We start from the raw sequence: 72,089 nt of genomic DNA on the forward strand, positions 1-72,089 counted from the left end.
CCGTTGAGAGTTAAGACCAATTGGAAGTACAGAATATAAAGTTTGCCCTGACAGTCCATTTGAAATTTAAATTGAATACCTCTGTTTTAATAAAACAGGCTGCATTTTCCAAGTTTATTTCAGTTATGTAAAGATGTTATCGTAGGTTTTTTTTTTAATAAAAAATGTGGTATTTTTTTAAAATTATGTGGTAATAAAAAATTATGGCCAAAAACTCAAATCTGATTAAGTTGATCTCAAAAGTTAAATGTGAGCTACTACTCCCTCTGTCCTTAATAATTCTGGCCCATTTGACTTTTTACGGTCTCCAAAACATGTCTTAAAACATTTTTACCATTTTCATACGTGTAAAAATTATAAAAACTAAACATTAATCAAATAAACAACAAAACAAATCCAACAAGATCCCACATGAGTATATTATCTCTTATAGATTAACAATATTTTATGGTCCATGATTTTAAAGTTAGATGTAAATTTTTGCAATGGGGTTAAAAACAGAGGGAGGGAGGGTGGGAGTATTATTTAAGCAAGGTTTACTATTTACAGAATCTCTGTACTAGGTTTTACTCCTGTTGTGTATTAAGACTTGTTATTTCGAGGCTCATTAGCTATGATAGAAAAAGACAGCCAATACATACTTAAACATGTGTATGATTTGGTGGATCTCTCACTTATGTGTCTGGTTTTGTAATACAGAATCAAGTTTCTTAGGGTTCGTTTGACATTGCTGTGGTTTTCTGTTTTTTGGTTTTTTGTTTTTCGAACTCATGTGATATATGTCATAAAATGATACAAAAATTAGACAAACTTATTAAAATCTTGATAATTTTGAAAACTGACAACAGAAAAGTGGAAACACCTTTTTCTTGGTTCTTGTTTTTAGTTTTTTGTTTTAAAAAAAACAGAAAACTGAAAACAAAAAACTGAAAACAAAAAACAATGCCAAATAAGCCCTTAATTTTTTAATTTTGCCAAATTTGAATAATTTTTATTTAACTGGTTGGTTGAAATTGTTTTTGTGAATTTTTTGTTGATATTTATATTGTTTGCAATCTTTTATTTTTGATGTTCAGTGAATGAGATCTTATCTATGTCTTATTTATTGATAACTTGACCTGATGCACCTTGTTCCAAGTAATCTAAATACTAATATTATGCAATATTCTTCTGAACTGCAGAACAATCTCCATGAATTGTGGTCACTTCTCAACTTCTTATTGCCAGAGATTTTTAGCTCCGCAGAAACATTTGACGAGTGGTTTCAGATTTCCGGGGAGAATGATCAGCAGGAGGTCGTTCAACAACTCCATAAGGTAAGTCAAAGGTTAGAAGAGTATCTATATATCATTTTATTTCCTCTTTACTTCTGTTGCCTAACATATGTAGTTCTGCATTCTATAGGTTCTCCGGCCCTTTCTTCTTCGGAGGCTGAAGTCAGATGTTGAGAAAGGTTTACCTCCAAAAAAGGAAACGATTCTTAAAGTGGGCATGTCTCAAATGCAAAAACAGTACTACAGAGCATTGCTGCAGAAGGATCTTGAAGTTGTTAATGCTGGTGGAGAGCGCAAACGGCTTCTTAACATTGCAATGCAGCTGCGTAAATGCTGTAATCACCCATATTTATTCCAAGGTGCCGAACCTGGTCCTCCATACACCACAGGAGATCATTTGGTTACCAATGCTGGTAATTCTCAGTGAATAATGATACTGTGATTTGCTCCTTTTATGTGGCATTGTTGACTGATGAATCTTCATATTCTATTTATTGCAGGCAAAATGGTATTGCTTGATAAGTTGCTTCCAAAGCTGAAGGAGCGTGGCTCTAGGGTTTTAATATTTTCACAGGTATATTTTGTAAACCTAGGTCTTTGCTTTTGTAAATTACTGTTTCTAGTCTTTTGTTGCTTGCTGTATGATTCCATGATTTTTGTTGAGATTTTGGTATGTCATCTAACTGTTTATGCTCGGCAACTAACATCAGATGACTAGGCTACTAGACATTTTAGAAGACTATCTCATGTATCGTGGACACCAATATTGTCGGATTGATGGTAATACTGGTGGAGATGATCGAGATGCTTCCATTGAAGCTTTTAACAAGCCAGGAAGTGAAAAGTTCGTCTTCTTATTGTCAACACGGGCTGGAGGTCTTGGTATCAATCTTGCTACTGCAGATATAGTTATTCTGTATGACAGTGACTGGTGAGAACTCTTGTGTAAATCAATGAAACCTTTCTCCTCTTTTTTGCTTGTTGATGGTGTTTGTGAGTTTACTTGCTTGCCGTCTTTGTTGATACTTGCAACACATTTCAGGAATCCACAAGTTGATTTGCAAGCACAGGATAGAGCTCATAGGATTGGTCAAAAGAAAGAGGTTCAAGTGTTTCGTTTTTGCACAGAGGTTTGTTCATATTCTGTACTTATATCTAGGTTAAGCATTCTTCATTGATAATAATCAAGATATGAACTTGCTTTGATATTTTGTGAACAGTATACCATTGAGGAAAAAGTCATTGAAAGAGCTTATAAGAAACTTGCGCTCGATGCTTTGGTTATTCAACAAGGACGACTAGCTGAGCAAAAAAGTGAGATGTTTTGTATTGAGGTACATAATAATTTCTTGTGTTTAATGACTTGTTGACTTATACTTGTGGATTTGTGCAGCTGTTAACAAGGATGAGCTGCTCCAAATGGTGAGATTTGGTGCTGAAATGGTTTTTAGCTCTGGGGACAGCACAATTACAGATGAAGATATAGACCGAATTATTGCCAAGGGAGAAGAGGCAACTGCTGAGCTGGATGCAAAAATGAAAAAATTCACAGAGGATGCCATTAAATTTAAGATGGACGACAGTATGTGGTTTACTTGAATCTGGTATTTTAAGCATAGCCTGTATCTTTTTTGTTTATTAGGCAAGGTGGACTGATTTATGTATCCTTTGCTTCTTCACAGCGGCTGATCTATATGATTTTGAGGATGAGAAGGTAGGAATATTATTGGTGTCTTATGCTCAATCTTTCAACTTTGAGCTAGAGGTTATAAGCTAATTCTGTTTCTTTTTTTACTGCTCTTAAAGGATGAAACCAAGGTGGACTTCAAGAAACTTGTGAGTGACAACTGGATTGAACCACCAAAACGAGAGAGAAAGCGGAAGTACGTATTTGCATTTTGACAGTAGCTTTTGATATTTGTTCCCTATGCCTAATCTTGTTTTTCACATTCCTGTGGCTTGTACAGCTATTCAGAATCAGAATATTTTAAGCAAACTATGCGCCAAAGTGGTCCTGCTAGGCCTAAGGAGCCTCGTATACCTCGCATGCCTCAGTTGTAAGGCTTATCTTAAATTGTTTGCATCTTATTTTCTAATTTCTCCTGGTCAATTTTTTAGTGGTTGGAGTCAATAGTCAACTTATTTATGTTTCTACTCAATTTTAGGCACGACTTCCAGTTTTTCAACACTCAAAGGCTTAATGAACTCTATGAGAAGGAAGTGCGCCATCAAATGGTGGGTTGTCTTATCATATCTACTCCTTTTTAAATATCAAGCATTTAAGCATGAATTAACTTCTGTTCTATCTGTTCAGCAAGCACATCAAAAAAGTCAGATAAAAGATTCCATAGAAGTGGATGAGCCAGATGGTATGTTATTTCTGCGTATAGAATCTGTTTAAATCCATTTCATTTTCTGTTGCTGATGAAGTCTTTGACTACAGAAATGACGGATCCCCCCCTGACTGCTGAAGAACAAGAAGAAAAGGAGCGTTTGTTGGAAGAGGTAATCCTGATTTCACAGCCCCCTCTTTCCAGATTTTATGAGAACATGGAAAGCCTTTTTTGTATCATTAGTCAATGATTTATTAAATGGCTTGTTTGCTGCAGGGCTTCTCTACATGGGCTAGAAGAGATTTTAATACTTTCATAAGGGCTTGTGAGAAGTATGGTAGAACTGACATAAAAAGCATTGCTGCGGAGATGGAAGGGAAAACATTCGAGGAAGTTGAAAGATATGCTAAAGTTTTCAAAGAGAGATATAAGGAGTTAAATGGTGATTCCACTTCTACCTTCTCTAATCTTCTTATAACATCTAGTTCCTGCTGAATTCTATGTGAAATCTGAAGTGTCTGCTGTGGTCATAGATATTGGCTGTTCTGTGATGTCAGCCTTATCTTTGCATCTTTCCTGGGGTTGACTTGGATGAATTGACTAATGATTTTCCACTTTTTTTTTTTTTTCTATGCATTAACAACATAACTCTTCTGTGCTGATTTGGTTCCATTTATTAGATTATGACAGGATCATCAAGAATATTGAACGGGGGGAAGCTAGAATATCCAGGAAAGATGAGATTATGAAAGCAATTGGGAAGAAGCTGGATCGCTACAAGAATCCATGGTTAGAACTGAAGATCCAGTATGGTCAGAACAAAGGGAAGCTGTACAATGAAGAATGTGATCGCTTCATGGTAAAAATTCTCTTTTTCTTTGTTTTCGTGCCATGAGGTTTTTATACATTTCATGCCCACCTGACATCATTGAAAATCTGGACAGATTTGCATGGTTCACAAACTCGGATATGGGAATTGGGATGAATTGAAGGCTGCTTTCCGAACATCTCCATTGTTCCGGTTTGATTGGTTTGTTAAATCCCGCACCACCCAAGAACTTGCTAGGAGATGCGACACCCTTATTCGTCTGGTTGAGAGAGAGAACCAGGAGTATGATGAGAGGGAGAGGCAAGCACGTAAAGAGAAAAAGCTTGCGAAGGTTCGTTGAGTTCTAATTGTTGAATCTTCTCTGCTGACTGCTTATCCTGCTTTCCACCCCCTCCCTCTTCTCCTGAAATAGATTTTTTATATGCTTGATTACATATTTTGATCTTTATTTAATGTCATTTGTTCTTTACTCTTGCAGACTGCTACACCCTCTAAACGAGTTACAGCTCGTCAGCAAGCTGAAAGCCCCACATCTTCCTTGAAGAAAAGGAAACAGCTAACAATGGATGATTATGCTGCTGCGTCTGTATGTTTCTATAATTAAGACATGGCCTTTTTGATTTATCAGTTTTCAGAGGATACTTTCCGATTGTGAGCTGATGTGCTTTAAATTATTTTTGCAGGGGAAGAGGAGAAAATAATGGCATTTTTTAACCGTGCAAAGCCGATGTTTTGCTACCAATTATTTTGGCTATTGTCTTGTCAGAGCACATTATATTTGCTCTGGCTCTGATGTAGTAGTAATGAAGCTACCCTTTTTTAGGTTGGTTTTGTAGCTTAGGGGGTGGTTCTTTCTTTAGGGCTTATGGTTACATTGTATAGTTAATAGTTTTGAGAAACCGTCCTTGATGTAACGCTTAAGTGATGAAATGTTTATCAGATGACTTTTACTTAAGTTCTAACTGCATTGAAATTCCATTAGTCTTCTTGTGATGTTTTATATATCTATGATTAGAGTCTTTAAGCTGTTCTCAACTACTTGTATCCAGGGTACTAGAACCAGGTAAAGAAGGGACATGATAGATCATATCCAAGTTGGACTCTCGAGTATAATACGTATTTCTCTCCGGTCGTGAGATTTGAGTATCTGCTCAAGAATTGTGTGCTATGTGGGGAGGAGGTAGAAACTATATCATTCAATCAAGAGCTTGTTATATACACCTCCCGGTGTACCGTTTACCCATGAGTAGTTTGTTCTCATTTTGATAATTGTTTTTTTATTTAATCATCAAATGAAGAGTAAAGACTAACTTTGAATTAGTTGGGTGTACCCTACACCCTGGTGTATATAATAAATTCTACTGGACTAGAAGCAGTAGCTAGCATAGGTGTGCAATAATTAGAGGTATATGGAGATTCCAGCTTGATAATAAATCATATACTTAAAAAATGGAAAATTAAAAACTTCACAATGATATTATACCAAGCACACCTAGAGCAACTCATCGAGCATTTTGATTATATTAATTTCAAATACCTCCCAAGGGATGAGAATCAATTTGCCGATTCGCTAGCAAAATTAGCCTTAATGATCAACATTCCAGATCACTTAAATATGATGCCATTGTGAGTTAATAGAAGAGACGAACCAGCTTATTGCAACGCAATAGAGGAAATAAATGACATCGAAGGAGAAAGTCCTTGGTATGATCATATCCTCCTATACATTACTCATGGCACATATCTTGCAAATACTTCATCGAAAGACCAATGAGTTTTGAGAACACTCGCAGCCCAATATGGTTTATTAAATGGTCAATTATGCAAAAAAGGACCCAATGGTCAAAGCTTATTGTGTATAGACCACCCTGAATCCACGCGCCTTGTGGAGAATACTCACAAAGGTGTTTGGGACCTCACATGAATGGAAAAAATCTTGCTAAAATAATATTCGACAAGGGTACTTTTGATCCATAATGGAACATGATTGCATACAATAAGTCGAGAAATGTCCAGAGTGCCGATTGTTCGCTAATTTACATAATTGGTAAAGTTTCTCCAACAGGAGCAGGAGGACACGAGTACGTACTAGTAGCCATCGATTACTTTACTAAGTGGACCGAGGCCGCTTCTTACGTTAATATCACTTCTAAACATGTCGCAAAGTTTCTCGAACGAAACATATTTTGTAGATAAGGAGTTCCACATGAACTAATAGTGACCAGGGATCTCAATTCAAAGCAGAAGTTGAGACCCTCTTGGCTCGTTATAAAGTAAAACATCATCATTCGTCTCCATATAGACCCTAAATGAACGGAGCAGTAGAATCGGCGAATAAAAACATTACAGTCATCATTAAGAAAATGGCAGAAAACTATAAGGACTGGACGAACAAACTACACTTCGCTCTATGGGGTTATAGAACATCCATACGAACATCAATAGGAGTAACTTCATACTCCTTAGTTTTCTGGATGGACGCAGTTCAACAACTAGAAATACCATCCTTACGCATCGTACTCAAAAGTAAGCTACCAGAAGCTGAATGGGTACGAGCAAGGTATGAAGAGCTTTTATTCCTCGATAGGCGACGATTAAAATCTTTGCATCATGTACAAGTCTACCAACGATGCATTGCGCAACACTTTTACAAAAGGGTACGACCCCGTAATATTAAAGAAGGTGACTTTGTACAAAAAGAGGTTAGGGGTCCACCATCCAATCCAAGAGGGAAATTCAAACCTAATTGGATAGGACCATACCGCGTAATTGAAATTCTATCAGGAGGAGCCGTTCGATTAATGGATATTGGTGGCGATGAAATCCGTCAATTAATAAACATTGATCGACTTAAAAAGTATTACATATAAAAATCAGGATAAACTCGTTCATTCATAAATAACAATCATGTCTATTAGCATTCAAATAAAGATTCTAAGTATTATGCACTTTACCGAATCACACGGTAAAGCTCATAACACTTGGGGGGAAACCAAAAAATATATACTGTTCAAAGTGTTCAGATTTTTTCGAACATCACGAAAAAACTCTTCACATTTTGGGGGGGGTAATAATGACTATAAAACAAAATTTTTTAAAACGCTCGTAGCATAGGTGTTGCGCATAACAAAATCAGTTGCGCGCAAATGTCACGTGTAACATAATCAGTTGCACGCGTCAGGCACGCGCAACATTGGATGTTGCGCGCGCTACCTGATGACGAACTACGAACTAAAAATTTTACGCTAGAATAGAATTTCGATTTTTACCAGTGATAAAATAAGGGTGTTTTTTAAACATTATGTATACTCAGAAAACAACAAAATTAAACTTTGATTTAAGTTACTAAACAAAGTTTGATTAATTTTTCATTTGATTTCTACAAGTAGGATTAAAGAAAAATTTAAAAAATATATATATAACTCTTTTTTGCAAAAGAACTACGCAAAGACCTGATTTCGTAATACGAATACGTAGGCAATCTTTATGATTCAGTCATATAAAAAAAAAGAGCACTTTTTTATTCCAAACAAAATTAAAAAAAAAAACATCACTGAACTAGATAATAAATTATTCGAAAAAAACATAGTAGTGATCACACTTTATTCAAAAAAAATTATTAAACTATTAATATTGTGTAACACTCTAAGGTTTTACTATGTCTTCAATCGTTACAGTTGACGGAGGAGTAGTTTCCATTGTAGTACTTTCGGCAACCTTAGAGCTTTCCCCTTCACCCTTCTTTTTGACCCAAACATTATTCTTCAACTTAGGAATAGGGGCCTTTTCAACTCTCTTTCCCTTGTCCTTAGTATTTGTTGGAGCCTTTTTGCGAGGATTTGATGAAGGTTCCTTAATCTTCACACCTTGTTGCGCAGGTTTAGGAGGAGCCTTCCTTTTGGGTTCCCTTGAACGAGCCTTAAGTGTTGAGGAGAAGTCTAACTTTCTTCTCACTCCTTTGTTTTGGCCATTAGAAGGAGTAGTAGTGGCCGAATGCATCGAAGGCTTGGGTGGATTGCAAGCCGAGGCGGCTTGATTTTGTTGACGAGCCTTATTTAACTCTCCCTTGTCCGCCGCATTCATCCAAGCTTTGTAAAAGGAAGATAGTACTATGCTCGCCGTGGGATTTTACACCACCCACTTAGGAAGACTAGACCAATATTCCATCCAACGAGGAATCTATTTAGGTTTAAAGTTCACATCCTTAGGGGCATCACAATCCTCTGAGGGAATAATTGTTTTCATCCCATACTGTCTCATCACCCTACAAGGAAAGATGTAAGTAGTACTAGAGAGGCCTAAGGGCCTAATGTAGGGACAATTAAAACTATTCCCAATGTTAGGAACCCCGTGACAGAAAAAAGACATCCATTGTTCCTCATTCTTATGTTTGTAAAGAATGTGACGACTAGGGAACGTTCTCTCTCCGTTAGCCTAAAGATTTTGTGGCTATCAACAATTCGCAAACGCTCCATGAGCCAAATCTGAAAGGAAAAAAAAAAAGAAAAATTAATTTGCGACATTACACCAGCAGGTGGTGCGCGCATCACAATCAGTCGCGCGCGCATCTTGGAAGATTGCGCTGGTCAGACCAGCGCAACTTTCAAGGTTGCGTTGAGATAGGACATGAAAAAAAAACGTACATGTAATAGGAGTGGACTTCCCGTGAAACCATTCTCGTTCAGGTCTCCTCTAAGGCAATTCAAGCATAGAACAGTTTCTGCCAAAACTAAGGGAGCGGGTGAATGACACCCCTCTATTTGCCCCACTATGGACACCATAGAATAATCTCCATATCCTTTACCTGTCCTAAGCAAACAATTGACAACAAGAAATAAACATAAAACACGAATTTTAAAACGTTGTTTAGTCAAGTTGTCACGAGGGGCGACGAAGTGTTCAATAAATTGAATTAAATTCACGCCTTCTTTTGTCCCAATTTTGGCCATATCATTGTCATTCAAGCCAAAAAATCGTTGAAAAACAAGTTTGGAATCTGACAAGGTAGGGGCATATGTCACGGGGAGAGTATTTGCAGGAAAGTCTAGTAGAGCCTCAAACTCGCCAGTAATAGGACTATTTAATCCCCTTTAAAGAGGAAAAGATGGTGGTTTGAGTCCTAATGATTAACCACAGCATAGAAGAAATTAAAATTAATATTACATTGCATATAGCTTAATAGGGGGTCAAGGTGGTATATTTTAAAAGCCAATTTATCCTCAGTTGAAAGGGAAGTGACGCATTGTTTCAAACGTTGCTAAAATGTTTTTACCATTGTTCAAATCAAAGAAAAAAGAAAAAGAATGTGGAGAAAGAGAGCAATATTTTTCTTTATAATACGAATGAATGTGAGATGATCAAAAGCCTACGCAAAACCACGTTTAAATAGACCCAAACAGGGTAGTTTTTCAGTAATTTTCGCCCAATTGAAAGTTCACCCGCAGGTGGTGCGCGCATCTCACGAATGCGCGCGCCCACCACGTTCAGCCAATTAACATGCGCGCGACATCCGCGCAACCCATCCAGTTGCGTGCGCTCTATTCTGTCGTGACATGTTGGTTGGTTTATTTTCGTATTTCGGACTACCAAATAACGAAATAGCAACGAAATCTTATGACTAATCCATACGCTTGCCTTTGTTAGTTTTGTTTCCTTTCTTCATTTTTTTAATTTTTTTTTCTTTTTCCTTTTTTTTTCCTAATTTCCTTTTTATTTCTTATTTTCTTTTAAGTTCTTTTTTCTTTTATTTTTCCTTTTACCTTTTTTCTTTCCCGTTTGGTTTTTCTTTTTTTTCGTTTTTTCCTTTTCTTTTCTTTTTTTGGTTATTTTTTCGAGGGGGTAAGTCGGGAACCCTTTCCCTCCCTCGGAATTTTTTTTTCGCCTTTTAACACTTATGGAAATAAAATATGATATATACAAAAAATGTGTGTCATATGTACAACACTAAAAAATAAAAAAAATGTGAGTAAATGTACATTTTCCATAAGCAAAAAAAAAAAAAAAATTATAAAAATGGAAGTCAGGATGCACGACGACTCCTGGAAGGCTGCTGTACATCCTACAAAATCCAAAGCAAAGATTAATATATAAAATGTGTAATAAGTTTGAAAAACAAAAGAAAAGCAAACAAACTTATCGCGACCATACGATGATCACGGCATGACAAAGCCACAAGGGCTTTCCGATAAGCAGCTCGGAAAGCACGCATAGTCCTCACCATGCCGTTCACGGTCTTTCGCGGAACCTGTTCCAAAAAAAAAAAAAACAAACATAATAATGAGGACAATTATAAAACAAACGTTTATGATATATGGAAAAGAAAAAATATACATGTACAGGATAAACATATTGACTCCACCGTCTTCGGTACAAACGGTATGTCCTCATCCTCCGCCGCTGGAAGAATCTCACGAATTACCGACCCAAAAGCGTCTGTATACATGATCTCCGTCGTGAGAGGCACCCAACCACCCAACTCGACTCGCTGAAAATACGATAAAAGGAGTCAAGGTTCCGAAAAATAAACAAAGAAAAAAAGGAAAAATTGGGAAAATACTAACCGGAACGAAAGCTCGAAAAAGAGTCAGCTTGGATGCAATGAACGTCGGGTAAGATGCACTCGGCAGCACCAGCTGCTCCGCTGGATAACCAAGGATCGCTTCAGCTCGATCCTCGGTAGACAGCAGGTCCTGACGCAGCATCCAGATTAGAGGGTCCGTAGGAATCAAAGGCTCCTCGGACGAAGACTGCTAGAGAACACGCTCGCCTAAGAACCAAGTATCCGCCTCTGGTGCACAAAGAGTCCTTGATAAAGGGCCCGGAAACAACAACGAACCATGCCTACTTGGCCAGCCTCAGAGACCCCGATGATCAAAGTCTAAGGATAGAGATCGATCTACAAAACACGACCACATGAGAAAGTCATTCAAAAAAATAGATATATCTATATGAACATGTGTTGTAAAATTCATACTCACCGATGCACGAGTTCGCCGAAAGAATCCTCTGGCGGAAGTCGCCGGCTGAAGTTGCTTGTCTTTTCCTAATCGCGACAAGACGAAGGCCTGAAGTTACTCACCGAAAGTATCCTGGGGGCTAGAAAAGGCAAGTACGAGTACCCCCAAGCCTAATTAAAAAGAATACAATTAATCGAAAGCCGAAATGATGATTAAAAAAATATACAAAAGATTAAAATACGCACCTCGAGGGTACGACCATGCCACGAAATGGAGATCCGAGGCACCTCAGTAGCTGCCGCAAAATCCATCACCGGGGTCGCCTTGCCCATAGCTATAAGCATACGGGCATACGACACCTCCGCCCAACTAAGGTTACTCACCGAGGCAAACAAGTAACCCGATAGCGAAACGCTCTCCCCGATAACTTAGAATAGTGATGGAAAGAACGTGGCAATGTATATCCGAGCCAGCTGCTCAGGTGTACACTGCCGATCTGTCTCGTCAGCCGACAGCTGGTCAGCAAGAACTGAATACGGACAAGACTACGCGTACACATGAAGGGCCTCCGCAAGACAGTCCCACACGAGGTCGCGCAATCTCTTGTCTGACTCCTTCACGGTCTCCACAACCACAGGCTCGCCTCCGAAAGGAAAACCCGTGATCATAGAGAAGTCGAAAGGGGTAACTGACAAGGGAATAAACGCGTCGTCAATTGTCTATCCCTAGATCAAATACAATTTATACAACCTAAACAAACCTAATACGAGTATAAGGCAAGCATAGGGGTCGAACCACAGAGAACGGTTAAACACCACCAAATGTTATCGACAATTAAGCTAGTCTGGAATAGGAGATAAATAAACTAAAGTCTAAAGATGCTAAAACAAGAAATAAAACATTAAGGGAAATGGTTTAGGTATAGCATTCACTTGAACATAAACAAAAGCATAGAAGTTGAATTAATTATGAACTAAACATGCTCAAATATCGAAATAAAGGGTCCAATCTAGCCGCCTTCCGGGGTCAATTGGCTTCTCCTAACATAGCCTCTATGTTTCCACATTAGAACCATATACTAGGAGGTACTATTAAATAACAATCGATAACAATGAACCTTAACTAAGTCAACTTCCGTTCCTTGTTAGCAAAGATTCACCTTTAATCAACTAACAACATGCATTTTGCAAGTAGATTAAAGAATATCAAGCATATAAAGACTTTAATCACAAATAAATCAACCCTAAACCTAGAACATGCTCAAGATCCAACTACACCACAACCATCCCCTCAATGGGGAAATTACTCACTAATCATGACAATAACAAGATTAATCAACAAATAATCAAGAATCAACATGATCAACAAGCAATGAAGGAAAATCAAAATAAGCAAATAAAACTAAATACAAAAACAAAGAAAGAGAGTAAGAGATTGCTCATTAATTGAAGATGAAGATTTGCAAAGATTCAATCAAGCTCCTTCTTCAATATCCAAGTTCATCAATGGAAAAACCCTCACTTTCTCTCTCTAAACTACTCTAATTCTAAGCTAAACCTAGAGAGAGAAGCTCTCCTAAAACTAGGGAAAAAGATCTAAAGGAATCCAGTTTTTTCTTTTACAAAACAAGCATCGCAATATATAAAGAATCGCGCAAAAACGCTGAACAGGACCCGCTGTGCGCCCGCGCAAGGATCCGTGCGCCCGCGCATGGTAACTGTGCGCCCGCGCGTGCGCCCTCGCAGCGGTCTGTGCGCCCTCGCAGCGGCCTGCGCTCCCTCGCAGCAGCCTGCGCGCCCGCGCAAAGTAGCTGCGCGCCCGCGCATTTGTGGGTTGCGCGGCTTGTGCTTTGGCGCGTGCGCCCGCGCGGTGTTGGTGTGCGCCCGCGCACATGTCGCGCACAGGTCGCGCAAAACTTTCTGCCTCGATTCTGCAATTTCGCCAATTTTGCGCGGGTTCTCACAGGGCTGCGCGCCCGCACATTATTTGCGCCCTTGCACCTTGCCTTCTTCGATTCTTCTCTCATGATTCCTTGGCTTCTTCTTTGCAATCCAAGACTTCAAATACCTAAGCACAAACACCAAGGGAAGCAATAAGGTATAGGGAACGGTGCAAACACGCAATGAAGGCAAGCATACAACAATATACGCGATTTCATTAAAATCACATCGAGACATGTATGCACGCATTATTTGAACAAAACAACTACAAAACACCCTAAGACAAGCTAAAACAAGGCATAAACACTATCCTAGGAGTGACATAAATGTCACTCATCAAATTCCCCCAAGCTAAACCTTTGCTCGTCCTCGAGCAAAGCTAAGGCAAAAGAGAACAAGATGGTATTATTGAAACCAAAAGAAACAAAAATAGAAACAAAGAGAAAGAATGTACACTAACTCACTGTCGTAGGAATCACGGTTGTTTTTAGCTACAACAAGCCCTTAAAACCACAAAGTCGCCTATGAGGACGAGTGAGGTCTCGTGAGGGTTTCCTAAGAGCTTACCCCACAACTCTCGACAAAAACCAAAGCAAGGCAACAAAAGGAAAAGAAACACAAAGAGAAAAGGCAAAACACAAGCTCATATATGGACAAGAGATAAGGACAAGTACTAATGAATGCAAACCTTTCTAAATGGACAAATGTATGCACGTTCCAAGATGTCAATGGTTGATTGAAACATAACACATGCTAAGCATAGAGAACTACTTAGGACTCAATCCATCCTAGCCCCAACCAATCGGGCCACGTTCTCTCCACTAGCTTCAAATCAACCCTTATGCTAGCTTCTCAAGATTCCACGAAGGAACCGGAAAAAGATAAAGAAATGAGAAATTTGAGAAGGTAATCCCTACGTCTCAACTATGCATACTCTTTCCATAGGTTTGAAGTCTATCTCCCTCCACCGTTCTTTTGACCTAACCCACTAGAGTCTAAGGGTCTTTTTATTGGTTGTAACGTAAGGCTAAGGGTTAAGGCGAGGTAAAAATTTTTAAAATTTGGTGATATTTCCTAAGTGAAGCAAAAAGTGCGGCCGACACTCAAAAATAACTCAAGAATTCACTAAATATCAAGCAAAAATACCACTAATGCCATTCCCCAAAGCTTATTCAACACAAACACACAATATCCCCCCAAGCTTGAACAAAGCATTGTCCTCAATGCTAAACTAAGGAAGAAAATGAATCCATCTAAAATATTTTTGTTGTTTTTGTTTTTTTTTTTTCAATTTTTTTTTTCTCTTTTTTTTTAACTTTATTCATTGTCCTTGCCTTTTTTTAATTTTGGACGGCTTTTTCTTGAAACTTCACTTGATTTTCATAAATTTGCATATTGCTTTACAAGCTCAACTCTAACCAAATCTCAAAATGCATCTTGTCTATGATCAACAACTCAAAACTCAAACCTCACATGCCAATGCTTCACTAACTAAAAGGTTGGTAAACATAGGCCATTAGGTTTGTAATGTGGTTTAAACAAGAGCAGGAAACATAAGGCTCAAATTGGTTAGCAAGTAGGTTTATGCAAAATAGAAAATCAAATTTGTAACAAAATAAAAAGAAGATAAAGAAAAATGAGAAAGAAGTGCCCTTTTCCTCCCCTAGAGTGCTTCGGTCACGATCTTGGGAGCTATAGATCAAAACAAGGATCAAGACATGCATAGTTAAGGATCCAAATGCGCCACACAACAAAGTGATGAAGGCTAGAACAATGTTACCTCACACGGGATTATAACTAAGCAAATACCAACTAAGGGTGCCAAATCCGCTATAGAGAGCAACACCATCTTACCACATACCCGTGAACTAAGGCTTCATGGCGCCCTAAAAGTTCTTAACCCGGCTACCTTAGCATGTAATATCCTAGAGTCAACCAATGACACTCTCAAACCGTGCACACATTAACCACTTAGGAAGAAAGGCATTCAAGAGTAAACAAATCCAAAAGATATAATGTCCAAAATAAGTACAAACAAAGCACATTTTGCTAAACTTGCCTTGAAGTAAACAAAAATATTTTTGGATTTTCCAAAAGCATGAAAAACATGGAAATGCATATACTCAAGTGCATGACATATATGAATCAACATCCCACCAAACATGATAGAATACCCTCTCCCAAGCTTGAATGAAACCAAGCTCTCAAATCATGAACGATGAAACCAAGGAGGGGAAAACAAGGAAAAATTAATCCAACATTACCAACATGATCTTCAAGCCACAATAAGTAAGAGAGAGTGGGAAAAGAAGGATATTACCGGATATGGGATAAGTGCAAAATCACACAAAAACCCGAAATAACCTCGTATGAGCCACACTCTCTACAAATAAGGCTTGAATTCCACATGATAGGTAAGTTGAGGCACATTTCCTTGATTCTTGATCATCACCAATGCGCAAGAGTATATAAAGTTATGTACCTAGCAAGGAACACAAACACGTCCATGAGAGAAAATCTAATCCAAAAACAAAAGAAAATGAAAGCAATAAAACACGGGTTACTTCCCGCAAAGGCTTGTTTAACGTCCAAGCGAGACCAATCTAGTAAATAACCCGACAAAGAACGCAAAAGCTTGTCATATGCACCGGCAAACATATCAAGAAATAGAGCATACGCGATGCTCATATGACAAGCAAACATAAAGTACAAGGAGACTTTATGTTTGAGAGAAGGGGGAAAAGAAAAAGTAAAAGAATCAAAAGAAAAATCAATAAAATAAGAATTAGAAAATTCAAAACTAGAACTAGGGAGAGAAAAGGGAGGAACAAACTCATTTTGTTGCTTTTTGGAAGGTGAAATTCCATCATTGAGTTCAAAAGAAGGGTAATGGGGAGCTAAAGAGATTAGGGGCCCCTCAATCGGTGGAACTTTGAGGAAATATGGAAGTGAGATAGGGCAAGAAGGAAGGTTGGTAAGCTTTCTTAAAAAGGGGGTGGGGATTGAAAGAATTGGAATGGGTACCTCACTCACAACTTCAATCACACCACCTTGCATTGAAACACAAGCCTTTTCCTCCAAAGAGTTCCCTTCTAACACATCTTCACTACCCTCAAAGAGTTTGTAAATGTCCTCAACCACCAATTGGGATTCTTTACTCTCAATAAGAGCATGGTTTTCATTCTCAACATTCCCCAACTTAACATGATCAAACATGAGTATCTCATCATCACCACAACCCATCTTTTCTCTTAACAACCTCAAATTAGTTTCTAAGTCCACCAAAATGGGATCTTCAATGGGTTGCAAAGAGTGTTGAGGTTCAAGTTGGATAAAGGGTGTGGTTTTCAAAATATCGTCAAATGAAGTATCTTCCATACACCCTCTATCGCTTTCAACATCATCATCATAATCATCCTCAACCATGCACTCAAAAGCCCAATTAGGTTCAACCATATGGGAGGGGGGAGAAGAAGGAAGGACATTTGTTTGGGATTGAGCTAGGTGGGAAATTTGGCTCTCAAGTGCCTCTAGCCTAGCTTTCATCTCCTTGTTATATTCTTCTTTCTTTTCCGTCATCTCATTAACCTTCTCCATCATCTCGTTGAGCTTCTCCAACAACTCTCCTTCCTCTCTATGTCCCATTGAATCACCCTCACGAAAATGTTCACTAGATACATGGGAAAACTCATTTGGAATCATGTTGGAAAAGGAAGAGGTAAAGGGAAGATCATGCAAGTGAGGATTAGGGGTATGGGGAGCATCATCAACATCCATGCACGCATTTAAAGAACATTGAGAAAGAGCATGAACATTATCAACATTAAGATGCATCTCATCATAAATAGCACACAAGGGGGAGGGATTTGCATCTTGGGGAGCATAGGATTCATCATTAGAGTGCATGCAAGAGCTAGAAAAATCACAAGAATTAGCATTATTCTCTTGCTCATAACCATCCTTGGCAAACCACATATAGAAATCCCAAGCCTCATCCAAAGATTTGGCTCGAAATTGACCATTACACATGTTTTCAATCACCCCTCGAGTATACTCATTCAATCCCCAATAAATAACTTCACAAGCCTCCCATAAGGAACAACCATGGAAATTAGAGAAGTCTTCAAACCTATTAAAGTAGACCCAAAAGGGTTCATATTCAAATTGAGGCAAAGAGGAACAAGACATCTCATTTTGGACAAATTGATCCATGACTCAATGAAGACAAACAACAAGCAACCAAACAAGAAAGCTCAAGAATTATACACAAACCAAAAAAAAAAGCAAGAAGAAAAACAAACCAAAAGGAAATTATTCACAATGGACTAGTCTCAATAAGATAACACAACGATAATGGAAGCCGTTCCCCGGCAACGGCGCCAATTTGACAAGGGAATAAACGCGTCGTCAATTGTCTATCCCTAGATCAAATACAATTTATACAACCTAAACAAACCTAATACGAGTATAAGGCAAGCATAGGGGTCGAACCACAGAGAACGGTTAAACACCACCAAATGTTATCGACAATTAAGCTAGTCTGGAATAGGAGATAAATAAACTAAAGTCTAAAGATGCTAAAACAAGAAATAAAACATTAAGGGAAATGGTTTAGGTATAGCATTCACTTGAACATAAACAAAAGCATAGAAGTTGAATTAATTATGAACTAAACATGCTCAAATATCGAAATAAAGGGTCCAATCTAGCCGCCTTCCGGGGTCAATTGGCTTCTCCTAACATAGCCTCTATGTTTCCACATTAGAACCATATACTAGGAGGTACTATTAAATAACAATCGATAACAATGAACCTTAACTAAGTCAACTTCCGTTCCTTGTTAGCAAAGATTCACCTTTAATCAACTAACAACATGCATTTTGCAAGTAGATTAAAGAATATCAAGCATATAAAGACTTTAATCACAAATAAATCAACCCTAAACCTAGAACATGCTCAAGATCCAACTACACCACAACCATCCCCTCAATGGGGAAATTACTCACTAATCATGACAATAACAAGATTAATCAACAAATAATCAAGAATCAACATGATCAACAAGCAATGAAGGAAAATCAAAATAAGCAAATAAAACTAAATACAAAAACAAAGAAAGAGAGTAAGAGATTGCTCATTAATTGAAGATGAAGATTTGCAAAGATTCAATCAAGCTCCTTCTTCAATATCCAAGTTCATCAATGGAAAAACCCTCACTTTCTCTCTCTAAACTACTCTAATTCTAAGCTAAACCTAGAGAGAGAAGCTCTCCTAAAACTAGGGAAAAAGATCTAAAGGAATCCAGTTTTTTCTTTTACAAAACAAGCATCGCAATATATAAAGAATCGCGCAAAAACGCTGAACAGGACCCGCTGTGCGCCCGCGCAAGGATCCGTGCGCCCGCGCATGGTAACTGTGCGCCCGCGCGTGCGCCCTCGCAGCGGTCTGTGCGCCCTCGCAGCGGCCTGCGCTCCCTCGCAGCAGCCCGCGCGCCCGCGCAAAGTAGCTGCGCGCCCGCGCATTTGTGGGTTGCGCGGCTTGTGCTTTGGCGCGTGCGCCCGCGCGGTGTTGGTGTGCGCCCGCGCACATGTCGCGCACAGGTCGCGCAAAACTTTCTGCCTCGATTCTGCAATTTCGCCAATTTTGCGCGGGTTCTCACAGGGCTGCGCGCCCGCACATTATTTGCGCCCTTGCACCTTGCCTTCTTCGATTCTTCTCTCATGATTCCTTGGCTTCTTCTTTGCAATCCAAGACTTCAAATACCTAAGCACAAACACCAAGGGAAGCAATAAGGTATAGGGAACGGTGCAAACACGCAATGAAGGCAAGCATACAACAATATACGCGATTTCATTAAAATCACATCGAGACATGTATGCACGCATTATTTGAACAAAACAACTACAAAACACCCTAAGACAAGCTAAAACAAGGCATAAACACTATCCTAGGAGTGACATAAATGTCACTCATCAGTAACCGTCATATCTCCCTATGGGAATGGGAAAGTGTTGGTGGAATCCCACCAAAACTCCAGCAACCCATGAGGGAAAGCTGACGATACAGGCTGACTCGACAAGTCTCGAAGAGCTGCCAGCTGGGGGCTGATAACCGAAAGCTCCACCAACTCCTTTACCGTGTCGGGTAAACTCTCGAAACGACCTCTCAAGTCGAACGAGCCGTACAAACGCATGCTAGGCTCGCTCTAAAAGGAAATATACGAAAATATGGCTATGGATTTTCAAAAAAAAGAGAGAAACGATGATATAAAAAATGGAGACGCAAAAGGACTCACTATGCCGCGCCAACTCCGTATCAAAACGTGATGGTCTGGGTCCCACTTAAAGACGTGAGGGTCCCAGTTGGGAGGAGCCTCCTAGACCACATCCTCATGGTGACGTCGATCAGCTCCGATGCGTTGCTCTCGAACCTTCTCACAAGGACTTGTCACCCTCTTTCGAGGGCGAACTGCCTCGTCAGGCACGGGTCCTCCTAGGTCCTCCTCAGCATTGACGAATGGAGGGGAATCCATGCTATAATGGATAAAAATTCCTTATTAGTTTGTTTTTCCTAAAAAGACTAGTATGCGTGTTCTAGAATCATTTTGGAAGCATAACGGCTGCCGAAAGGGAAAAACACGAAAATCGAATGCCACCCACGCTTGGGGGCTACGATACTTGTAATTAAACTCAGTAAATGAGGGATTTTAACACCTACAAAAGCCATCCTATACCAGTTTCAACTAAAGTATTCTAGAGAGTACATTCCTAAGTCTCAAAGAATCAACTACTTTTAGACGAATAATAATAACATAAGCATAATTATCATCTACCAAACAATCTTGAGGTTCGAACATGGCAAAAACAAGCTAAGGTATATACTTCGCGCCATTTTTCGGATTCAAAATTTTCAAAACATGCTTCATGAAAGTAATAGTGGTTCTAATACTATAATTCACTTCAGAATCAGCAAGTATAACCATAATGAGCAAGCAAAACAACAAATTCGAGCCAAAATTAGAAGAAATATGCCAAGAACGAACTTAAACAAAGAAATGCTCATACAAGGTTCAATACTCAACCATTTGTCGTGAAATTTGTCGCAAAACACTCCTTAAACATAGCATGACAACATGGAACAAACAATTTCAAGAACAATAATGGACCGAATAAAAAACCCTTAAATTCAAAAATTGGGGTTTTGCGGTTCGAACATCCCCAAATTCCGCCAAAAAACGAAAGAAAAAGGGCAAAAAACATACATTTGATTATTGCAAATATGAATAGGGGACGAGATCTACTTCCTTTAGCTTCAAAAAACAAATAAATTCGAGCTTTTTAGAGAGAGAAAGAAGCGAAGATGGCGAAGGAAAGAGAAAGAGAGAGAGAGAGAGCGAAATGAAAAATCGCGCTCAGCGATTTTCTTTTTGCTTATTTAAATGTCGCACACAACTCAACCAGTTGCGCGTGACAGCTTAGTGCAACTCAGAATGATGCGGGCGCCTGGCCAGCGCGACCCATTGAGTTGCGCGCGGATACTGGTCACTGAAAGACCGGTACTTTGATTTCGATCCGTTTGGTTTATTTCTAACCGTTTTTGCTCGTTATTAGACGTAATGACGCGTAAATTATCGAAATATTTTAATTTCTTTGCATCTTGTAGTTTATTTTTCTTTTTTGATAGTTTTTTGCATCATCCTGCATGCACACCGTTGTAGACACCTAAAAATGTCTCCCCAAAACCAAACTCGATGATGAACAACCTTTCACCGCCATTATTGGTCGGGTTGATTATTTAAAATTTAGAGTGCTTAACCATATTTCCATACACCAACTCAATTCTTAGCCCATTTTGCTAAACCATAACTTATTTTTCACTTTTTGTGTCCACATCACAAAACTGAGAGAAACTGATTTTGTGGCCCTATAATTTTGATCCAATTATTATTTTTTTGGATAGGCCATTCAATAAGATTTCCCACGATATATCATAAGTGCAATTCCGATTTAAAATGAAGAAGATATGAGCAAAATACTAAACTCGGCCCAAAATCGACACCCTTTCACTAAAACGGTCATATATTAAAATCTACAAATGATTTTGACCTGATTCTAATTGGGTTGGAAATTGCACTTGAAAAGATTTCCAATGATATATTATATGCCTTATTCCAAGTTACGGAAAAAAGTTATCATAGTTTTAAAAACGCGTAAAAAACTGGAATTACCGCGCAGCAGCTAAAATGCTGCGTCACGGCAAAAGATGATGTGGCACGGTCCCTGTTGCCGTGACACGGTATTCTTCACCGTGTCACGGTGCTTTTTCCGTGTATTTTTCGAGTTTTCTCATGCATTTAAGAATTTAAATGCAAATCTGGAAAACCCGTACACTAAGACACGGCGCCACGTGCTGCGCCACGGCGGACATTGCCGTGTGACGGTACACATACCGTGACACGGGAAATTTCCGTGTTTTCTCCGCGTACACAGCTGCACGCGTTTTATCATTTTAGGGCAGATTCTACACCGCGCCACGTGTAACATACCGTGTTACGGCAAAGACTGACCGTGTCACAGTAGACGTTGACTGTGTCACGGAAGACACTGACCGTGTCACGGTGCCCCAAATTAGGGTTTTTATCTTTTCTAGGGTTTCGTGTGATCCCCTACTCATTTCTTCTATAAATACCCCCGTCCTTTCTGCAGTTCGGGGCACCAAATCATTCTTTCTTCCTCTCTCCTACATGAAAAAATCATTCTCTTCTCTCTCTCATACTCTAAGCCTTAAACTTATATTCCTATTTACATTATTCCTTCCTTAAGCACTCCAAGGAGTCCATACTTAACCCGAGGTTCCGTCCTTAAACCAAAGCGTCAAAGGTATAATAAACTGAGGATTTAGACCAAATCAACTCTACTTTAATTTAATTTAATTTCACTTTGATTTATTTTTTTTATTGAAGTTACTAACAATTTATTCATGATGTAGCAATTTTAAGGAGCGCGCGAAATGTGAGTAATTAATTATTTTAATTACTTATTTTATTTTTATATTGCTAGTATCATGATTAGGTTAATTTACATTTGATTTGACTAACAATTTATTGTTAAATTACTTCCAATGTTAATATTTATTCTATTATATATTTATTGATCACCATATTACATGTTTAAAAGGAATATGTAATTAAAAATCACGCCTAATAAGATAATTTGGACGGCCAGCTTAGGGTTTTTTTTTTATCTTGTTGTTTAATTAATTGATCACGATATTTTAGAATTATGTGTGTTGCATTAATATTCAACCAATTTAGCATAATTATAGTTTGGAGCGAATTGAATCTTTGTTTGCATGCCTTTGAGATCGTATGGAATACTTTTCACTATAAGAATCGAGTAGAGGCCAATATGGCCGAATGTGACTCCATGACTCACTTCGTACCATCATCCCCGATCCTCCTTTCGTGGTTGCGAACCATATGGAGTTAGTAATCTCATGGATTATGAATGGGGTGTAACCTTCAAGGGTTAATCGTTGTTGCCTATCGTTGTCCCTTTATCCGTGGTTTCCTTTTATGTTCCGTGAACGGTTTACAAGTTCCTTAAAAACTTGTTGGCGGCTCCATACTTTATTTGTCCCCAATCGTATACGTCAATTCCCACTTCCTATGAGTGCCAAGTATATTCACAACATGCTTACGTAGGCGCACTTCAAACGACGCCTATTATTTGGCGACTCTACTGGGGAGGATTCTTGGTTATTTGTCGATTTGAATGATCTGTATTTAATTAAGATGAGTGGATGAGACCTGAAAGATTCTTGAATCGTATTCCTGTGATTAAATGGCATTTTTACATTTTCATAAACGTTTTGACGTCGTTTTTAGGATCGCCCGTAGGAAAAATTGAATAACCTGATTGGGAACGAAGAAAATAGAGGTACTAGTCAGATTTCTTGACTGCCGTGTCACGGTGCTTCCTGCCGTGATGCGACAGTCCTGAAATCTTTCTAGTGGCTTTTTTTTTTATCACAGTCAGCTTCCTTCGATTTTTCTAAAAAAATGTGTGTGTTCTACATACGTCTTAGCCCCGCGGAATTTAAGCTCTATCGACTCAGAAATGCTCATGGCAATAAGGGTTCATCCGAGTTATTAAATTCACCCAAACCATGGAGTCGAGTTCGATTTAATCACAAACTTGCGGAGCCGCCCGATGGCATACACCCTCAAGGGAGGCTGCCTTGCTAATGCGTTTAAACTCTTAACCATGGTACCCTTTTGACACCAAATAAAGTTGAATATATTGGAACATAGAACTTGACCTTAGGTTGCGAACTCTTCTTTGCATCATTGTGCCTACGTGCCCTATGTGTGATCGTTTTGATCTTAACCTTAACGAGTTTTCTTTATCTATGGTGGTTTATTTTATGACTAACTAATGCCAATGGACCGTACTCACTTAGTAATTAGCGCAAACACTAGAATAAAAAAAAAACTGGAAAAAAAACACAAAAACACCTGGAATTGATCACCGCGCCACGGTAGAAATGCCGCGTCACGACAATCAGTGCCGTGTCACGGCAGGTTGTACCGTGACACGGTACAGTTTGCCGTATCACGATGCCTAGGGAATAAGTCCAGTCAGCTTTTTTTTAGTCTTCCGTGCTAATGTGGTCCTCGCGTTAGTCATTTTGGTTACTGTTCACATGTCTAGCCATAGGATCATACCACGAGTCTTATAACATCACTTAATCACTCACGAGTCAAGTATAGTCCACACACTTCTTTTTTTTTTCCGAATTGAGTTGTGCACCATGTCGTTTATGATCGTATACTAGGTTCATGCACCCCTTTTTTCGTCATAAAAAAACGAGTGGAGTTTTTTTTTTTCTCACATGTTTTCAAATGTCTATTTTTCCCCTTTCTTTCCTATCTTGAGCAATGAGTCAAAAAATTAAGTGAATTGTTTTATTTCAGTACTTGGTCAAGGAGCAGGGGTAGATTAATACGGTTTGAGTCATCACCGCAACAATCTCTTAGATCTAAGAGGCGTTCACCTTCAAACTACTTTTAGTTTGTTCCAATGGCCACTAAGGAAGATATTGAGAACATTAACAAATCCATCGAGGCACTGTCTGCCATGATGAAAACCCTTACCACTAGGGTCACTACCATGGAACAAAACAAGGTCACTGTTTTTACCCTTGACAAATTAAAAGAACAGATGAGTAAGATTTATGAGGATTTCACTTATGTGGAACAGCCTCCCATTCCTTTGGATATGAAAGACAGGCCCCCTAAAAAGTTTTCCACTACTGATATTCAAGATTTCAAGCCTACTAACAATCCAATTTTCCATTTGAAGGCGTTCTCTGCAACCATGGCTCTCAAGGGATTGGACGTAACACTCTTCCCTATGGTGTTCCCTCTCTCCTTAGAGCATGCTTGCCAACAATGGTTTTATTCCCTAGATGCCAAGCGTACTGCGACTTGGAAAGATGTCACTAACAGTTTCATGAATCGTTACAAGTGTAACATTCAAACCAAAACTTCTGAACGTGAACTCTCCATTCTCAAACAGAAAGAGAATGAAGGCTTCACCGCTTATCTGAACAGGTGGAGGGAAACGACTTCACTCTTGGTAGATCCTCCTAAAGAAAGAGAGATGGTTCGCCTCTTCATCCAAAATCTGACTCACAAGTATAGGGAACATCTCAAATTTCTTCCACTGAACACTTTCGAAGCTGTATACGACATTGACATCAATATCGAGGGCGAGCTAATAAAGACTGCTGGTAGTAACAATAATAACACTTGGAAAAACAAGAAGAACGACCTTCCTTCTTCTTCGTCTTCTAAGCATGAAAATACTACCAACAATATAAGCCAAGTCGATCTCAATGAAGTGTTAGCTCTCGATGCTCCATTGCCCAAGAAAAGGAGAACTTACACTCCTTTAGGGATGACTTATGATGCGGCCTTTGATCGCCTCTATGGTCAAGGCTTGATCACACCTATTGGGCCATTTCCAGAGTCAAAACCTGAAGAAAGGAGCGCCAAATGGAATCCAAATTCCCATTGCAAGTACCATTAAGGAATGGGTCACTCTACCAAACAATGCTGGAATTTGAAGGACGCCATTCAAGACTTAGTAGATGCCAACAAACTTCCCATCTCTCCAGGTGGTAAAAAGTGACAAGCAGCAATGAAGACAAGGCGCACGGCGAGCCCTTCGTGCGAGATTTCATGACTTCCTTCTTTTTATTAGTTTCCCTTTCCCCAATTCAAGTCTAGCATAGATTTCCTTTTCTGTAATTTGATAATTTTGTTAACTTATTCACCATTTTCATTAATAAATTGAGTATTCTTTACATCTCGATCATTTTCACACAAAAAAAAAAATCAATTTCCGAACCGAGCACAAGGTACACCAATGATTTAAGGCACCTTTGCAACCCATTTTTTCCACTAACCATTCAAACATACACTCCATTTCTCGAAACAAGCCATTGTGATCCTCGTCTAACGTTTAGCCTTCATTTCTTCAACCCACATTCACCTAACCCTGGGATTGGAAAGTGTGCTATTTGTGTAACATTCAGAAAGCAAGTTCAAATGAAAAAAAAGAATAAGTAAATAGAAAACAATGTCTAAAGGTAAGTGTTCCAGCGTCTTAGATACGAGCACGTCTCAAATTGCATCTTTCATCGAGTGCTTGGTACCGTGCCTGAGAAACATGAATGCTAAGTGAGTCATGGACCACTTGATATGAGATTGCCTACATTGATTCAAAAGAATGAAAAAAAAAATTCAAAGAAAAAAAAAATATGAAATATAAAACTTGCAAAATTCAAAATTTTCAAATTCACAATTACACATCTTTGGGATTCTCTCGGATCTTGAGCCTTTTACCCTTTTCTTCTTTAAACCATCAATTTAACCACATTATAACCCCTGAAAGACCTCTTTGTGGTGTACTTACACTTGTGCAAAGTTCGGTTAGAGCTACGTTCGGCCTGATTCCTAACGGATACGTAGGCAACCTCACATTGAGGTGCGGCCACATTCATATGCATGATCGAGTCGAAGAATATCCAATGCTTATCCCTATGACCCTATCAATCTAGAGCTAGACTTGGGGGCTTGAACCCACATCATTTAGCCTACCTAGCTTAAAGAGTCACCATTTCGACTTTTCTCACATCTCTTTCCATCACCATAGCCTTTGCAGCCTCACCTTAGTATCACTTTCACACACTTATTTCACACATACATAGCCATATCATCTTTCCCTTAGGAACCCTTTATCATGAAATCTTGTTTCCCTACCGCGCATGCTTCATCATCTTTTAAGACAAAATTCATTAGAAGAAACATTATATATAATTGCTTAGCTTCCTGACCTGAGCAATGTTCATTGTTTCACGCATCGCATAATGTGATGAGCAACATTTATATATCAATGATTTGTAATCATATAAAGCATATCGTTCTTAGCTCCTTGACCTAAGCAACGTTCATTATGCAATAATCACGTCATCTATATACGTGCTTAGCTTCCATACCTAAGTGACGTTCAAGATCGTTTCTTTACACCACATATGATGCTTAGCTCCATGACCTAAGTTCATTAATTTCTCGTGTCACATGATGTAATTGCCCCTAAGCCTCCTGGCCTAAGAACATGCATCATGCATACATTATTTTCAAGACAAGCAATTCAATCCATATGATTCATTTTGTCTTGCTCAACAAGGAAGTTCAAAACTTTTTCCCTTTTTCATGTCTTTTGTTTTGAGGAAGTTCAAAAACTTTTTCAAAATTCTTTCATCGAGGGAAAGTAAAAAACAAAACTTTTTTCACGTCTTTCTTTTTCGGGAGAAAGTCGGTACCCTCCACTCATGACAAAAATGACAGAAAATTTATGCTTTTGCATCTACGTTTGCTTGTGTCTACACACACACTCACAAGTCATACACCTGTCATGTCATGTCAAGTCAAGTTTGGTCAAGTCAATCGCAGTCTATACAGGTCCTTTGGCAAATTTTATTTTGCAGGTCTCACCTACTGCCCACGTTCGGGGATAAGTGAACCATCTACAACCCACGTTCGGGGACAAGTGAACCATCTACAGCCCATGTTCGGGGACAAGCGAACCATCTACAGCCTACGTTCGCGGACAAGCGAACCATCTACCGCCCATGTTCGGGGACAAGCAAACCATCTACGCCCATGTTTGGGGACATGCGTGAAGGATTTATGTCTTCGTCGTGTGCAATTACTAGATATATAAATGGATCAAATTATGGAGATAATTAAGTTCGGACATTTGGATCGTCGTTTTATCATAGCTAGAGGTACTAACGATCTTTGGGTAGTAAAATAGCCCAAAGCCCAATTGAACGGATCCTATAAGGTCACACAAAGGGTCTAGATCGGGCACGAGAGGACAAGGCCCATGATGGGCCTCATCCTCTAGTATGGCCGGCCCATGGAGTGGATTGAAGGGTTTTGGGCTTCCTAACCCTAGTCTAATTATAATATGATTATAAATAGACTAGGTGCCTAGGGTTTGCCAAGTAGTATGCAATTATCTGATCAGTGTGATCAAACCCTAATTAGCAAACACGAGAACAACCCCTCTCATACTCCTCTCTATCTCACGGCTCTCTCCTCCTCCCTTGGCGCCAGTGTGGTGGTAGATCGTGGTGGTCGGTTAGTCCAATAAAGGCGGTGATCGCAGTTTTCCTCAATCACTCGACCAATCTAGTATTGGTGGACGACTCGTTCGAAACTCGTGGACTAAGTAGAGGAGCAACGCTTGGGGCTCTATTCTCTCCCTGATTTGCCTGTCAAATTGCTACGTGGAATTCACGCTTCAAAGGTATGATTATGTGTCTTGTGTGTTATGCATGTGTTCTTGGGATTAGGTACTTTTATGAATATGATTCATGATTTTCCGCTGCGTAGTACCTATAAACTCTTACAATGCGAACCATCTACAGCCCACGTTCGGGGACAAGCGAACAATCTACAGCCCACGTTCGGGGACAAGCGAACCATTTACAGCCCACGTTTGGGGACAAGCGAACCATCTATAGCCCATGTTCGGGGACAAGCGAACCATCTACAACCCACGTTCGGGGACAATCGAACCATTAACAGCCCACGTTCGAGGAAAATCGAATCAACTACAGCCCACGTTCGGGGACAATCGAACCATCATCATTTTAGTGATCATCTCCCAAGCGAAAACGATTCACGGTGCAAGGTTCTCAATACATAGGGACTTGCAATCTCATCATCAGACAAGTTTTTCCTCAAGCATGGAAAATTGTCGGTCGTTGCCACCTCTCAAGGCGAAGAGTCAACGATTATATCATCTGTCGACTTTCCTCAAGCATGGAAAGTATCTCAGCAAACATCATCCGGTGGATTTCTTCAAGCATAGAAAACTACCAAACCCGCTTGCCACCGATACAATGGTGTCAGATACGCATTCTATCCCTTTACTCTTTTATTTGTGGAACTAATATTTTTCTACAGGTATCGGCGTTATAGAGTGATTTAGGATTGAAGAACGTATTAAATCATTCTCCGTCCTTATCGTCTACTTTTACTATCGTTTTCGAAACTGACGTTTCTACAAACTCAATCAAAGTAGGGGCTTCTGTAGACACCTAAAAATGTCTCCCCAAAACCAAACCCATGATGAACAACCTTTCATCGCCATTATTGGTCAGGTTAAGCATTTAACCTTTGGAGTGATTAATCCATATTTCCATACACCAACACAATTCTTAGCTCATTTTGCTAAACCATAACTTATTTTTCACTTTTCATGTCCACATCGCACAACCAAGAGAAACTGATTTTGTGGCCCCATAATTTGATCCAATTATTATTTAGTTGGATGGGTCTTTCAATAAGATTTCCAATCATAAGCCCAATTCCTATTTAAAACGAAGAAGATATGAACAAAATACTAAACTCGGCCCAAAACCGACATCCTTTCACTAAAACGGCCAATTGGGTTGGAAAGTAGACTTGATAAGATTTCCAATGATAAATTATATGCCTTATTCCGAGTTAAGGATCAAAAGTTATCATAGTTTTAAAAACGCGTAAAAAACAAGAATTACCGCGCAGCTGCTAAAATGCCGCGTCACGGCAAAAGCTGACGTGGCACGGTGCCTGTTGCCGTGACACGATTTTTTTTTCACTGTATCACAATGCTTTTTTCGTGTATTTTTCGTGTTTTCTTATGCGTTTATGAATTTGGACGCAAATTTGGAAAACCCATACACCATGACACGGCGCCACGTGCCGCGCCACGGTGGAAATTGTCGTGTCACGGTACACATACCGTGACACGGAAAATTTCCATGTTTTCTCTGCGTACACAACTTCACGCGTTTTATCATTTTAGGCCAGATTCTACACTATGCCACAGCGTGACATGCCGTGTCAGGGCAGACACTAACCGTGTCACGGCAGACACTGACCGTATCACGGTGCCCTAAATTAGGGTTTTTATCTTATTTAGAGTTTTGTGTGATCCACTACTCATTTCCTCTATAAATACTCCCCTCCTTTCTATAGTTCGGGGCACCAAATCATTCTCTCTTCCTCTCTTCTACAACAAAAAATCATTCTCTTCTCTCTCTCATACTCTAAGCCTTAAACTTATATTCCTATTTACATCATTCCTTCCTTAAGCACTCCAAGGAGTCCATACTTAACCCGAGGTTTTCAACCAAGGTGTGAAAGGTATAATTAACTGAGGGTTTGGACCAAATCAGCTCTACTTTTATTTAATTTAATTTCAATTTGATTTATATTTTTATTGAAATTACTAACAATTTATTCATGATGTAGCAATTTTAAGGAGCCCGCAAAATATGAGTAATTAATTATTTTAAATACTTATTTTATTTTTATATTGCTAGTATCATGATTAGGTTAATTTATATTTGATTTGACTAACAATTTATGTTAAATTACTTCGAATAGAAATGTTTATTCTATTATATATTTATTGATCACCATATTGCATGTTTAAAGGGAATATGTAATTGAAAATCACGCCTAATAAGATAATTTGGACGATTGGCTTACGTATCTTTTTTATCTTGTTGTTTAATTAAGTGATCACGATATTTTAGAATTATGTGTGTTGCATTAATATTCAACCAATTTAGCATAATTATAGTTTGGAGCTAATTAAATCTTTGTTTGCATGCCTTTGAGATCGCAGGGAATACTTTTCACTATAAGAATCGAGTAGAGGCCAATACGGGCTAATGTGACTCCATGACTCACTTCGTACCATCATCCCCAATCCTCCTTTCGTGGTTCCGAACCAAATGGAGTTAGTAATCTCATGGATTATGAATGGGGTGTAACCTTCATGGGTTAATCGTTGTTGCCTATCGTTGTCCCTTTAATCGTGGTTGCCTTATATGATCCGTGAACGGTTTACAAGTTCCTTAAAAACTTGTTGGCGGTTCCCAACTTTATTTGTCCCTAATCATATACGTCAATTCCCACTTCCTATGAGTGCCAAGCATATTCACAACAAGCTTACGCAGGCGCACTTCAAACGACGCCTACAACCGTGCTTTGTGCCTTCCCAAGCATACGTTTTGGACGTTTTTCGTAAGCGTGTGTTAAAATGTTCCATAGTGGTGCTTTACGTAAAAGCTCCCATAGGCAGGTTTGTCATTTTACTGTACCGACTTTACAAATGTCACGTTATTTTCTTTCTTTTTGGCGTTCACAGCAAAAAGGATGGCGTATCGTACAACGTAAAAATATATGGCGTAGGTTTTGCGCAAAATTTCACCTCTTCCCAGCAACGTGATCTACCGCTCGTAACTAAAACGGTAGAGTTTCTGTCTTTAGGCGTTAGCTAAACTAGTTGACTGGCGCGCTGAGCCATCGAGGACAAGGCACATTCTCGAGTGGAAGCAAATACGGTAGTGAGTGAGCTTACTAGCTTACCGGACATTTAGGGTGCTGATAAGTGGTTCATTTGACCACTTATTGTGTTGATTTAAACCCGATTTTTGCAATCTTTTCCCCTCTTTCTAACCCGTTTTTGAATGAAAATGTCTTATCTCGGCTTCGCCCCCTCTTTGTATGTGTTTTTCCATGTTTAGTAGGTATTATATCTCATTTTGACAAGCACTCAAAGCCTAGAAGATTGTTCAAGGGTCGAAGCAAAAGAAAGGAGAGCCAGCTCCAGGAGAAGCGGGTGTGCACCTCTCCTAGAGTGAGCGCTCCTCAACTCAAGCCTCATTCTGCCTCAACATTGAAGCAGGGAGGAGCGGGCGTGCTCCCACCTTGGAGCGGGCGCTCCTCCCATTGAAGATAGGTTCTGCCTTAAGCTGAAGCAGGGAGGAGCGGGCGTGCTCCCACATTGGAGCGGGCGCTCCTCCGATTGAAGATAGGTTCTGCCATATGCTGAGAGCAGGGGAGAAAGCGCTCCTCCCCGATGTTTTGAATTCTGACTTTCTTCTAAAGAAGGCTGGAGCGGGCGTGCAATACTTAGGAGCGTGCGCTCCTCATTATGGAGCGGGCGCTCCTCACTGGAAATTCGTTCTTTCTTGATGGATTAACCTATGTAATTCGGGCAGTATAAATACTTCCCATTTAGCTCATTTGTAAATTTGATAGCAGTAGCCTAGTTTTTAGAAACTTCTCTTAGTTTGAAACATTCCTCTTAGTTAATTTAGCTTAGTTTTCATCAATTCAATCATTGTATTAGTGAATTTCAAGAATAATTCTCAAGATTTGGCACTTTGTAATCAACATTTGAAGCTTCAATTAGTAATTTCTTCAACCTTCTTCTACTTAATTTCAGATTTTATTTGGTATTTGCATGTTACTTGAATCCTTTTAGTTCTTGATAATTTGTTGTTGGATGATAGTGAATTCAATTGTGAACCATTTTTCCCCAATTATTGAAGTAGTTAGAACCCTAATACTTTTTTGCATGTTGATAAATATGAGTTGTGAGTAGTCTTCTTGGTAGGGGTTGGGTGAAGCTCAACTTTTTGGGTTAGTATGCAAATGTGGGAGAAGCATTGATGTTTGTATTGGAATTAAATTGATTGTATGAGATTACTTGTTGGTTCTTCATGATAGGATTAACTACCCTTGACTTAGGAGCTTGATAGCATGATATGCTTAGTTTGACATGGAAATGTGAATTGAGCATGGCATTACTTATTGCAATTTGATTATGTATCTTCTATTGCTAAACTAATGAGGAATCTAAGTTTGATAGTGTGAGTTGTTTTCTAATTGCATGAGGTTGATCTTACATATAGTCCTTGCTATATCTTGTCTGATTTACTCCCCGTTTGCCTAATTTCCTTGTTTGAGTGGATCCCATTCCCTAGTTTCTTTAATCAATCGTTTTAGAACCATAGTTTGTTTGTCTACTTGACGAACCCCCAATTCACCAAAGACTTCGAATTAGCTTAAGTGTTAAGATCTTTAGCAACCATATCCCGTTCCTTGTGGATCGAAATCTTACTTGTCATTATGCTTGGTTTATAGGATGTTTGTTTATAAGTGTGTTTGATTGAGTGTGGAATGTGCGACCGTTCTAACGCCCATCAAAATGGTGCCGTTGTCGGGGAACGGTGTTGTTGATTGCTAATTGATTACTTGAGTCTAGTTCACCATAAAACAACAAAAATTCAAATAGAGTGTGCTTCTTTTTGGCTACACTTATAGCCTTGTTACTAATTGCAATTGTTGAGAGTGTATGCGTAGAACTCATAACAGGATTTTGGTGCCTTACGATCCCGAGATTGAGCAAACCTATAGGAGGAGAAGGAGAGCCGGTTCTAGGCCATTAACTACTTCCCCAACTAGGGAGGTCAATTTCGAGGAGGAACAAGAGCAAATGGGTGACGCGGATCCACCACCTCAAAGACCTCTAAAGGAGTTGGGAACTCCGAGAGCTTATAGAGCTTCAAGTGGCATTGCTCTGCCCGTTACTCAAGCCAATGATTCGAAATTCGGCCTGCAATGATAAATTTGATTGAAAGGAGGCAATTTAGTGGAGCAAAACATGAGAGCCCTCTTGCACATTTGAAAGAGTTTGAAAAATATTGCAACACGATCAAGGTAAATGGGGTAACTCAAGAATTTGTGAGACTAAAGTTATTTCCTTTCCCCTTGATAGGAAGGGCTCTTGATGGCTTGATAAGGAGGTAAGGCCTAACTCCTTGAGAACTTGGGACGAGGTCACCACGACCTTCTTAGGGAGATTCTACTCTCAAAAGAAGACGGTTGAGGTAAGGGCTTGATCCAAGGTTTCCGTCAAAAGGCTAATGAAACCATATACGAGGCATGGGAAAGATACAAAGAATATCAAAAGGAGTGTCCTCATCATGGCATTCCGTCATACCAAGTGCTTCAAATTTTCTATGGGGGCTTGAGCCCACAAGGAAAGACTAGCTTAGATGCGGGAGTGGGTGGCTCGATCATGAACAAAACGGAGGAGCAAGTCATTGAAATAATTGAGGATGTGGTGAGGCACCACATGGATTGGCAAGAAGGAGAGAGGGAGTCTCTAAGCAAAGGAGGAAATGCGGTTTACTCCGTCGATCACCTCAACGCCATCAATAATTTGACGTCTCAAATCGCCAACCTTGGCAAAGAGATGACATCTATCAAGGCGAAACTTAAGACCTCCACTTCACAACAAGAGCATCCCTCCCAATCTAAGGGGAGAGGTATGAAGTCTAACTCTTCTCCTTCTACATCTAATAACATGCCATATTGGTGTTTATTTTGTGAATATGGGTCATATGACCATGATACCTCTTCTTGTAATTATGATTCCCAACCTCAACCCCAATATGAAGATAGTAATGATAATGAAAATGAACAAGTCAATGCTTTGTCGTATGATAATAGACCTAGGAATGACAATAAAAGATACTTACCACCTAATCGAAGAGAACAAGGGGGAAATTCCTATAATCAAAGAGGAAATGATTATGATTACTATAACCAAAACCAATGGGGAAATAGGAACCAAAGGGACCAAAATCCCCAAGGTAACTACAACCAACAAGGTGGTTGTGGTAACCATAACCATAATAACCAAGGGAACTATGGGAATCAAGGCCAATATCACCAAGGGGGGAACTCTAATAATAGGAATAATTGGAACAACAATAACAATAGTAGTTCTTCTAATCAAAATGCTTCCAATTCAAATGTGAGAGGTAATAGAGCTCCCCAAGATAACTATTATGCACAAGCACCACCTAGTAGGTCTAACTTAGAGGAAATGATGGAGAGTCAAACCAAAATGTTCAATACTTTCATGGCCTCTAGTGATAAGAAATTTAGTGAAGTCATGACCCATAACAAAATGCTTGAAACACAAATTACCCAATTGGCCAATGCTTTAAAGGAAGGGACTAGCACTTCCAAACTTCCACCCCAAGGACTAGATCCCAAGAGGCCCGTTAATGCCATATCAACTAGGAGTGGTAAGGTGTTGGAAGAGAGTGTCCCTAAGAGAAGCAATGAGAAAGTGAACATGAGTGAGCCTCCCCTTGAGAGTGATTTTGAACAATAAAGAGAGAAAAATCATGAGAATGAAAAAGAAAAAGAATGTGAGAAAGAAAAATAATGTGAGAAAGAAAAAGAACGTGAAAAAGAGAAAGATTTTGAAAAAGAGAGTGAAGAGAAAAGAGAAAAAGAGAGAGAAACAAAACAATTGCAAAAGATCCTCACAAAATTGTTAGAAACAAATTAGATGTGCAATTTGGAAAGTTTCTTGAAACTTTGAACCAAATTCACCTTTCAATTCCTTTTACTGATGCTATCAAGCAAAAGCCTAACTATGCTAGGTTTTTAAAAGACATTTTGAGTGGAAGGAGAACGTGTGAATTGGTGGAAACGGTGAATCTCACCGAGAATTGTAGTGCAATTATCATGAACAAAATGCCAACGAAATTGAAAGACCCCGGTAAATTTTCTATCCCTTGTGCAATATATAAAATGCAAATTGATAATGCTTTATGTGATCTTAAGGCTAGTGTTAGCCTTATTCCATATTCGGTATATCAAAAACTTGAGATAGGGGAACTTCTACCCACCAACATTACCCTACAATTGGTCGATCGTTCTATCAAATTTCCAAAAGGTAAGGTGGAGGATGTTCCTTTAAGGGTGGGAAAGTTTGTAATCCCGGTGGATTTTATTGTGTTAGATATGGATGAAGATGTGAACATTCCAATAATTCTAGAAAGACCTTTTCTTGCTACTTCAGGTGCTTTAATAGATGTAAAAAGTGCTAAAATTTCACTAAAACTAGGAGATGAGGTGATAGAATTTGATTTGAATGAGATCTTGAAATATCCAAGCTCTAATCTTGAAAATTGTATGATGATTGATACTATTGATTCTATTGTGTCTTCTATGCATGAGCACTTTCTCACTACTAACGATGCCCTTGAGAATGTCCTTTTGGACAAGGAAAAGATAGGTGAGCAAGGCAGGGAGATGGCATTGTATCAAGAAATGCTTGAAGGAAGTACGGAAGAGAGCATTGAGCAAGTATGCATGGGAATCACAAGTGATGATGCATTTGAAATAGCTACCTCAAGAGAAGGTAAGGGTGTTCCAATGGTAGAGTTGAAGCCTCTACCATCACACCTAAGGTATGTGTTTTTGGGTCCTAATTAAACTTTTCCGGTAATTGTGAATTCCTCTTTGAACGAGTGCCAAACTCAAATGTTATGTGGTGTTTTGAGAAACACTAAGGTGCTTTAGGCTATACCATTGATAACCTCAAAGTTATTAGTCCCGATTTATGTATGCACCACATAACACTTGAGGAGGGTGCTAAGCCTTCCATTGAGAGGCAAAGGAAACTCAATCCTCAAATGGGGGAGGTGGTGAAGAAAGAAATCACCAAAGTCCTTGATGCCGGCATCATCTTCCACATTTCGAGTTCTAGATGGGTTTCCCCTGTTCATGTGGTCCCTAAAAAGGGAGGAATGATCGTAGTTGAAAATGAGAATGGTGATCTCATTTGTACTAGAACGGTGACCGGTTGAAGGATGTGCGTAGACTATAGACGTCTAAATGCATTCACTAACAAGGATCATTTTCCCCTCCCTTTTATCGACCAAATGCTTGAGAGACTAACCAAGCACAAGTATTATTGCTTTCTTGATGGTTATTCGGGTTTCTTTCAAATCCCCATAAACCCGGATGACCAAGAGAAGACAACTTTTACTTGTCCATATGGTACTTTTGCATATAGGAGGATGCCGTTTGGCCTTTGCAATGCACCGGCAACCTTTCAAAGGTGCATGATGAGTATCTTTGGAGACATGCTTGAAGCCGAAATGGAAGTGTTCATGGATGATTTCTCGGTAGGGGGCCTTATATTTGAAGATTGTTTGTCCAATTTGGGCAAATGCTTAGCAAGATGTGAGAAGGTCAACTTGGTCCTAAATTGGGAGAAATGCCACTTCATGGTTGAAGAGGGAATCTTCCTTGGTCACAAGATATCAAGCAAGGGGATTGAGGTCGACAAGGCCAAAGTTGAAGTGATTGAAAAATTGCCACCTCCAATCAACGTGAGAGGAGTAAGATCCTTTTTGGGGCATGCCGAGTTCTATAGGAGATTTATCAAGGATTTCTCACAAATTGCTAGACCCGTAAATGCTCTTCTTCAAAAGGATGCCATCTTTATTTTTAATGAAAAGTGTCTTCAAGCTTTCAACAAATTAAAGGAGGATTTAATCTCTACTCCAAATCGTGCAAGGGCCAAGATGGGATTTACCATTTGAACTTATGTGCGATGTTAGTGATGTTGCAATTAGAGGGGTGTTGGGGCAAAGAATAGAGAAGAAGCTTCATGTCATCTACTACATGTCCAAGACTTTGAATGAAGCTCAACGGAACTACACCACAACGGAGAAAGAGTTTCTTGCCGTGGTACATGCTTTTGAGAAGTTTGGAACTACCTCATTGGTTCCAAAACTATTGTCTACATCGATCATGCGGCTATTAGGTACCTTGTGGCAAAGAAAGATTCAAAACCTCGTCTTCTTCGTTGAGTCCTTTCTCTACAACAATTTGATGTGGAAATTCGTGATAAGAAAGGGGCCGAGAATGTAGTTGCGGATCACCTTTCCCGTTTAGAGAATGTGCATGATAATGATGGTGATATTCCCATTTGTGATGAATTAAGAGATGATGTGCTCTATATCTTGAATGAGAAGGAACTTCCTTGGTTCGCCGACTTGGTGAACTACTTGGCATGTGGGGAATTTCCTCCCGATTTCTCCAAGAACCAAAGGAAGAAGCTAAAAAGGGAAGCAAGGCACTATGCGTGGGATGACCCCATTCTCTATAAAAGAGGAGTAGATGGTTTGCTCCAAAGGTGCGTTCCGGATGAGGGAGCGCAAAATGTGCTCAAGATGTGTCATTCCGATCCTTGTGGAGGGAATATGGGAGCAAACAAAACAGCGTTGAAGGTCTTGCATAGCGGTTTGTGGTGGCCTCACATCTTTAAAGATGCTTGGGGGTTTGTGAAGACTTGTGACCAGTGTCAACGAAGCGGCAACATATCCAAGAGAAATGAGATGCCTCAACAACTGATACTTAAGCTAGAGGTATTTGATGTATTGGGTATTGATTTCATGGGACCATTCCCTACTTTTTATGGAAATCAATACATCCTTATGGCGGTTGATTACGTCTCAAAATGGGTTGAGGCCATCACCTCCCCAACTAATGATCACAAGGTAATCATGAAATTGTTCAAGAAAGTCATATTTCCAAGATTCGGAATTCCTAGAGCTGTGGTAAGTGATAACGGTTCACATTTTGTTCATAGTGCTTTTCAAAAGATGCTAAGAAAGCATGGGGTTCACCAAAGGTCCGGTCTTACCTATCATCCACGAACTAGTGGACAAGCGGAAGTGTCCAACCGTCAAATCAAGTTAATCCTTGAGAAGACGGTTGCAAGGAATAGGATAGATTGGTCGGAAAAGATTGATGATGCTCTATGGGCATATAGAACGGCGTACAAAACCCCAATAGGCACAACTCCATATCGTCTAATGTATGGAAAATTTTGTCATCTTCCGGTGGAACTTGAATACCAAACTCAATGGGCCATTAAGAAGATTAACTTCGACTTGGCTAGTGCGGGAGAGCAAAGATGGCTTGATTTGCATGAGCTTAAAGAGCTTCGATTGGAGGCCTATGAGTGTGCTAACAACTACAAGACTCGCACAAAAGAATGGCATGATCGGAATATTGAAAAGAAAGCATTTCTTGTAGGTGATAATGTACTTCTCTACAATTCTAGGATGAAGTTGTTCCCTGAAAAACTTCTATCAAGGTGGAGTGGTCCTTTTATTGTTAAGCAAGTGTTTTCTCATGGAGCCGTAGAAATTACAGATTTGGATGGAAAAAGATCTTTCAAAGTCAATGGGCATCGCCTCAAGCTTTACTACGAGGGTGCTCATGTTGGTTTAGTTGAATCATTGCAATGTAATCTTACCTATTAAGTGTGGAGGTCGTCAAGCTATTGACGTTAAAGAAGCGCTTCCGGAAGGCAACCCGAGTAAAAAAAAAAAGAAAAAGAAAAAAAAGAGAAGAAAGAAAATGAGAAAGTGAAAAATAAAAAAATTGAGTGAGTGAGAAAAGGAAGAAGAGTGTTGGTGATATCTGATTTTGGCTACAATTCGATTGACTTTTGTTCTTGTGGCTTGATATAGGTACTTGAGGCAAAATGAAGCAAAGAAAACAATATGGAAAAGCTCTCATCAGCTAGGAGCGGGCGCTCCTAAAGCTTGCACGCCTGCTCCTAGCTCAAAGAAAAAACAATGAGATTCTTCAGCTGTTAGGAACGGGCGCTCCTAAGACCTTGCACGCCTGCTCCAAAGGTCCGTACAAAAATCAGAAGCTTCAGGTACCATGAGAAGCGGGCACTCCTACTTAACAGCACGCCCGCTCCTCCTTGAATCTGGAATCAGAAGCCAAGAGCCTTGTAAGGAACGGGCGCTCTAGACATTGAGCACGCTCGCTCCAACCAATGTATTAGCCAAATTCAAAATTAGGAGCGGGCGCTCTTGAAGATAAGCACGCCCGCTCCGTTCTGGAACACCAAAACAAAAGTTAAAACAGGAAGAAGGAGCGGGAGCTCCAACATCACAGGACACCCGCTCCAGAAAAAGCCGTAGCTAAATTGGAATAATGGAGCGGGCGCTCCAAAGCATCAGCACGCCCGCTCCGTTATGGGAGAGCAAGTCAGATCTTAATTTCAAGGATAGGAGCGGGCGCTCCATAATTTCAGTATGCCCGCTCCTAGCAAATGCCGTAGCTAAATCTAATTAAGGAGTGGGCGCTCCTGAGGCACTGCACGCCCGCTCCTCTCTGGTGAAGAATACGGAAGCCAAGTTCAAAGTTTGGAGCGGTCGCTCCGCACCCCCTACATGCCCGCTCCATTAAAAAGTTGTAGCTAAATTTCATTTAGGAGTGGGCGCTTCGCCATAACTGCACGCCTGCTCCTCCCTAGGACTACGAAGAAAAAGTCAAAATTAAGGTTTGGAGCGGGCGCTCCAAATAGCTGTACGCCCGCTCTAAACACTATTCCAGAAACTAGAATGCTTTCTTAAGGCCAGGAGAGGGCGCTCCTACTCTCTTGCACGCCCGCTCGTAGCTGTCCAGGTAAAAAAAAGAGATTCTCTTATCTCTTTTTACCCCCTTTCCCCCATTTCTCACCATTCATTCATACTTTCAAATTCTCTCTCCTCATTCCTCATCTCCTTCTCTCTCTAAAAACTACCATTTTCCCCACCTTCTCTCTTCAAAATCATCATCAAACCTCCACTATTTTCACTCAAAAATCACAAAATCCTCTTCTCCTCTTAATTCTCTTTCCAACAACACAAATTTTACCCATTTTCAAACACAAAAATTTCAAACCCTAACTCACCACCATTGCAAATTAAAGGGAAGCTTGGGTTTTTCAAAAAATTGGAGCAAAGGAAGCAAGAATCAAGCAAAATTTGTGAGTTTTAGAGTATTTTCATACTCTACTTGGTATACTCCTTTTCCCTACTTCAATTCCTCCATTAAACCTTAGGGTTTTTATTCAAGTTTCTCAAAAATTTGTTTATTTCATGAACATTGTGTGATTAATTGCATAATTAAGTGACTTTAGACAATTATAGTTGCAAATTGAGAATATTTGGTGGAAAATTGTGATTGATTGTTGGAGTTGTGAAATTGTGTTTGAATTAGTTCATTCCTTGTGGTAGAAATAATTAAAAATTGTGATTGTTGTGGTTAGGATAGTTGTGAGTAGATTGGATTTATTGTTGGTTGTGAATTTTGTATTGGAATTGTTTGTTGGATTGTGTTGGAAATATTTGGAAATTGTTGAAACAGGTACTTGGATATATCGGGGGTTTGAAGTATCGGAGGTTGTTTGTGGTGTGTTGTGGTGTGTGTGTGAGGTGTTTTGAGTAACCTTAGTAAACCCATTTTTATTGTCAAAATGGTTCTTCGATTATTTGGAGGTGCGGGAGGAAAGAAGAGAAAGACTACATCCGGCATCCAAATAAACGAAAACCGTTCATCCAAAAATCAAAACCAAACCTCAACCCAAACACCAAATCAAAACAATCCTCCTCCCTCAATAAAAATTCCCAAAAAATTAAGAGGTTATCACAAAGAACTTTCCAAAAGAAAAATCCTTCCATCTAGGTTTTATGACCAAGAAGCTTGTCAAATTTTAGGAATTGACCAAGGAATTCGGCGAGTGGCCGAGAATTTCGGATGGTTAAGCTTCCTTGAAAAATGGGAGTTAACATACGAATTGCTCACTCTCGAGTTCCTTTCAACCTTAACCATGCGCCAAATTAGTGGTGGGGGAGAGCCTCTTGAGTGCGAGCTTAAGTTCTATATGTTCAATCAACCCAAAACCTTAAGCTTAACTCGCCTCAATGAGATTTTCGGGTGGCCCGTATATAATCAAGTAAAGGACCCCGATAGTTTCTACCCTCTCGTTATGAAGAGTATAATTGGTGGAACATTATTGCGGGGTACCCCAACTTCACGACCCGATCTAGCCATGCTAGCCACATCATCTACCCCGTACTCCGTATATTCATGAGAATTACGGGGTTGATGAGTGTAATTTATGACACTCATTTGTTCTCTTTTAAGGTGATTTTAGATTTCTTTTATAGCTCTTTTCATTCCTTTTCCCTTAGTTTTGCTCTTTATTTCTTTAGTTTGCACTTTCCTTAGTTGATTTCCCATTTGCATGCATTTCTTGGTTTATTTTGTCTTTTTCCCTTTTATTTGCTTGTTTTCTTTCATTTTTAGGTTAAGATCGCTGTCCAAGGATTCCTGAGACTTCTTCCCGAGTTTTGCATTGATTAAGATGCCTAGTGTTCTCCATTTGAAGCCCAAGTATGGAGATGTGCAAGTTCTAAGTAACCTTAGGTCGTACATCTAAGCCGTGGGGGCACCAATTCTGGTGTTGAACCCTCTATACAGGTGCTTTAGGGTCTGCCATGCATATCAAGTGGGGTGCACGAGGATTGTCGAGATGAAGGAAAAGAAGTTGCCCTGTTCCTAGGCACGGGCATGCGCGACTATGGCGCGGGTGCGCATCCTGGTGGCGCGGGCGCGTGTGGCCTTGGCGCGGCCGCGCCTGTTGCTCCCCCTATTCCGTACCCATTTTTGCGCGGCCACGCATCCTCTCGAAGAAGTCCGCGCTTGTACGAGTCTATTTTGGACGATCTAACTAACTTCTCTTTGTTAGTTCTACTATATATAGATTTTTCTTCTATTTTTGGAAGTGGAGGAAGAGAATTGAAGGGGAGAATTAGAATTAGAGTTTTTAGAGAGTGAAGTTTAGAGAGAGAAACACTTGTTCTTAGATATTTAGAGAGAGAAATTCATGGTTGATGATTGATGATTCTAAGCACAATTTCCTTTGATTTCACCAAAGTTTGTAAAGATTTCTTTTATTTTAATGCAATCTTTAGCTTATGATTTCAATTGTTTGTTGGTTGTTCAAATTTGTTGATTAGTTGATTGAATTAGGTTTGATTGAAATGATGATGATGAATTTGTTAATTAGCTTAGTTTTGATTTTGATTTATTCCATGGATTGTGAGTAGTTTACTTGCTAGAGATGTGGTGAAGCATGTTTAAGTGATGGATCATAGCTAATTGGGAGTTTTTGATTGATTTAGCATTGTGATTAAATTGGTTGATTGATTTTGTGCATGTGTGTGATTAGTTAAAGAGTAGCTAACTTTAATTGCCATACTAGATTGCATTGTGTGCCTACATTGATACGGACCATTGATTTGTAGCTCACATTTATCGATTGAGCTTGGTTTGTGACGTTCCTAGTAGAGTCTTTCGTAGTTGGCGCTAGTTAGACCTCTAGGAGATAGCTTGTTGAGCTCTTTTGATTGCTTTGTCTATCTTCCCTTGCAATACTTGAATTAATCAATCTCCAACCCGATTAGTGTGTGTCCATTGCAAGGATATGTGGATCCTAAATCCCTAGTGTTTGGTATATTGATTTACTTTTTGTTTGCTTTGTGTTGTTTAGTTGAACTTAGATAACCTACATTCCCTTTTACGCTTCGAAATATCTTGACTTTGGCAATAGCTAGCTTCCCCCCATTCCTAGTGGTTCGACCCGAACTTGCCCTATTACTGGGTGTAGGTTTGTTTAAAAATTTAGTTTAATTGGAGGAATTTTAGTTTCAATGACCTAGAATCCGCCTCTCGGTCAGGGGTACGCTTGCTTCTCAAAGCAAGACCTCGGGAAGCTTACGAAGGAGGAAATTAAATGCCTCTTCATGGCTTCCCGATTTAAGGGGGATCTTGAGGGGAACGTGAACATGGGGTACACGTTCATTAAGCGATGCCTTCAAATTAAGAGGAGTACGGAGCTTAAAAGGGAAATAAAATGTGGTGGGATGATCACCATGCCAAGGCATTGAACTTCACCAATTGGGTTGAGCAATTGACCCCGATGAATGGTTCCAATGTCCTTGACATTCCCGGACTTGCCTCAATGCAAATACTTGTGGAACTCCTGGTCAATGTGACCACCTATTCTTGGTTGGTCAAGGGTGAGCACCGTTGCATTCTCCCGAATGGGACGATAATGAACACCGTGGGAACCACTTGGCAAGTGCCAAATGTGCCACTCCCCGGGAATGTTCCCAACCTTGAACAACAATCCCAACCCCGCCGCCATAGCATATCAACCGTTCCTAGCTTTATGGGCGGTCCTTCCTTTTCCTCTTCCTTCAACCTTGAGTCGGCCTTTCACCATCTCAACCTAACCAACAGAATATTACAAGAGAATGAATACCAAAGCTATGTCTCCCAAATGTCCTATCAAAACCAAGTTGAGAGGGGAGACTTCCTCCCCTATGTCAACTATCCTCACCGCCTCGTACAAGAGGGGCCGGTTGTGGGTTGGAACAACAACAAACCCACCTACTCCTATTGGCAAGGACCCTGTAGCTCCATTTTGGAGCTACGATCCTTCCCTCCCTACGATTATACACAACCTAGAGGTTGTGATTTTAGGGGGGACCCTTCTTATTACCACGTCCCCGAGACATGTTGTAATACCCCGTATTTTTTGAAACGTATTTTCTAATTGTATTCTCTTAAAAAGGGTATTTTAGTAATTTTTTTTACTATTTGGATTTTGGAGCCAAAATGATAATTGAATTTTGGCGCCAAAAGTATTTTAAAACTCAATTATTATTTTTGGATTTTGGATAAGATTTATATTTAATTTAATTAAAAAACCGGATTATTTATATATATTCCGGATATTTTAACTAAACAAAATTATATTTTATTATTTATTTAAAAGGGCCGAAAATTCCTAAATTATTAACTATGATTTTCGAATTTTCTATGTGTAGAAAATATGATTTTCTTAGTTATTTTATTTAGTGAATAATTAGTATTTTCCTAATTAATTATTTTATACAAAATATATTATTTACACAATCATTTTTAATCCTTAAAATCTAGCAAATATTTCCCCTAAAACTATAAGTGGAGGTCCGAAAATATGAGCATAGATATGCTCAATATTTTCGGCCACCATATGCTAATTTTGGGTTAATTATTTTGTTAGTTTTGTATTTTAATTATCTTCCTCAAATTCCTTATTTCCTTAATTCCTATTTTCCATCTCACAAAGATTTGATCATCTTATTTTCCTACCTTTTATTTCTCTTGATTATTCCCCAAGTAATCTTCCTTGCCATATTATTTTTCATGACAACATACCTTCCAAATTTTTGTTATACACAATCACCTTAATATCAAAAGTTTCCATATTTCTTTATTTACTTCTCCAAGTAATTTCCTTAATTCTTTTTACCATAATTCTTCCTACATTCTCCTACCATAATTCCCTCATTCATGAGCCTATAAATACCCCTTGATACCTCTCATATTCTTCACACCAAAACTCAATTCTCTTCTTCTCTCTTATTCTTCTTTTCCCTAAACCTTTTCATACTTTTCTTCTCCTCTTTTTATACAAATATTATCCCATATACCTTTGAAGCCAGTTTTCGGGCACTTCTAGTCAGTTTTTGAGGTATTAATGTTTCACAAAAGATTGTTCCTCTTGAAAAATCCTTGAGGTTAGGCTCAAGAATAACGTAATTCGGAGTTATATTGAGGTTAGGCTCAATAATAATTTAATATAAAATTACAGCTTTGAAATAGGTATTCTTCCAACGAAAATTCAATTCTCTTTAATCCTATTCCTTTATCTTCTTCATGGTTAGTTTTCTAAAATACAAATACCTATTTCAAAGCTGTAATTTTATATTAAATTATTATTTTTAAAGAGTGTTATAGCCCATGCACATTAGATTTGAGTTTATGTTGTGATAACCTTATGGTTATGTTATTTGCAAGGTGTATTCGTGATTGAACTTTGAAAGTGCGAAGTGTTGATTGATATTCGGAATCAAGGTTCTTGAGGTTCTTTTGTGTGGTTTTTCTAGCAAGGATCAAGGTACGCTTAGGTGGCTAGATACCTTTGAAAGTGATTGGTTTGACTAACATGTTTTACATGATTTGATTGGTGATTGAATTAAATTGATTTGAATTATGATTTTGAAATAAATTATGTTTGAAGGTATTAATTTTAATAAAAGTATTTTGAATGATTGATTTTTAAATCATGTTTTGAATGGTTTGAATTACTTATCGTATTTAAATAGAGGAATTGATTTTAAAAGGTTTGTTGAATTAAATAAAAGGTTTTTCAAGGAAGAGTTATTGATTTTGGAAAAGTTATTAATATGAGATTTTATTCTCAAGTATCTATTTAAAAGGTTTTGATTTTGAAAGTATGTGGAATTATTAAAAAAGAGTTTGAATTATATTGGAATTTATTGGATATTAAAGGATTTATTGAACCATTGAATTATTATTATTAATGCTTTATAAGCATATTGGTAATCCCATTATGCGGATTTGGTTTATTGATAAGGCCTTGGACTTTGTATGACCGGGTATTTCCTCAAGAATAGCCTTGTAATATAAGGAGACTAGCTTGGGGGGTGAGAAAACTTGGGTGAGGAATTGGATTAAAAGAAATTGGTTCTTAATAAAGGAATTGGTTTTATTAACTATTATTTTGAATATTGAATCATTGGAATTGGTTTTGGAATAATGAGTTGGAAATTATTAGATTAATTATTGGAATTGATTTTTAAAGCATGTTTACAAATAAATTGAGTTTACATTATCTTGTACTTATCGTACTTAGCATAATTTGCTAATCCGTATTTCTTATTTGTTTTGGTTCGCCCTATTTACCGTATTGGTAAGCAGTGTTGACTATTTTCAAGTGGAGTAATGAATGAGCATATAGGAGTCCAGGGATTTGCTTCACCTAGTTTAGGAATGTTGGTCTTGTCTTTATTTGGGTACTCATAACAATGTTACTATTTTTATAAGTATTAATAAAAGAAAGTTGAGTTTTCGCTACAAGTTTTGTTATTGAGTTAAGTATTTTAAGTAGCCTTGCGTAATCACGCGGCGGTAACACTCCTAAGTCTATCTCTATGGTATAATTATACGTATTATACTGGTATTTCCATAAAGGGAGATTTGGGGGTGTTACACATGTGGTAATATGGCTCCTGAGGAGATCGATAACCACCCCTTAAGGGGATACTTCGGGTTTTCACCCGGGTATGATGGTGGTTGGGGTACTAGTAGTGCACCGGACTATGGTCACTATCGTAGTAGCCCCAACTGTGATCTTCCTCCATACGTGGATCAACCTTCCTACTCCGGCGATGTAGATCCAAAGTATAACTACATGGCATCGCCGCCTAGGGAGGATGATCGGGAGTAGCCTTTAGACATTTGTTTTTACCATTCCCTTCTCTTCCTTCCCGTCATGTGTAACACTGAGGCTGGTGTCGAGTTCTAGCTTGGGGGGGAGATGTTTCTCATTGTGTCCATTTATCGTGGGAACGGTAATCAAATGTCTAGCTTGGGGGAAGTCTTGGGGTCTTTGTGTATAGGGTAGTTTTGGTTTTGGTAGGATTTGTGCTTCCATTTGATGATCTTGTGCTATATAAGGAGAAGTTTGAGTTTGTATGTGGAATGTTTGGCATGAAAGGCATAGCTTAGCCTTTGAGACTTATGGTAGGATTCATGTGGTATTATGTTCTAGATTACATGTCTATTTTAGGTTGGTTGTGCTCTTTTCTCGATGATATGGCATGCGTAGGCTAGAACGATTGCATATTGATGTTTTTGTCTCACTTCTCCTTATATGTGTGCTTTGGAGCATCTTATTCTTATGATTAGCTTTGGTATTTACACATTTTGGTTGGTTTTTGTGATGGTCGATTGCATGGTATGGTTGGTTTGCTCTTGGTCTCTTTTGATGATGATTTGTGATGCTTTGATGATGATTGATGATGTTGGTTTTCCCTAATATCCAAATTTCTTCTTCTTCTTATCTCCTTACCCCTCTAACATCCAAATTCCCTAACATCCAAATCCCTAATATCCAAATTCTTTATTTAGTTTTCTTATCCCCCTCCTTCTAAAAAAAAAAATTGAAAAAAAAAGAGAAAAAGCATTGGAAAAAAAAAGAGTTGTTTTTGATGAGTGTCATTTATGGCACTCTTAGGCTAGGTTTTCTTTGTAGTTCTATGCTCGTTTTTAGTCTTTTATGTCGTGTTTTTACATAGTAATGCTTGTTCTGCGTGTTTGTGTGTAATTTTAGAGAAATGTGTGCTTTTGATGGTTTTCATACTATTTTATTCATTTCTCAGTTATTTTTCTCGCTTCTTTGTTTCTTTGACTTGTTTTGTAGGTGTGTTGAGTTTTCTGAGGTTTAATTATTAAGGAGGAAGCTCGAGCACATTCAAGGAAGTTGATGGAGCTAAGTTTGGGAATCCAAACATGCAATTCAAGCTAGCTCCGCAAGCACAAGCTCCTTGGAAGCAATGCTTTGGTTTGAAGTGTTCAAGTGCTTAGAGAATAAAAGGAGAGTAGTGGAAGCCATTGTCGGTGGAGGGAGTTGATTCACAAGCATATGGAGAGGGTACTTTTTCATTGAGATGTCGAGTGTCTTATAACCCGCTTTATCTATGTTTTACCGGCTCCTTCGAGGAGTCACGAGACACTACCATTAGGGGGGATTTGAACTTTGTGATGGGGACGCGGTAAGATGTGTTGAATGGGCCTAAGTTGAGTATTTTCGAGAAGGTTAGCTAGGCCTTGGCTAGTCATGACCGTAGTTGATCTTAGGCATATACCTCATGCCCGAGTTTTATTGCTTAAAGATTCTTGTATCTATGCATGTGCTTTATTTTGAGCAAATTGATCTTTTGTTTTGTTTTTGAGCAATGTGAATTTCTTGAGGACAAGCATTTGGCTAGCTTGGGGGGATTTGATTAGTGGTTTATTTGACCACTTATTGTGTTGATTTAAACCCGGTTTTTGCAATCTTTTCCCCTCTTTCTAACCCGTTTTTGAATGTAAATGTCGTATCTCGGCTTTGCCCCCTCTTTGTATGTGTTTGTCCATGTTTTGCAGGTATTATATCTCATTTTGACAAGCACTCAAAGCCTAGAAGATTGTTCAAGGGTCAAAGAAAAAGAAAGGAGAGCCCGCTCCAGGAGGAGCGGGCGCCCCCAAACTCAAGCCTCATTCTGCCTCAACACTAAAGCAGGGAGGAGCGGGCGTGCTCCCACCTTGGAGCGGGCGCTCCTCCCATTGAAGATAGGTTCTGCCTTAAGCTGAAGCAGGGAGGAGTGGGCGTGCTCCCATATTGGAGCGAGTGCTCCTCCGATTGAAGATAGGTTCTGCCACATGCTGAGAGCAGGGGAGCGGGCGTGCAGAGCCTCTGGAGCGGGCGCTCCTCCCCGATGTTTTGAATTCTGACTTTCTTCTAAAGCAGGCCGGAGCGGGCGTGCAAGGCTTAGGAGCAGGTGCTCATCATTCTGGAGCCTGTGCTCCTCACTGAAATCCGTTCTTTCTTGACGGATTAACCTACGTAATTCGGGGAGTATAAATACTTCCCATTTAGCTCATTTGTAACTTGGACATAGCCTAGATTTTAGAAACTCCTCTTAGTTTGAAACATTCCTCTTAGTTGATTTAGCTTAGTTTTCATCAATCCAATCACTCTATGTGTTTAAATTTATTTTGATTCAATTAACTTTGTTGAATGCATTTGACTTTCATTTGATTCAAAAAGCTTTGTTTGAATGTGTTTGACTTTTATTTGATTCAAAAAGCTTTGTTTGAATTTGTTTGAATTTCATTTGATTCAAAAAGCTTTGTTTGAATGTGTTTGACTTTCATTTGATTCAAAAAGCTTACTTTGAATGAGCTTGACTTGTATTTGATTCAAAAAGCTTTGTTTGAATATATTTGACTTTCATTTTATTCAATTAGCTTTATAGAATGCATTTGACTTTCATTTTATTCAAATAGCTTTGTTGAATGCATTTATCTTTCATTTTATTCAAAACGCTTTGTTTGAATGTGTTTGACTTTCATTTAATTCAAAAAGCTTTGTTTGAATGTGTTTGAATTTCAATTGATTCAAAAAGCTTTGTTTGAATGTGTTTGAATTTCATTTGATTTAAAAAGCTTTCTTTGAAGGTAATTGACTTTCATTTGATTCAGAAGACTTTGTTTAAATGTGTTCGACTCGCATTTGATTCAATTAGCTTAGTTGAATGCATTTAACTGTTATTTGATTCAAAAATCTTTAATTGAATGTGTTTGACTTTTATTTGATTCAAAAAGCATTGTTTGATTGTGTTGGTCTTTCATTTGATTCAAATAGATTTGTTGAATGCATTTGAATTTCATTTCATTCAAAAAGCTTTGTTTAAATATGTTTGACTTTCATTTGATTCAAAAAGCTTTATTTGAATGTGTTTAACTTTTATTTGATTCAAAAAGCTTTCATTGAATGAGCTTGACTTTCATTTGATTCAAAAAGCTTTGCTTGAATGTGTTTGACTTTCATTTTATTCAATTAGCTTTATTGAATGCATTTGACTTTCATTTGATTCAAAATGCTTTGTTTGAATGTGTTTGACTTTCATTTGATTTAAAAAGCATTATTTGAATGAATGTTGACTTTCATTCAATTCAATTAGCTTGGTTGAATGTATTTGACTTTCATTTGATTTAAAAAGTTATGTTTGAATGTGTTTGACTTTTTTTTTGGCAATTAAAAGATTTTATTACCAAAGAGAAGAAGTTACAAGTTATAAAAGCTAAGTTATAACTAACCCAAACACCTCAAGACCTGAAAACACCAGGCCAAACAATACGAAGCTAGTTCCAGATTTTGTAAGTTGTAACTGGCAATTAAAAGACCTTGCTGTTTTGCCTTTTGGTCTTTTTCTGCAGTTTGTGTGTTCACATTTAAACAAAGCTTTTTGAATTAAATGAAAGTCAAATTCAAACAATAAAGCTAATTGAATAAAATTAGAGTCAAACATATTCAAACAAAGCATTTGGAACAAATAAAAGTAAATTTCATTCAAAGAAAGCTTTTTAAATCAAATGAAAGTCAAACACATTCAAACAAAGCTTTTTGAATCAAATGAAAGTCAAACACATTCAAACAAAGCTTTTTGAATCAAATGAAAGTCAAATGCATTTAACAAAGAAAATAGAATCAAACTAAAGTCAAACACATTCAAACAAAGCTTTCTGAATCAAATGAAAGTCTAACACATTCAAACAAATCTTTTTGAATCAAATGAAAGTCAAATGCATTGAACAAAGCTATTTAAATCAAATGAAAGTCAAACACATTCAAGCAAATCTTTTTCAATCAAATGAAAGTTAAACAAATTCAAATAAAGGTTTTTTGAATTGAAGAAAAGTAAAATGCATTCAACAAAGGTAATTGAATCAAATGAAAGTCTAACAAATTCAAACAAATCTTTTTGAATCAAATGATAGTTTATCACATTTAAATGAAGGTTTTTGAATCAAACAAAAGTCAAATGTATTCTACAAAGCTAATTCATTCAAATGAAATTCTAACACATTCAAACAAAGCATTTTGAATCAAATGAAAGTCAAATGCATTCTATAAAGCTAATTGAATAAAATGAATGTCAAACACATTCAAAAAAGCTTTTTGAATCAAATGAAAGTCAAATACATTCAACCAAGCTAATTGAATTGAATAAAGTCAACATTCATTCAAATAATGCTTTTTAAATCAAATGAAAGCCAAACACATTCAAACAAAGCATTTTGAATCAAATGAAAGTCAAATGCATTCAATAAAGCTAATTGAATAAATGAAAGTCAAACATATTCAAGCAAAGCTTTTTGAATCAAATGGAACTCAAATGCATTAAACAAAGCTAATTGAATTAAATGGAAGTCAAACAAAGTCAAGCTCATTTAAAGAAAGCTTTGTGAATCAAATGAAAATCAAACACATTCAAACAAAGCTTTTTAAATCAAATGAAAGTCAAATACATTAAACATAGCTAGTAGAATCAGATGAAAGTCAAACAAATACAAACAAATCTTTTCGAATTAAATAAAAGTTTAACACAATCAATTAAAGCTTTTTGAATCAAACAACAGTCAAATGCATTCAAACAAAGCTTTTCGAATCAAATGAAAGTCAAACACATTCAAACAAAGCTTTTTGAATCATATGAAAGTCAAACACATTCAAACAAAGATTTTTTAACCAACTGTATGTCGAATGCATTCTATAAAGCTAATTGAGTCAAATGAACGTCAAAAACATTCAAATAAAGTTTTTTGAATCAAATGAAAGTAAAAAAAATTCAAATAAAGCTTTTTGAATCAAAGAAAAGTCAAATGTATTTAACAAAGCTAATTGAATCAACTAAAAGTCTAACACATAAAAACAAAGCCTTTTGAGTCAAATAAAATTCCAACACATTCAAACAAAGCTTTGTAAATTAAATGAAAGTCAAATACATTGAACAAAGCTAATTGAATCAAATGACAATCAAACACATTTTAATAATGTTTTTAAAATCAAATGAAAGTCAAACACATTCAACAAAGCTTTTTGCATCATATTAAATCCAAATGCACTCAACAAAGCTAATTAAATCAATTGAAAGTCAAACAAATTCAAAAAAATCTTTTCGAATCAAATGAAAGTTTAACACATTGAAATGAAGCTTTTTGAATCAAACAAACGTCAATGGCATTCAACAATGCTAATTGAATCAAATGAAAGTCAAACACATTCAAACAAAGTATTCTGAATCAAATGAAAGTCAAATGCATTCTATAAAGCTGATTAAATAAGATGAAAGTCAAAAACATTCAAACAAAGGTTTTTAAATGAAATGAAAGTGAAGCTCATTTAAAGAAAACTTTTTGAATCAAATGTAAGTCAAACACATTCAAGCAAAGCTTCTTGAATCAAATAAAAGTCAAGCTCATTCAAAGAAAGCTTTTAGAATCAAATGAAAGTCAAACACAATAAAACAAAGCTTTTTGAATCAAATGAAATTCAAACATATTCAAACAAATCTTTTTGAATCAAATGAAAGTTTAACACAATATATTAAAGTTTTTTGAATCAAACAAAAGTCAAATGCATTCAACAAAGCTAATTGAATCAAATGAAAGTCAAACATATTCAAACAAAGCATTTTGAATCATATGAAAGTCAAATGCATTCTATAAAGCTAATTGAATAAAAAGAAAGTCAAACACATTCAAACAAAGCTTTTTGAATCAAATGAAAGTCAAGGTCTTTCAAACAAAGCTTTTTGGATCAAATGAAAGTCTAACACATTCAAACAAAGCTTTTTGAATCAAATGAAAGTCAAGCTCATTCAAAGAAAGCTTTTTGAATCAAATGAAAGTCAAACACAATTAAACAAAGCCTTTTGAATCAAATGAAAGTCAAATGCTTTCAACAAAGCTATTAAAATCAAATGAAAGTCAAACAAATTCAAACAAATATATTTGAATCGAATGAATGTTTAACACATTGAAATAAAGCTTTTAGAATCAAACAAAAGTGAAATTCATTCAACAAATCTAATTGAATCAAATGAAAGTCAAACACATTCAAACAAAGTATTTTGAATCAAATGAAAGTCAACTGCATTCTATAAAGCTCATTAAATAAAATGAAAGTCAAACACATTCAAGCAAAGTTTTTTGAATGAGATGAAAGTCAAGATCATTTAAAGAAAGCTTTTTCAATCAAATGAAAGTCAAACACATTCAAACAAATCTTTTTGAATCAAATGAAAGTCAAGCTCATTTAAAGAAATCTTTTTAAATCAAATGAAAGTCAAACACATTCAAACAAAGGTTTTTAAATCAAATGAAAGTCAAATGCATTCAACAAAACTATTTAAATCAAATGAAAGTCAAACACAGTCTAACAATGCTTTTTGAATCAAATGATAGTGAAACACATTCAAACAAAGCTTTTTGAATCAAATGAAAGTTAAATGCATTCAACAAAGATATTACAATCAGATGAAAGTCAAACAAATTCAAACAAATCTTTTTGATTAAAATGAAAGTTTAACACAATCAATTAAAGCTTTTAGAATCAAACAAAAGTCTAATGCATTCAACAAAGCTAATCGAATCAAATGAAAGTCAAACTAGTTCAAACAAAGCATTTCGAATCATATGAAAGTGAAATGCATTCTATAAAGCTAATTGAATAAAATGAAAGTCAAACACAATCAAACAAATCTTTTTGAATTAAATGAAATTCAAATGCATTCTACAAAACTTTTTGATCAAATGAAAGTCAAACACATTCAAACAAAGCTTTTTGAATCATATGAAAGTCAAACTCATTCATACAAAGCTTTTTTAATCAACTGAATGTCGAATGCTATCTATGAAGCTAATTGAGTCAAATGAATGTCAAAAACATTCAAATAAAGCTTTTTGAATCTAATGAAAGTCAAACAAATTTAAATAAAGATTTTTGAATCAAAGAAAAGTCAAATGCATTTAACAAAGCTAATTGAATCAACTGAAAGTCTAACACATACAAACAAAGCCTTTTGAGTCAAATAAAAAGCAAACACATTAAAACTAAGATTTTTAAATCAAATGAAAGTCAAATACATTCAACAAAGCTAATTAAATCAAATGACAATCAAACACATTTTAATAATGCTTTTTAAATCAAATGAAAGTCAAACACATTCAAACAAAGCTTTTTGCATCATCTTAAAGTCAAATGCATTCAACAAAGCTAACTAAATCAATTGAAAGTCTAACAAATTCAAACAAATCTTTTTGTATCAAATGAAAGTTTAACACATTGAAAAAACGTTTTTTGAATCAAACAAAAGTCAATGGCATTCAACAATGCTAATTGAATCAAATGAAAGTTAAACACATTCAAACAAAGTATTCTGAATCAAATGAAAGTCAAATGCATTCTATAAAGCTAATTGAATAAAATGAAAGTGAAACACATTCAAACAAAGGTTTTTGAATGAAATGAAAGTCAAGCTCATTTAAACAAAGCTTTTTGAATCAAATGTAAATCAAACACATTCAAGCAAAGCTTCTTGAATCAAATGAAAGTCAAGCTCATCAAAGAAAGCTTTTTGAATCAAATGAAAGTCAAACACATTAAAACAAAGATTTTTGAATCAAATGATATTCAAACATATACAAACAAAGCTTTTTAAATCAAATTAAAGTCAAACGCATTGAACAAAGCTATTTGAATCAAATGAAAGTTAAACACAATTGAACAATGCCTTTTGAATCAAATAAAAGTGAAACACATTCAAATAAAGATTTTTGAATCAAATGAAAGTCAAACACATTCAAACAAAGCTTTTTAAATCAAATGAAAGTTAAATGCATTTAACAAAGCTATTAGAATCAGATGAAAGTCAAACAAATTCAAACAAATCTTTTTGAGTCAAATGCATGTTTAACACATTTAAATAAAGCTTTTAGAATCAAGCAAAAGTCAAATTCATTCAACAAAGCTAATTGAATCAAATGAAAGTCAAACACATTCAAACAAAGTATTTTGAATCAAAAGAAAGTCAAATGCATTCTATAAAGCTAATTGAATAAAATTAAAGTCAAACACATTCAAGCAAATCTTTTTGAATGAAATGAAAGTCAAACTCATTTAAAGAAAGATTTTTGAATCAAATGAAAGTCAAACACATTGAAGAAAAGCTTTTTGAATCAAATGAAAGTCAAGCTCATTTAAAGAAAGCTTTTTGAATCAAATGAAAACCAAACACATTTAAACAAAGATTTTTAAATCAAATGAAAGTCAAATGCATTCAAAAAAGCTATTTAAATCAAATGAAAGTCGAACACAATCTAACAATGCTTTTTGAATCAAATGAAAGTGAAACACATTCAAACAAAGCTTTTTAAATCAAATAAACGTTAAATGCATTCAACAAAGATATTAGAATCAGATGAAAGTCAAACAAATTGAAACAAATCGTTTTCAATCAAATGAAAGTTTAACAGAATCAATTAAAGCTTTTTTAATCAAAAAAAAGTCAAATGCATTAAACAAAGCTAATTGAATCAAATGAAAGTCAAACAAGTTCAAACAAAGAATTTCGAATCATATGAATGTCAAATGCATTCTATAAAGCTAATTGAGTAAAATGAAAGTCAAACACATTCAAACAAAGCTTTTTTAATCAAATGAAAGTCAAGCTCATTCAAACAAAGCTTTTTGGATCGAATGAAACTCAAACACATTCAAACAAAGCTGTTTGAATCATATGAAAGTCAAGCTGATTGAAAGAAAGATTTTGAATCAACTGAAAGTGAAACACATTCAAACAAAGCTTTTTGAATCAAATGAAAGTCAAATGCATTCAACAAAGCTATTAGAATCAGATGAAAGTCAAACAAATTCAAACAAATATTTTTGAATCAAATGAAAGTTTAACATATTAAAATAAAGCTTTTTGAATCAAACAAAAGTCAAATTCATTCAACGAAGATAATTGAATCAAATGAAAGTCAAACACATTCAAACATAGTATTTAGAATCAAATGAAAGTCAAATGCATTCTGTAAAGCTAATTGAATAAAATGAAAATCAAACACATTCAAACAAAGCTTTTTGAATGAAATGAAAGTCAAGCTTATTTAAGGAAAGCTTGTTGAATCAAATGAAAGTCAAACACATTCAAGCAAAGCTTTTTGAATCAAATGAATGTCAAGCTCATTTAAAGAAAGATTTTTGAATCAAATGAAATTCAAACAAATTCAAGCAAAGCTTTTTGAATCAAATGAAAGTGAAACACATTCAAACAAAGCTTTTTGAATCAAATGAAAGTCAAATGCATTCAAAAAAGCTAATTGAATCAAATGAAAGTCATACACATTCAAACAAATCTTTTTGAATGAAATGAAAGTTAAGCTCATTTAAAGATAGCTTTTTGAATCAAATAAAAGCCAATCACATTCAAGCAAAGTTTTTTGAATCAAATGAAAGTGAAGCTCTTTTAAAGAAAGCTTTTTGAATCAAACGAAAGTCAAACACATTCAAACAAAGCTTTTTAAATCAAATGAACGTCAAATGCATTCAACAAAGCTATTTAAATCAAATGAAAGTCAAACACAATCTAATAATGCTTTTTGAATCAAATGAAAGTCAAACACATTCAAACAAAGCTTTTTGAATCAAATGAAAGTCAAATGCATTCAACAAAGCTATAAGAATCAGATCAAAGTCAAACAAATTCAAACAAATCTTTTTGAATCAAATGAATGTTTAACAAAATCAATTAAAGCTTTTTGAATCAAACAAAAGTAAAATGCATTTAACAAAGCTAATTGAATAAAAGGAAAGTCAAACACATTCAAACAAAGCATTTTGAATCATATGTAAGTCAAATGCATTCTATAAAGCTAATTGATTAAAATGAAAGTCTAACACATTCAAACAAAGCTTTTTGAATCAAATAAAAGTCAAACACATTCAAACAAAGCTTTTTGAATCAAATGAAAGTCAAGCTAATTAAAAGAAATATTTTTGAATCAAATGAAAGTTAAACACATTCAAACAAAGCTTTTTGAATCAAATGAAAGTCGAATGCATTCCACAAAGCTATTAGTATCAGATGAAAGTCAAACAAATTTAAACCAATCTTTTTGAATCAAATGAAAGTTTAACACATTAAAATAAAGATTTTTGAATCAAACAAAAGAAAAATTCATTCAACAAAGCTAATTGAATCAAATGAAAGTCAAGCACATTCAAATAAAGTATTTTTAATCAAATGAAAGTCAAACACATTCAAACATTCATGGTTGAAGAGGGAATCTTCCTTGGTCACAAGATATCAAGCAAGGGGATTGAGGTCGACAAGGCCAAAGTTGAAGTGATTGAAAAATTGCCACCTCCAATCAACGTGAGAGCAGTAAGATCCTTTTTGGGGCATGCCGAGTTCTATAGGAGATTTATCAAGGATTTCTCACAAATTGCTAGACCCGTAAATGCTCTTCTTCAAAAGGATGCCATCTTTATTTTTAATGAAAAGTGTCTTCAAGCTTTCAACAAATTAAAGGAGGATTTAATCTCTACTCCAAATCGTGCAAGGGCCAAGATGGGATTTACCATTTGAACTTATGTGCGATGTTAGTGATGTTGCAATTAGAGGGGTGTTGGGGCAAAGAATAGAGAAGAAGCTTCATGTCATCTACTACATGTCCAAGACTTTGAATGAAGCTCAACGGAACTACACCACAACGGAGAAAGAGTTTCTTGCCGTGGTACATGCTTTTGAGAAGTTTGGAACTACCTCATTGGTTCCAAAACTATTGTCTACATCGATCATGCGGCTATTAGGTACCTTGTGGCAAAGAAAGATTCAAAACCTCGTCTTCTTCGTTGAGTCCTTTCTCTACAACAATTTGATGTGGAAATTCGTGATAAGAAAGGGGCCGAGAATGTAGTTGCGGATCACCTTTCCCGTTTAGAGAATGTGCATGATAATGATGGTGATATTCCCATTTGTGATGAATTAAGAGATGATGTGCTCTATATCTTGAATGAGAAGGAACTTCCTTGGTTCGCCGACTTGGTGAACTACTTGGCATGTGGGGAATTTCCTCCCGATTTCTCCAAGAACCAAAGGAAGAAGCTAAAAAGGGAAGCAAGGCACTATGCGTGGGATGACCCCATTCTCTATAAAAGAGGAGTAGATGGTTTGCTCCAAAGGTGCGTTCCGGATGAGGGAGCGCAAAATGTGCTCAAGATGTGTCATTCCGATCCTTGTGGAGGGAATATGGGAGCAAACAAAACAGTGTTGAAGGTCTTGCATAGCGGTTTGTGGTGGCCTCACATCTTTAAAGATGCTTGGGGGTTTGTGAAGACTTGTGACCAGTGTCAACGAAGCGGCAACATATCCAAGAGAAATGAGATGCCTCAACAACTGATACTTAAGCTAGAGGTATTTGATGTATTGGGTATTGATTTCATGGGACCATTCCCTACTTTTTATGGAAATCAATACATCCTTATGGCGGTTGATTACGTCTCAAAATGGGTTGAGGCCATCGCCTCCCCAACTAATGATCACAAGGTAATCATGAAATTGTTCAAGAAAGTCATATTTCCAAGATTCGGAATTCCTAGAGCTGTGGTAAGTGATAACGGTTCACATTTTGTTCATAGTGCTTTTCAAAAGATGCTAAGAAAGCATGGGGTTCACCAAAGGTCCGGTCTTACCTATCATCCACGAACTAGTGGACAAGCGGAAGTGTCCAACCGTCAAATCAAGTTAATCCTTGAGAAGACGGTTTCAAGGAATAGGATAGATTGGTCGGAAAAGATTGATGATGCTCTATGGGCATATAGAACGGCGTACAAAACCCCAATAGGCACAACTCCATATCGTCTAATGTATGGAAAATTTTGTCATCTTCCGGTGGAACTTGAATACCAAACTCAATGGGCCATTAAGAAGATTAACTTCGACTTGGCTAGTGCGGGAGAGCAAAGATGGCTTGATTTGCATGAGCTTAAAGAGCTTCGATTGGAGGCCTATGAGTGTGCTAACAACTACAAGACTCGCACAAAAGAATGGCATGATCGGAATATTGAAAAGAAAGCATTTCTTGTAGGTGATAATGTACTTCTCTACAATTCTAGGATGAAGTTGTTCCCTGAAAAACTTCTATCAAGGTGGAGTGGTCCTTTTATTGTTAAGCAAGTGTTTTCTCATGGAGCCGTAGAAATTACAGATTTGGATGGAAAAAGATCTTTCAAAGTCAATGGGCATCGCCTCAAGCTTTACTACGAGGGTGCTCATGTTGGTTTAGTTGAATCATTGCAATGTAATCTTACCTCTTAAGTGTGGAGGTCGTCAAGCTATTGACGTTAAAGAAGCGCTTCCGGAAGGCAACCCGAGTAAAAAAAAAAGAAAAAGAAAAAAAAGAGAAGAAAGAAAATGAGAAAGTGAAAAATAAAAAAATTGAGTGAGTGAGAAAAGGAAGAAGAGTGTTGGTGATATCTGATTTTGGCTACAATTCGATTGACTTTTGTTCTTGTGGCTTGATATAGGTACTTGAGGCAAAATGAAGCAAAGAAAACAATATGGAAAAGCTCTCATCAGCTAGGAGCGGGCGCTCCTAAAGCTTGCACGCCTGCTCCTAGCTCAAAGAAAAAACAATGAGATTCTTCAGCTGTTAGGAACGGGCGCTCCTAAGACCTTGCACGCCTGCTCCTAAGGTCCGTACAAAAATCAGAAGCTTCAGGTACCATGAGAAGCGGGCACTCCTACTTAACAGCACGCCCGCTCCTCCTTGAATCTGGAATCAGAAGCCAAGAGCCTTGTAAGGAACGGGCGCTCTAGACATTGAGCACGCTCGCTCCAACCAATGTATTAGCCAAATTCAAAATTAGGAGCGGGCGCTCTTGAAGATAAGCACGCCCGCTCCGTTCTGGAACACCAAAACAAAAGTTAAAACAGGAAGAAGGAGCGGGAGCTCCAACATCACAGGACACCCGCTCCAGAAAAAGCCGTAGCTAAATTGGAATAATGGAGCGGGCGCTCCAAAGCATCAGCACGCCCGCTCCGTTATGGGAGAGCAAGTCAGATCTTAATTTCAAGGATAGGAGCGGGCGCTCCATAATTTCAGTATGCCCGCTCCTAGCAAATGCCGTAGCTAAATCTAATTAAGGAGTGGGCGCTCCTGAGGCACTGCACGCCCGCTCCTCTCTGGTGAAGAATACGGAAGCCAAGTTCAAAGTTTGGAGCGGTCGCTCCGCACCCCCTACATGCCCGCTCCATTAAAAAGTTGTAGCTAAATTTCATTTAGGAGTGGGCGCTTCGCCATAACTGCACGCCTGCTCCTCCCTAGGACTACGAAGAAAAAGTCAAAATTAAGGTTTGGAGCGGGCGCTCCAAATAGCTGTACGCCCGCTCTAAACACTATTCCAGAAACTAGAATGCTTTCTTAAGGCCAGGAGAGGGCGCTCCTACTCTCTTGCACGCCCGCTCGTAGCTGTCCAGGTAAAAAAAAGAGATTCTCTTATCTCTTTTTACCCCCTTTCCCCCATTTCTCACCATTCATTCATACTTTCAAATTCTCTCTCCTCATTCCTCATCTCCTTCTCTCTCTAAAAACTACCATTTTCCCCACCTTCTCTCTTCAAAATCATCATCAAACCTCCACTATTTTCACTCAAAAATCACAAAATCCTCTTCTCCTCTTAATTCTCTTTCCAACAACACAAATTTTACCCATTTTCAAACACAAAAATTTCAAACCCTAACTCACCACCATTGCAAATTAAAGGGAAGCTTGGGTTTTTCAAAAAATTGGAGCAAAGGAAGCAAGAATCAAGCAAAATTTGTGAGTTTTAGAGTATTTTCATACTCTACTTGGTATACTCCTTTTCCCTACTTCAATTCCTCCATTAAACCTTAGGGTTTTTATTCAAGTTTCTCAAAAATTTGTTTATTTCATGAACATTGTGTGATTAATTGCATAATTAAGTGACTTTAGACAATTATAGTTGCAAATTGAGAATATTTGGTGGAAAATTGTGATTGATTGTTGGAGTTGTGAAATTGTGTTTGAATTAGTTCATTCCTTGTGGTAGAAATAATTAAAAATTGTGATTGTTGTGGTTAGGATAGTTGTGAGTAGATTGGATTTATTGTTGGTTGTGAATTTTGTATTGGAATTGTTTGTTGGATTGTGTTGGAAATATTTGGAAATTGTTGAAACAGGTACTTGGATATATCGGGGGTTTGAAGTATCGGAGGTTGTTTGTGGTGTGTTGTGGTGTGTGTGTGAGGTGTTTTGAGTAACCTTAGTAAACCCATTTTTATTGTCAAAATGGTTCTGCGATTATTTGGAGGTGCGGGAGGAAAGAAGAGAAAGACTACATCCGGCATCCAAATAAACGAAAACCGTTCATCCGAAAATCAAAACCAAACCTCAACCCAAACACCAAATCAAAACAATCCTCCTCCCTAAATAAAAATTCCCAAAAAATTAAGAGGTTATCACAAAGAACTTTCCAAAAGAAAAATCCTTCCATCTAGGTTTTATGACCAAGAAGCTTGTCAAATTTTAGGAATTGACCAAGGAATTCGGCGAGTGGCCGAGAATTTCGGATGGTTAAGCTTCCTTGAAAAATGGGAGTTAACATACGAATTGCTCACTCTCGAGTTCCTTTCAACCTTAACCATGCGCCAAATTAGTGGTGGGGGAGAGCCTCTTGAGTGCGAACTTAAGTTCTATATGTTCAATCAACCCAAAACCTTAAGCTTAACTCGCCTCAATGAGATTTTCGGGTGGCCCGTATATAATCAAGTAAAGGACCCCGATAGTTTCTACCCTCTCGTTATGAAGAGTATAATTGGTGGAACATTATTGCGGGGTACCCCAACTTCACGACCCGATCTAGCCATGCTAGCCACATCATCTACCCCGTACTCCGTATATTCATGAGAATTACGGGGTTGATGAGTGTAATTTATGACACTCATTTGTTCTCTTTTAAGGTGATTTTAGATTTCTTTTATAGCTCTTTTCATTCCTTTTCCCTTAGTTTTGCTCTTTATTTCTTTAGTTTGCACTTTCCTTAGTTGATTTCCCATTTGCATGCATTTCTTGGTTTATTTTGTCTTTTTCCCTTTTATTTGCTTGTTTTCTTTCATTTTTAGGTTAAGATCGCTGTCCAAGGATTCTTGAGACTTCTTCCCGAGTTTTGCATTGATTAAGATGCCTAGTGTTCTCCATTTGAAGCCCAAGTATGGAGATGTGCAAGTTCTAAGTAACCTTAGGTCGTACATCTAAGCCGTGGGGGCACCAATTCTGGTGTTGAACCCTCTATCAAGGTGCTTTAGGGTCTGCCATGCATATCAAGTGGGGTGCACGAGGATTGTCGAGATGAAGGAAAAGAAGCTGCCCTGTTCCTAGGCACGGGCATGCGCGACTATGGCGCGGGTGCGCATCCTGGTGGCGCGGGCGCGTGTGGCCTTGGCGCGGCCGCGCCTGTTGCTCCCCCTATTCCGTACCCATTTTTGCGCGGCCACGCATCCTCTTGAAGAAGTCCGCGCTTGTACGAGTCTATTTTGGACGATCTAACTAACTTCTCTTTGTTAGTTCTACTATATATAGATTTTTCTTCTATTTTTGGAAGTGGAGGAAGAGAATTGAAGGGGAGAATTAGAATTAGAGTTTTTAGAGAGTGAAGTTTAGAGAGAGAAACACTTGTTCTTAGATATTTAGAGAGAGAAATTCATGGTTGATGATTGATGATTCTAAGCACAATTTCCTTTGATTTCACCAAAGTTTGTAAAGATTTCTTTTATTTTAATGCAATCTTTAGCTTATTATTTCAATTGTTTGTTGGTTGTTCAAATTTGTTGATTAGTTGATTGAATTAGGTTTGATTGAAATGATGATGATGAATTTGTTAATTAGCTTAGTTTTGATTTTGATTTCTTCCATGGATTGTGAGTAGTTTACTTGCTAGAGATGTGGTGAAGCATGTTTAAGTGATGGATCATAGCTAATTGGGAGTTTTTGAATGATTTAGCATTGTGATTAATTTAGCATTGTGATTAAATTGGTTGATTGATTTTGTGCATGTGTGTGATTAGTTAAAGAGTAGCTAACTTTAATTGCCATACTAGATTGCATTGTGTGCCTACATTGATACGGACCATTGATTTGTAGCTCACATTTATCGATTGAGCTTGGTTTGTGACGTTCCTAGTAGAGTCTTTCGTAGTTGGCGCTAGTTAGACCTCTAGGAGATAGCTTGTTGAGCTCTTTTGATTGCTTTGTCTATCTTCCCTTGCAATACTTGAATTAATCAATCTCCAACCCGATTAGTGTGTGTCCATTGCAAGGATATGTGGATCCTAAATCCCTAGTGTTTGGTATATTGATTTACTTTTTGTTTGCTTTGTGTTGTTTAGTTGAACTTAGATAACCTACATTCCCTTTTACGCTTCGAAATATCTTGACTTTGGCAATAGCTAGCTTCCCCCCATTCCTAGTGGTTCGACCCGAACTTGCCCTATTACTGGGTGTAGGTTTGTTTAAAAATTTAGTTTAATTGGAGGAATTTTAGTTTCAATGACCTAGAATCCGCCTCTCGGTCAGGGGTACGCTTGCTTCTCAAAGCAAGACCTCGGGAAGCTTACGAAGGAGGAAATTAAATGCCTCTTCATGGCTTCCCGATTTAAGGGGGATCTTGAGGGGAACGTGAACATGGGGTACACGTTCATTAAGCGATGCCTTCAAATTAAGAGGATTACGGAGCTTAAAAGGGAAATAAAATGTGGTGGGATGATCACCATGCCAAGGCATTGAACTTCACCAATTGGGTTGAGCAATTGACCCCGATGAATGGTTCCAATGTCCTTGACATTCCCGGACTTGCCTCAATGCAAATACTTGTGGAACTCCTGGGCAATGTGACCACCTATTCTTGGTTGGTCAAGGGTGAGCACCGTTGCATTCTCCCGAATGGGACGATAATGAACACCGTGGGAACCACTTGGCAAGTGCCAAATGTGCCACTCCCCGGGAATGTTCCCAACCTTGAACAACAATCCCAACCCCGCCGCCATAGCATATCAACCGTTCCTAGCTTTATGGGCGGTCCTTCCTTTTCCTCTTCCTTCAACCTTGAGTCGGCCTTTCACCATCTCAACCTAACCAACAGAATATTACAAGAGAATGAATACCAAAGCTATGTCTCCCAAATGTCCTATCAAAACCAAGTTGAGAGGGGAGACTTCCTCCCCTATGTCAACTATCCTCACCGCCTCGTACAAGAGGGGCCGGTTGTGGGTTGGAACAACAACAAACCCACCTACTCCTATTGGCAAGGACCCTGTAGCTCCATTTTGGAGCTACGATCCTTCCCTCCCTACGATTATACACAACCTAGAGGTTGTGATTTTAGGGGGGACCCTTCTTATTACCACGTCCCCGAGACATGTTGTAATACCCCGTATTTTTTGAAACGTATTTTCTAATTGTATTCTCTTAAAAAGGGTATTTTAGTAATTTTTTTTACTATTTGGATTTTGGAGCCAAAATGATAATTGAATTTTGGCGCCAAAAGTATTTTAAAACTCAATTATTATTTTTGGATTTTGGATAAGATTTATATTTAATTTAATTAAAAAACCGGATTATTTATATATATTCCGGATATTTTAACTAAACAAAATTATATTTTATTATTTATTTAAAAGGGCCGAAAATTCCTAAATTATTAACTATGATTTTCGAATTTTCTATGTGTAGAAAATATGATTTTCTTAGTTATTTTATTTAGTGAATAATTAGTATTTTCCTAATTAATTATTTTATACAAAATATATTATTTACACAATCATTTTTAATCCTTAAAATCTAGCAAATATTTCCCCTAAAACTATAAATGGAGGTCCGAAAATATGAGCATAGATATGCTCAATATTTTCGGCCACCATATGCTAATTTTGGGTTAATTATTTTGTTAGTTTTGTATTTTAATTATCTTCCTCAAATTCCTTATTTCCTTAATTCCTATTTTCCATCTCACAAAGATTTGATCATCTTATTTTCCTACCTTTTATTTCTCTTGATTATTCCCCAAGTAATCTTCCTTGCCATATTATTTTTCAAGACAACATACCTTCCAAATTTTTGTTATACACAATCACCTTAATATCAAAAGTTTCCATATTTCTTTATTCACTTCTCCAAGTAATTTCCTTAATTCTTTTTACCATAATTCTTCCTACATTCTCCTACCATAATTCCCTCATTCATGAGCCTATAAATACCCCTTGATACCTCTCATATTCTTCACACCAAAACTCAATTCTCTTCTTCTCTCTTATTCTTCTTTTCCCTAAACCTTTTCATATTTTTCTTCTCCTCTTTTTATACAAATATTATCCCATATACCTTTGAAGCCAGTTTTCGGGCACTTCTAGTCAGTTTTTGAGGTATTAATGTTTCACAAAAGATTGTTCCTCTTGAAAAATCCTTGAGGTTAGGCTCAAGAATAACGTAATTCGGAGTTATATTGAGGTTAGGCTCAATAATAATTTAATATAAAATTACAGCTTTGAAATAGGTATTCTTCCAACGAAAATTCAATTCTCTTTAATCCTATTCCTTTATCTTCTTCATGGTTAGTTTTCTAAAATACAAATACCTATTTCAAAGCTGTAATTTTATATTAAATTATTATTTTTAAAGAGTGTTATAGCCCATGCACATTAGATTTGAGTTTATGTTGTGATAACCTTATGGTTATGTTATTTGCAAGGTGTATTCGTGATTGAACTTTGAAAGTGCGAAGTGTTGATTGATATTCGGAATCAAGGTTCTTGAGGTTCATTTGTGTGGTTTTTCTAGCAAGGATCAAGGTACGCTTAGGTGGCTAGATACCTTTGAAAGTGATTGGTTTGACTAACATGTTTTACATGATTTGATTGGTGATTGAATTAAATTGATTTGAATTATGATTTTGAAATAAATTATGTTTGAAGGTATTAATTTTAATAAAAGTATTTTGAATGATTGATTTTTAAATCATGTTTTGAATGGTTTGAATTACTTATCGTATTTAAATAGAGGAATTGATTTTAAAAGGTTTGTTGAATTAAATAAAAGGTTTTTCAAGGAAGAGTTATTGATTTTGGAAAAGTTATTAATATGAGATTTTATTCTCAAGTATCTATTTAAAAGGTTTTGATTTTGAAAGTATGTGGAATTATTAAAAAAGAGTTTGAATTATATTAGAATTTATTGGATATTAAAAGGATTTATTGAACCATTGAATTATTATTATTAATGCTTTATAAGCATATTGGTAATCCCATTATGCGGATTTGGTTTATTGATAAGGCCTTGGACTTTGTATGACCGGGTATTTCCTCAAGAATAGCCTTGTAATATAAGGAGACTAGCTTGGGGGGTGAGAAAACTTGGGTGAGGAATTGGATTAAAAGAAATTGGTTCTTAATAAAGGAATTGGTTTTATTAACTATTATTTTGAATATTGAATCATTGGAATTGGTTTTGGAATAATGAGTTGGAAATTATTAGATTAATTATTGGAATTGATTTTTAAAGCATGTTTACAAATAAATTGAGTTTACATTATCTTGTACTTATCGTACTTAGCATAATTTGCTAATCCGTATTTCTTATTTGTTTTGGTTCGCCCTATTTACCGTATTGGTAAGCAGTGTTGACTATTTTCAAGTGGAGTAATGAATGAGCATATAGGAGTCCAGGGATTTGCTTCACCTAGTTTAGGAATGTTGGTCTTGTCTTTATTTGGGTACTCATAACAATGTTACTATTTTTATAAGTATTAATAAAAGAAAGTTGAGTTTTCGCTACAAGTTTTGTTATTGAGTTAAGTATTTTAAGTAGCCTTGCGTAATCACGCGGCGGTAACACTCCTAAGTCTATCTCTATGGTATAATTATACGTATTATACTGGTATTTCCATAAAGGGAGATTTGGGGGTGTTACACATGTGGTAATATGGCTCCTGAGGAGATCGATAACCACCCCTTAAGGGGATACTTCGGGTTTTCACCCGGGTATGATGGTGGTTGGGGTACTAGTAGTGCACCGGACTATGGTCACTATCGTAGTAGCCCCAACTGTGATCTTCCTCCATACGTGGATCAACCTTCCTACTCCGGCGATGTAGATCCAAAGTATAACTACATGGCATCGCCGCCTAGGGAGGATGATCAGGAGTAGCCTTTAGACATTTGTTTTTACCATTCCCTTCTCTTCCTTCCCGTCATGTGTAACACTGAGGCTGGTGTCGAGTTCTAGCTTGGGGGGGAGATGTTTCTCATTGTGTCCATTTATCGTGGGAACGGTAATCAAATGTCTAGCTTGGGGGAAGTCTTGGGGTCTTTGTGTATAGGGTAGTTTTGGTTTTGGTAGGATTTGTGCTTCCATTTGATGATCTTGTGCTATATAAGGAGAAGTTTGAGTTTGTATGTGGAATGTTTGGCATGAAAGGCATAGCTTAGCCTTTGAGACTTATGGTAGGATTCATGTGGTATTATGTTCTAGATTACATGTCTATTTTAGGTTGGTTGTGCTCTTTTCTCGATGATATGGCATGCGTAGGCTAGAACGATTGCATATTGATGTTTTTGTCTCACTTCTCCTTATATGTGTGCTTTGGAGCATCTTATTCTTATGATTAGCTTTGGTATTTACACATTTTGGTTGGTTTTTGTGATGGTCGATTGCATGGTATGGTTGGTTTGCTCTTGGTCTCTTTTGATGATGATTTGTGATGCTTTGATGATGATTGATGATGTTGGTTTTCCCTAATATCCAAATTTCTTCTTCTTCTTATCTCCTTACCCCTCTAACATCCAAATTCCCTAACATCCAAATCCCTAATATCCAAATTCTTTATTTAGTTTTCTTATCCCCCTCCTTCTAAAAAAAAAAATTGAAAAAAAAAGAGAAAAAGCATTGGAAAAAAAAAGAGTTGTTTTTGATGAGTGTCATTTATGGCACTCTTAGGCTAGGTTTTCTTTGTAGTTCTATGCTCGTTTTTAGTCTTTTATGTCGTGTTTTTACATAGTAATGCTTGTTCTGCGTGTTTGTGTGTAATTTTAGAGAAATGTGTGCTTTTGATGGTTTTCATACTATTTTATTCATTTCTCAGTTATTTTTCTCGCTTCTTTGTTTCTTTGACTTGTTTTGTAGGTGTGTTGAGTTTTCTGAGGTTTAATTATTAAGGAGGAAGCTCGAGCACATTCAAGGAAGTTGATGGAGCTAAGTTTGGGAATCCAAACATGCAATTCAAGCTAGCTCCGCAAGCACAAGCTCCTTGGAAGCAATGCTTTGGTTTGAAGTGTTCAAGTGCTTAGAGAATAAAAGGAGAGTAGTGGAAGCCATTGTCGGTGGAGGGAGTTGATTCACAAGCATATGGAGAGGGTACTTTTTCATTGAGATGTCGAGTGTCTTATAACCCGCTTTATCTATGTTTTACCGGCTCCTTCGAGGAGTCACGAGACACTACCATTAGGGGGGATTTGAACTTTGTGATGGGGACGCGGTAAGATGTGTTGAATGGGCCTAAGTTGAGTATTTTCGAGAAGGTTAGCTAGGCCTTGGCTAGTCATGACCGTAGTTGATCTTAGGCATATACCTCATGCCCGAGTTTTATTGCTTAAAGATTCTTGTATCTATGCATGTGCTTTATTTTGAGCAAATTGATCTTTTGTTTTGTTTTTGAGCAATGTGAATTTCTTGAGGACAAGCATTTGGCTAGCTTGGGGGGATTTGATTAGTGGTTTATTTGACCACTTATTGTGTTGATTTAAACCCGGTTTTTGCAATCTTTTCCCCTCTTTCTAACCCGTTTTTGAATGTAAATGTCGTATCTCGGCTTTGCCCCCTCTTTGTATGTGTTTGTCCATGTTTTGCAGGTATTATATCTCATTTTGACAAGCACTCAAAGCCTAGAAGATTGTTCAAGGGTCAAAGAAAAAGAAAGGAGAGCCCGCTCCAGGAGGAGCGGGCGCCCCCAAACTCAAGCCTCATTCTGCCTCAACACTAAAGCAGGGAGGAGCGGGCGTGCTCCCACCTTGGAGCGGGCGCTCCTCCCATTGAAGATAGGTTCTGCCTTAAGCTGAAGCAGGGAGGAGTGGGCGTGCTCCCATATTGGAGCGAGTGCTCCTCCGATTGAAGATAGGTTCTGCCACATGCTGAGAGCAGGGGAGCGGGCGTGCAGAGCCTCTGGAGCGGGCGCTCCTCCCCGATGTTTTGAATTCTGACTTTCTTCTAAAGCAGGCCGGAGCGGGCGTGCAAGGCTTAGGAGGAGGTGCTCATCATTCTGGAGCCTGTGCTCCTCACTGAAATCCGTTCTTTCTTGACGGATTAACCTACGTAATTCGGGGAGTATAAATACTTCCCATTTAGCTCATTTGTAACTTGGACATAGCCTAGATTTTAGAAACTCCTCTTAGTTTGAAACATTCCTCTTAGTTGATTTAGCTTAGTTTTCATCAATCCAATCACTCTATGTGTTTAAATTTATTTTGATTCAATTAACTTTGTTGAATGCATTTGACTTTCATTTGATTCAAAAAGCTTTGTTTGAATGTGTTTGACTTTTATTTGATTCAAAAAGCTTTGTTTGAATTTGTTTGAATTTCATTTGATTCAAAAAGCTTTGTTTGAATGTGTTTGACTTTCATTTGATTCAAAAAGCTTACTTTGAATGAGCTTGACTTGTATTTGATTCAAAAAGCTTTGTTTGAATATATTTGACTTTCATTTTATTCAATTAGCTTTATAGAATGCATTTGACTTTCATTCGGTTCAAAAATCTTTGTTTGAATGTGTTTGACTTTCATTTTATTCAAATAGCTTTGTTGAATGCATTTATCTTTCATTTTATTCAAAACGCTTTGTTTGAATGTGTTTGACTTTCATTTAATTCAAAAAGCTTTGTTTGAATGTGTTTGAATTTCAATTGATTCAAAAAGCTTTGTTTGAATGTGTTTGAATTTCATTTGATTTAAAAAGCTTTCTTTGAAGGTAATTGACTTTCATTTGATTCAGAAGACTTTGTTTAAATGTGTTCGACTCGCATTTGATTCAATTAGCTTAGTTGAATGCATTTAACTGTTAATTGATTCAAAAATCTTTAATTGAATGTGTTTGACTTTTATTTGATTCAAATTCAAACAATAAAGCTAATTGAATAAAATTAGAGTCAAACATATTCAAACAAAGCATTTGGAACAAATAAAAGTAAATTTCATTCAAAGAAAGCTTTTTAAATCAAATGAAAGTCAAACACATTCAAACAAAGCTTTTTGAATCAAATGAAAGTCAAACACATTCAAACAAAGCTTTTTGAATCAAATGAAAGTCAAATGCATTTAACAAAGAAAATAGAATCAAACTAAAGTTAAACACATTCAAACAAAGCTTTCTGAATCAAATGAAAGTCTAACACATTCAAACAAATCTTTTTGAATCAAATGAAAGTCAAATGCATTGAACAAAGCTATTTAAATCAAATGAAAGTCAAACACATTCAAGCAAAGCTTTTTCAATCAAATGAAAGTTAAACAAATTCAAATAAAGGTTTTTTGAATTGAAGAAAAGTAAAATGCATTCAACAAAGGTAATTGAATCAAATGAAAGTCTAACAAATTCAAACAAATCTTTTTGAATCAAATGATAGTTTAACACATTTAAATGAAGCTTTTTGAATCAAACAAAAGTCAAATGTATTCTACAAAGCTAATTCATTCAAATGAAATTCTAACACATTCAAACAAAGCATTTTGAATCAAATGAAAGTCAAATGCATTCTATAAAGCTAATTGAATAAAATGAATGTCAAACACATTCAAAAAAGCTTTTTGAATCAAATGAAAGTCAAATACATTCAACCAAGCTAATTGAATTGAATAAAGTCAACATTCATTCAAATAATGCTTTTTAAATCAAAGGAAAGCCAAACACATTCAAACAAAGCATTTTGAATCAAATGAAAGTCAAATGCATTCATTAAAGCTAATTGAATAAATGAAAGTCAAACATATTCAAGCAAAGCTTTTTGAATCAAATGGAACTCAAATGCATTAAACAAAGCTAATTGAATTAAATGGAAGTCAAACAAAGTCAAGCTCATTTAAAGAAAGCTTTGTGAATCAAATGAAAATCAAACACATTCAAACAAAGCTTTTTAAATCAAATGAAAGTCAAATACATTAAACATAGCTAGTAGAATCAGATGAAAGTCAAACAAATACAAACAAATCTTTTCGAATTAAATAAAAGTTTAACACAATCAATTAAAGCTTTTTGAATCAAACAACAGTCAAATGCATTCAAACAAAGCTTTTCGAATCAAATGAAAGTCAAACACATTCAAACAAAGCTTTTTGAATCATATGAAAGTCAAACACATTCAAACAAAGATTTTTTAACCAACTGTATGTCGAATGCATTCTATAAAGCTAATTGAGTCAAATGAACGTCAAAAACATTCAAATAAAGTTTTTTGAATCAAATGAAAGTAAAAAAAAAATCAAATAAAGCTTTTTGAATCAAAGAAAAGTCAAATGTATTTAACAAAGCTAATTGAATCAACTAAAAGTCTAACACATAAAAACAAAGCCTTTTGAGTCAAATAAAATTCCAACACATTCAAACAAAGCTTTGTAAATTAAATGAAAGTCAAATACATTGAACAAAGATAATTGAATCAAATGACAATCAAACACATTTTAATAATGTTTTTTAAATCAAATGAAAGTCAAACACATTCAACAAAGCTTTTTGCATCATATTAAAGTCAAATGCACTCAACAAAGCTAATTAAATCAATTGAAAGTCAAACAAATTCAAAAAAATCTTTTCGAATCAAATGAAAGTTTAACACATTGAAATGAAGCTTTTTGAATCAAGCAAACGTCAATGGCATTCAACAATGCTAATTGAATCAAATGAAAGTCAAACACATTCAAACAAAGTATTCTGAATCAAATGAAAGTCAAATGCATTCTATAAAGCTGATTAAATAAGATGAAAGTCAAAAACATTCAAACAAAGGTTTTTAAATGAAATGAAAGTGAAGCTCATTTAAAGAAAACTTTTTGAATCAAATGTAAGTCAAACACATTCAAGCAAA

The 72,089-nt window shown here is 37.1% G+C and overlaps 1 protein-coding gene, 1 long non-coding RNA gene and 1 other non-coding gene across 5 annotated transcripts in view; 1 reads left to right on the forward strand and 2 right to left on the reverse strand.

Moving 5' to 3' along the window:
* The window catches only part of LOC145583061 (ISWI chromatin-remodeling complex ATPase CHR17), a 9,028-nt gene extending 3,637 nt beyond the window's left edge, over positions 1 to 5,391 (forward strand). Inside the window, exons 8-25 of the mRNA XM_081640178.1 lie at positions 1,182 to 1,316; positions 1,405 to 1,687; positions 1,775 to 1,848; positions 1,985 to 2,205; positions 2,317 to 2,404; positions 2,495 to 2,588; positions 2,668 to 2,856; positions 2,957 to 2,988; positions 3,081 to 3,157; positions 3,242 to 3,331; positions 3,440 to 3,509; positions 3,589 to 3,643; positions 3,718 to 3,779; positions 3,884 to 4,049; positions 4,288 to 4,466; positions 4,552 to 4,767; positions 4,915 to 5,022; positions 5,120 to 5,391. Of these exons, the coding sequence (XP_081496304.1) occupies positions 1,182 to 1,316; positions 1,405 to 1,687; positions 1,775 to 1,848; positions 1,985 to 2,205; positions 2,317 to 2,404; positions 2,495 to 2,588; positions 2,668 to 2,856; positions 2,957 to 2,988; positions 3,081 to 3,157; positions 3,242 to 3,331; positions 3,440 to 3,509; positions 3,589 to 3,643; positions 3,718 to 3,779; positions 3,884 to 4,049; positions 4,288 to 4,466; positions 4,552 to 4,767; positions 4,915 to 5,022; positions 5,120 to 5,137 (2,157 nt within the window). The 3' untranslated portion in view covers positions 5,138 to 5,391. The remainder of the gene's footprint in view (positions 1 to 1,181; positions 1,317 to 1,404; positions 1,688 to 1,774; positions 1,849 to 1,984; positions 2,206 to 2,316; positions 2,405 to 2,494; positions 2,589 to 2,667; positions 2,857 to 2,956; positions 2,989 to 3,080; positions 3,158 to 3,241; positions 3,332 to 3,439; positions 3,510 to 3,588; positions 3,644 to 3,717; positions 3,780 to 3,883; positions 4,050 to 4,287; positions 4,467 to 4,551; positions 4,768 to 4,914; positions 5,023 to 5,119) is intronic.
* Positions 5,392 to 10,268: 4,877 nt separating this feature from the next.
* Positions 10,269 to 14,526, reverse strand: LOC145583062 (uncharacterized). 3 transcript variants are annotated; one of them, XR_014100020.1, is made up of 6 exons: positions 11,638 to 14,526; positions 11,414 to 11,562; positions 10,997 to 11,331; positions 10,795 to 10,920; positions 10,584 to 10,680; positions 10,269 to 10,494 (listed from the first exon to the last, which is right to left on the reverse strand). It is a non-coding gene; the product is annotated as an uncharacterized LOC145583062 (long non-coding RNA). The 3 variants fall into 3 exon arrangements; XR_014100019.1 differs by having other exon boundaries at positions 10,270 to 10,494; positions 10,767 to 10,920; XR_014100018.1 differs by having other exon boundaries at positions 10,271 to 10,494; positions 10,773 to 10,920.
* A 19,113-nt stretch (positions 14,527 to 33,639) lies between these two features.
* LOC145583576 (small nucleolar RNA R71) lies at positions 33,640 to 33,745 on the reverse strand. Its single transcript, XR_014100211.1, has one exon. It is a non-coding gene; the product is annotated as a small nucleolar RNA R71 (small nucleolar RNA).
* Positions 33,746 to 72,089: the final 38,344 nt, after the last annotated feature.

The sequence above is a fragment of the Chenopodium album genome, chromosome 15, assembly GCF_948465745.1.
Source record: "Chenopodium album chromosome 15, dcCheAlbu1.1, whole genome shotgun sequence".
Classification (NCBI taxonomy): Eukaryota; Viridiplantae; Streptophyta; class Magnoliopsida; order Caryophyllales; family Amaranthaceae; genus Chenopodium; species Chenopodium album.